The sequence below is a fragment of the Fistularia commersonii genome, chromosome 22 (genome assembly GCF_037954325.1).
Source record: "Fistularia commersonii isolate RoL2024-O1a breed Wild chromosome 22, RoL_Fcom_v1.0, whole genome shotgun sequence".
Lineage (NCBI taxonomy): Eukaryota > Metazoa > Chordata > Actinopteri > Syngnathiformes > Fistulariidae > Fistularia > Fistularia commersonii.
The window spans coordinates 14,045,171-14,117,259 of record NC_141305.1 but is presented as its reverse complement, the minus strand read 5'-3'; the positions used below and the strand labels follow the sequence as shown (position 1 = coordinate 14,117,259).

The 72,089-nt window shown below is 40.8% G+C and overlaps 1 protein-coding gene and 1 non-coding gene across 2 annotated transcripts; one reads left to right on the top strand and one right to left on the bottom strand.

Annotated features, from left to right (window-relative positions):
- Positions 1 to 39,775: 39,775 nt before the first annotated feature.
- On the bottom strand, positions 39,776 to 71,639 carry LOC147221772 (protein crumbs homolog 1-like). The gene is made up of 13 exons (XM_086169957.1): positions 71,570 to 71,639; positions 65,228 to 65,923; positions 64,026 to 64,221; positions 62,862 to 63,001; positions 61,291 to 61,476; positions 61,097 to 61,210; positions 54,327 to 55,280; positions 52,733 to 53,274; positions 51,418 to 51,583; positions 49,348 to 50,209; positions 48,493 to 48,609; positions 46,913 to 47,039; positions 39,776 to 43,858 (listed from the first exon to the last, which is right to left on the bottom strand). Exons 1-13 carry the CDS (start codon positions 71,637 to 71,639, stop codon positions 43,637 to 43,639), a joined length of 4,392 nt encoding a protein of 1,463 aa, XP_086026083.1. The 3' UTR covers positions 39,776 to 43,636.
- On the top strand, positions 67,420 to 67,522 carry LOC147221773 (U6 spliceosomal RNA). Its single transcript, XR_015107901.1, has one exon. It is a non-coding gene; the product is annotated as a U6 spliceosomal RNA (small nuclear RNA).
- Positions 71,640 to 72,089: the final 450 nt, after the last annotated feature.

The following is a 72,089-nucleotide window of genomic DNA, read 5'->3' as shown; positions in this document are numbered from 1 at the left end:
GGCATTAGTAGTTCGCGGTGACAAGGTCCCGCACAGCTTCGGTCCGAGTATGTAGTGCGATCCTTTCCATCTATCCTTACTGTCTGTATGAGGGAGCATTCCCTTGAGCTGTGTTTTAACGTGCAGCCACTTCTTCGGGGACGTCTTCAAAGGCAGTGTAATAACACAGTGCGCTCACCTCTGCTTCCTCCTTCTTAGCAGCCAACAAAACAACAGGGATTTTTCTCTTCACATCCACCTCCCCGTTGCCTGTCGCAGCCAGTAATGGAAAGGGCGCCTCAGTGTGTCCTGCCCCTTCTTTTTCCTTTCATAATTTCCTCATACTGTTTTCTGCTTCCTCTCCATGCTCTCTGCAGTCAACATCCTCCATCAGGCTCTGACTATTAGGACTTTCATCTTTGCCTCGTCATTTACTGGAGTGGCTGTGCTATTTACACATCGCGAGCTAGTGTTTTACTTGGAACGGAGAAGCTGGACTCTTTATGTATCGTGGTGTTGTGTATCTACAGTCACACAACAGGATCTCGGCGGTGTGCGCACTCCTCTGTTGGTTTAGAGGTGCACTTATTGGTGCCACCTGCTCTTGGAGTAGCCTCTTAATTAGCAGATCAAAACTAGTGAAAAAGGTGCTAAGTGGTTCGGCGCTGCAGCAGCAGGCTACTGGCCTTTGATCCACACGGACCGAGCCTCCCTGGCAGCAGCATGACTAAAATTAAATATGAACAGACATCTCTCTCGCGCTCCCCTCTCCCTTCATAAACTGCAGCATTTTCATCCATTGCATTCTGTTTGATGTGAGTGACTGCTCGGCCTGACAATGGAGGGCAGTGTGCGCTGGAAGGAGTGGCTGACTAATCGAGGGCTGAAGTCTCCCGCTGAGGTACCTGGCTCTGCCCGGACCAATCAAGCGGGTTGTTAAGTGTTGCCTATAATAATTGAGTGTGTATGTGCACCCCCTACCACCGCCGCTACTCTGTTTGATGTATTATTTGTGCACTGATTTATCTGATGTTAGAGTAAACACCAGACCCTCACGGCTTCCTGGGCCGCAACCACCGAATGCCGTCTCCTGTGTGCGAGCCCGGTCTGGCCCCTCGGTGTCACGTTACCTCTGTCTCGCATTAGACCAGAGACTGTTTACGAGTTCGGCGAGCAGACTTTTGCTGAAACAGTCAAGGTCTTGTGTCACCAGATGTTTTATAGGGAAGGCAGCATGGCAGAGGCAGGCAGTAAGACCAGAGGCAGAGGGGTGCCGGCGCTGGCTGGGCCAGGAGTCAGGTGCTCCGGCTGCCCTTTTATGGCCCAGTCCACTAATGAAAGTAGGGTTTCTGGGACCGCTGTAGAACATCAGAGACCACTCTACCAAGGCAGACCCCCACTTCCATCTATACAGGAATGTCCTAAAGCTTTTAAAGACCCCTCCCTTTCATGATTCGCTTCCGCCCTCCCCTTTCTCCTTTCTCTATGGTGTCCTGTCTGTTGATTGATTGGTTTTCATTTGTTGTCATGTTTTTAGGTGGCCTCTGAGATGACGGAGACCGGACCGGACTGCCGCAGGACAGGGGTAAGTTATCATTAGGCAAATGAAATGTGACGTGCTTCCGGAAAAACTCCAGTCGCGGCAGCTTGATAAGAGAAGTCAATTGGATGGCCGCCATGGCGCCCAGGACACGGGTGTCTCCTGAGGCACCGGCCACATATGGAAGAGATCACTAAGTGTTTCTGTGGTCAACTGTGATGTTGACACTTCAGAGACCTGCAAGTGTTAAGTTGCTACAAACAGGATCTCTACCCTCTGTCACTGCTTGTTCTCTCCCACTGACACACCAGACCAATCAACCATGTATCACCATGTATCAAAATGTTTACCTGCGTTCTCTCAGAAGGGCAAGAGTTGCGTCACTGATATAGATGAAGCTGCAATCGGGGTCCTGGGAGTATATCAGAGATTTTCAGAGGTCAGAAAAGGTCTCAAGTATCGTCCAGAATGTAATTCTGAATTAAAATGGAAAGTCCAGTAGAAGAAAACGAATGTATATAAATATGTGTATAAACAGGCTCTGATACCTACTCTTACAAACTATGCTGAATAGTTAGAGGCTGACAAGGCTCTGATGATCTTATTTCCACATGAATGTCAGTTGCAGAATTATCTGTTAGCACAAGAATGACGAGGAAGCAGAGAAAAATCACAATGACAAATTAAAACGCTGGGAGGTGAAATTGAGAAGGAGAAAAAACATGTAGTTTGATATCTCAGAGGAGGAAACATCAATATGATAACAACACATTGACAAGCTGTTAATGACCTAATAACATTATTTGGTGTTCATCACTGCAACCTTTCCAGGTAAATTTAAATGTTAAAATGAGGGAAAATATAACAAAAAAAAAAAAAAATATGACATTTGAGATACGAAAATATGAAAAAAAAAAAAAAACAGGCGTTTGAGATACAAAAAGGAGAAAGGGAAGAGACCCTCTCTCCAAAATGTGAGTGCAGACCTCACATTCTTCAGCATTTAAAATGCCCACCTATTCCCATGTGTCATACACTGCAATACACAAATTGTTTGCAAGATAAAGTAGAAAATCATACTATATCCTTCAACCAGAAATCTCCAGCTTTTTCTCTATTTTGTATGACATATATGTACATCTGTTATCAGAAGTTTTATCACAAATTTTACCTTTTTTCTCCATGTTCCTTTGGAAATGGCTGAGTAATCAAATGATTCTCACAATGTATGATGGAGATAAGGATGTAGAATTAAATGTAGCACATCCACCTCTAAGTAATGAGGTTAAACAGATTAACATAAATACATGTTGATGTTAACTAAACACATATCATGTCACCACTGTTGCCAAAGGGAAAAAAAGGGAGTAGAAAGGAGTATTCTGTGCTGACTGCAACCATCCAGACCATGTTTTGTTGTTCTTTCGTTTTTTGTTTTTTTCATTTATCATTTATTCATCTATTCATATTTTTTAATGAGCATTGCTTTGAGGTAACATATAACTCAGCTGGTTGTGAGAATTACACTGTCCTGTAATGAGAAATATTTTTCTGTTAGAAGGTCGAAGGGAAATTTTGCTGTTCTGGTTGTTTTTGCAAATATTTGTATTTCTTCTCTTTTTTTTCTGTTTGATTGGTTTGTAGTGAAGAAAGATTTGTTAATTGTATCAATTGTTAAATAGTTACCTGTTTGTATCTAATCAGTAAAATGTCCCCTATTTTAAATACAGTTTATCTAACATGTAAAACCCTTGGATATTCACACAAAAAACCTTTCTGATTCCTTTAGTCGTAGAATTAGTTTGGGGGTGTTGTCGTTGTTGCTGTTATTTCTTTGTCTTTTGAATGCAGTTTCAATACAGGTGGAGTGAAAGGTGGTTTTGCCCATCCAAAGGATGACAATCCAAACATATTACCCCTATGACAGAATATTCTTTTTTTAAATCAATGCTGGATATTGTAAATATCATAATTGAAAAATGTGAGTCTCCATTTGCATCTTTCCATTTGGAAAAAGTCATACCGAAGAACATCTGGGAACTTAATATGAACCGCACAAAAAAAAGATCTTGCAAACACAATTCTTTAAGTACTGACAATCAAAGTAAAGTAAGTCTACGAAATATATAAATGATTAATACTGATGATAAAGAGTAGTTCATCATATGGCTCAATCAAAAAACTAGTCAGAGTACCCTAATGTATGTATTTAGTAATGCACTATTTTGAAGTAATTTAGACTCACATAATTTGAATGTAACTGGAAAATATATTGTGATGGATATGTAGTCCTTTAGACTCCCTTTCCACTTAGACCTCGGTGCTTCCAAGCTATCATCCTCAATTACTTGTTCTGAGCTTAAGCATTTCAGATCTGTCGTGTTGACTAAGCCGCAAACAGCAAGAAATCCACTTATATAAACCGCATGTGCTTTTTTTTCAATATGATTTATAAAAAACGTGATGCTCAGTCAAAATCTTTGAATATGACTGACTGTTAAAGGAGTGCTGCTGTTTCTGTTAAGGCTGATAAGCTGATGAGGCTATGAGCTGAAGGCTGTTGTGGTATAAAAGTAGTGTTTGATTTGTACTCTGTTTTAGTTGTCATGTAACAGCTGTTCTCAATGCTACACTGAAGTTTCCTTGTTCTCTCAATGACATGAAAAAAATGTAAATAATACAACTCCGGTCCATAATGAATTAAGATCTACATGATAATGTCAACAAAATGATCGAATAGTTGTAGTGTGTCTGTCATTTGGGGGGCGGGGGGCATATTGTTGTACCATTTAAGTAGTGGCTGTTTCATTTCTGAAGCCAAAAGCTGTTTTTTTACAACTGCCGCAGAGCATGGATGAATTTTGAGGATCTGATGCAAATGTTGTTAGTGGCTTGACAATGGCATTGCAAGTATGACATCAGTCAGTGTGCCTAAAATGAATCTTCCCATAAACTTAAAAGCCAGATGAATATCACATTTATCTTCTTTTCAATTTGGTCTGGTCTTATTTCAAAAGGTCCATATCATTACAGTACCATCCATTCAAGTAGTCTGTTGCAAAATCGTAGATGTACATAATCTTCTATTTCCTTCAGTATAAACGACTGCATCGAGAAGTCCACCTACGGTTTGTGGAATGTGACCTTGAGCCGCTTGTCATCCATGTGAATGGGTGAGTCCCTCTTTATGCTTTTTGTTGTACATGCATCCAACAACTTTTCAGGACAAAGGCACTTTCCCTGCTATTATAAGTTTAAAAAAAATAAATAAATATATATATATATATATATATATATATATATAATTTTTTATCATTATTTTTTTAAAATTGTATATATATATATATTTATCATGAATTTAAAATGAAAACGAGATCCAGAACAATTAAAGTCTGCATTCCATCAGTCAAGTTCAAGGTAGGGGATCATTGGTTATGTTTGCTAAATTCACCATATTTCACCTCAAATTCACAAGATTCTCTGAAAGTCCCTTCATCTTCCTGAATTCTATCCGCCCCTTCCGTCACTTGCCCCAGCACTGGCCTGTGTAAAAGTGTGCTCAGGGGTGGATTGGTGGGGGGTGAGTTGGCGAGGGAGCGGCAGAAGGAAGAGCGGGTCGGTCATGCGAGAGCAGCTGGAGTGCTTGTGGTCATTATCAGAGCAAAGTCTCAACGTTGCCGCACCAATTAGTTTTGACCCAGAAGGAAGAGTCTCCAGACTGAAGCCGGGCATCCTTTCATCCTCGGCAGATTCACATCGACACGCGCACGTACATACATATATACATGAGAGTGAAACCTCACCCTGACACACATACGCGCACATGGAGCGTCACAGGAGTATTTATCCCTGGATCTTTACCTCTCATGCCCCACATTCTGTCACACTGAATGTTTCTGCTATCTTATCCCATGGCAGCTATGAGCTGTCCATCCATGAGATTTTAAAAATCCGACCCTTGAGGAGGCGAGAAACACATTTGAAGGAATCACTGCTGACATTGTTTGGTGTTGTGGTCAAAAAGACCCATCTTAAAGAAAAAAACATAAACATTTTTCAGCTCAAAATTAAATGTTATTCATGCAGCCTATTTATTGAGAGTGAAACTCATGTCAAGGCGTGGCCTGGAAAATTCTCAAGCCCAAGTTTGATGTGTTATTCAGGTTAATATATAAGACTTAAAAGTTTGAAAAATCACATCAATCGCATTACACTGACAATAGACCAATACAAATATCTTTATAAACCTTCACCGTGGCCCATTTGGTTATTCTATTTCTCTTTTTTTGTCATTTTTAGATTGTGCCAAAGAATAAATATGCACTCTGTTGATGTGTACTATGAATTAGATGAAGACAACTGTTATTAATCGTGTATTATATCATTTAATTATTCGTGAAATTCTTTTAAAAGCCTGTTCGTGCAGAAGTTTAGATCATGCGTCAAGATGTTACTCACTAAGATAAGCTAAGGCTACAAGACATTCACTGTCATATCATTTAAAATGCTAACTCATATATTGTATATGTACACATAGATTTCAAAACTAAATTCAAGAAAAAAATATCAAATCATTTTTTTTTTTTTTTGGATTGTATTAATTCTAGTGTTAATTGGTGGGGATAGATGGTTGTTTTTAGATTATTTTTTTTCTATGGAAAGGTTTGGTAAACTGATCCAGGATCAGCCGTGTCCTTACCGTTATCCTCTCGGTACGTCCCTGCTGGCTGCCAGCTCAGCCCGGTCAGACTCCTCTCTGATTTGTTAAGGTAATGATCTAATCTGCGGCCATTAGGGAGAGCAGCCTTTAGTGTTTAATGTGTGGCCAGGTGGTCCAGCTGCCAAGATCCACAAATTAAAGGGCCTGGGCCGCGTGGTAATGAGTAATGAGCTGTATTTAAAAGCTGTCATAGCTGAACCCTGTAAGCCAGGTCTCAATATGGTCAGGTTCAAACGCACAACTTGACTGCTTTTTCAATTCCCCAGATGCTCGGAGGAGCTCACACATAAAGTACCGAGCGTCACCGGAAACACGCTATGCAACACACTTCTTCACTGTGACTGTACAGTAAAGCATGAAACAAACGCGACGTCCCGCCAGCTTGACGGTGACTCTGTCAAGATCATTTTATGAGAAAAGCTAGTTAGTTCAAAACTAGTTCTTTAATTACACTCCAGTTCAAAACAGACATTGTTTGTTTTGTGCTGCTCAATTCCTTATAATTTTATGAAACATGATCATCCAGAATTAACCTGATTATGATTAAACACAGATTCTAACTGAGTAGACATAAGTTTCTAATTGCCTCAAATTCAATATGGTTATCAGTGAAGCGGGCAATAGTGAAATTAAATTCAGACTATTCAGCTTTACTCATACGATTGTGGTTGTGCGTATACACTCAATCAACCTACCTTTGGAGTAACATAAGAATTACGGCAGCTTATTTCATATTTCAACCATCGGACGACTCCATTTACCTTTTCAAAATCAAATAGATATATGAAATGAAACCCATCTCTGCGTGATATTCATATACCATTCCAAAAATGTGCAGATTATTGGAAACTGACAGAGGCAAAGTTCTATGGAATGCAACGCTACAACCTAAAAAGGATTAAATACTTAGATAGCATGTTTATCCTATAATGTTGACAATTTACAGCTGACTCAGTGAAGAAAATCAGACTAATGACACTCTGCAAAAAACAGACTTATAAGAACAGTGACACTATTAAAGGACAAATCTGTGCACTCAGTCCACGGGAATCCAACACCTGTTGATGAATTTGTTTGACGTTTATTGTTATATCAAAATAGATTTGCCTTTGTTAGTGAAGATCTCAGTTATCGTTTATCGTATTAATCGATAAAGCAGGTTAAGTTCAAGATCATTTCTGCATGTCAATGTGTTTAAGGAGTTAACAATGCTATCCCCCCCATCAAATGTTAAATGTGAATTAGAGTGTTGTCAATTGATCACATTTAAACAGGAAGAGAATGCTAAATTGAGCTTCTCAACCAGGACAGAAGCACCAAAGTCAAGAAAAATAACAAGATCAATTGAGGTATGGAGCAGAGGACGGAATCCAAATCATTCTTCGATGTACAAAGACAGTGACGTCAGAGATAAACACAGAAAAAAGATGATCGAAACAATAAATGCATCAGTCAAATCTATCCATGCAACCAAAAGGTCTGATTTTCAACGTAAGTTGAAGCTCCATTAAAACACCGTCACCAGTCTGTAGTTTCAGATGAGTGGCTTGAAAGGCCCAGAGTTTCTCCCCCTTTAAGGTAAATTCTGACTGATCTAATGAGGGCCTGCACAATTTCGACAACTCTGACTTGAGTCTCGCCACAGCAGTGCAGTCCTGAATCAGAGTGATTCCCAAAATTGACCCTTCGAATTCTGTCGGTCCTTCAAATAGTTATAACTGTGTTTGACCATATGGCATAAAGTCAAATCTTTTCCTGCATGAAAAAAAAAAAAAAAGCTACAAATACGCTGACACACATGGTTTTGCATACATGACAAACAATACCGTTGGATTTAAACATTTTGAATGCTAAGTCTGAAAAGTAATTGGCTACAAGAGCAGGACGGCGTCTGGAACCAGCCTGCCACCCCTTCAGCTTCCTCGTCAGGGCTGATTGAACTCTGCTTCAATTTCATGCATGTGTGGGGGAGAGCTGTCATTAAGCAATGTGATTTGAATATTCAGATGACTGTTTTAATTGAAGAGAACAAGTGTTCACACATGGCAGGGCTGGCAGTGTTGTCGAGTGCCTGAGGCCAAGTCCCCGAGCGACCCCAGACCCATCTGATCATGGCTCAGTGGAGACCGCAGGCCCACCAACATTAGGGCTGCTTTTAATGCCCCCAGGCCTCCGTCACACACATCACACTGCTCTCACACACACATGCACACACCTGCACATCGTGGAAAGGAGGCGTGAAGGGAAGAGGTGAATGACATGAATAGTAGCATCATTTGATGCGAAAAACATGCTAAAATGTGTCCGAGAGGAAGGAGAACGCAAACGCTATTATTATGCAAAGAAGTTGTTGGTTTGTTTCTCTCTCTTTTTTTTTCCAGAGACGGAGCATTGTAGCATGAAGACATTTTTGTCATACATAAGTGACCCCAAATGGCAACAAAAATCTTATTTTGAAATAAAAAAATTTGCAAGCCTCACAATTCTTAATAATTCGCAATATTATTGCAGTGAGGTGCGTTAGAAATATCTAAATACCCTTTTCACTGAAAATTGAAGAATGAATGATGACTGATGAGCCAATTGTGTTTTTCGTCCAAATTAGCTGCAAAAATATCCCATCAGGTCGGACTTTAGAGGGAGAAAGAATTTTTGGTTAGATCCCCCTCCTACCCCCAGACAATTTTAAAGTGTCCTTTGTGGAGACACCAAACATCTGATTTCTCTGATGAGCCCGATAGCATCTACTGTACAAGCCAGTCATTCAGTTTCAAAATTGCAAGTTTGTAATATTTTTTTTTATTTAATATCTTTATTTGTAAGTACTATTTATCATTTATAACAAAAGAGTTTAATAGTAAACATCAAAAATCGCAAAACAATTGATGGAAGAGCTTTTCTTTCACTATAGTTACTTTGATTTGAATAGAGAATAGCCATATGATAATAAAACTGTTTTGCAAGATCAGATATGTCTGACCTGACTTGACTTTTTCGATGCAATTTGTTGACAGAACATGAAGTAATTCTTTCAGTATAACCACCCCTCATTTAGAAATGAAAGTAAGCTTTGAAATATAGCTGTTTTTTTGTATCACATTCATATTTTCATTCATATTAAATATCCCACATGAATAATGTATAAAATGTCTTTATATTTTCTTTTGTAATTGATGCACTCCATTAAATGTAAGTGTAACTCAGATTCTGGCAAGTCATCGCAGAAAGAGTGAAACCAAAGTTCTAGATACATTTGTCTTAATTATTCGTCAGCTCTGGAGCTCGCCATATACCCAGCGTTGACATGCTTGTATTTACCGTGACATATTGGAAAACACAGTAGGGTGTGAATTTGCCTGCAGAATCTGCATATGTATGGGCCTGTATTGTGGATGACTTTTTTGTACCGTAAGACAAGTCTAACGTTAAATTGACAAATTTAGCATGAAAGATCTTGGCAGTGCTGCAGTCTGTTGATCTGTGATCTCTCTCTCTCTCTCTCTCTCTCTCTCTCTCTCTCTCTCTCTCTCTCTCGCTGTCTCTTCTCTCTCTCTTTCTCTCTCTCTCTGTCACAAAAGAATCCAAAATATCTTCTCATTCAGGGATGAAGAGGAATAAATATTGGTGCTATCATTGTGTGAATTATTCCTACACCCTGACTTTTTAGTTAACAGGCTCGCAACAGCAAAGTGATGCTGGGGGTCCATCGTAGCCTTTCACCCTCTCCCGCCTGGTCCTCTTACCGTTCTTAGGCACCTCTTGTCCTGCCCAAATCACCCACTCATCAACATTAATTGGCTGTCAAAAATGTGCTGAATTAACGGATTAATGAGCGTGGATTTGAATCCTGAATTTGGCAAAGAGGGGGGATGTTTCCCTGCCGTGGTGCAGGCTCCCTGTGCCTCCTCTCTCGTGTGCGCAGGCCTGTTACAGATATGCATCCAGGACATTTGAGCGGATTGCATTTCATTAGTTTGATTTGAGCAGACAGCACTAAGCTGCTGAGGGCTCTATGCTGACAGCTAATTACAGGAATCAGCCTTGTCCACTGATAGAGAACAATGGGCTGGGATGAGCCCACCTCGCCAGGGGGACCGGCCCTGCATGCAGCCCCTACATTTGGCTCGCCAATAGTCCCCAGTATGGGAAACCATTACTTGTGTTAAAAGATATAGAGCGCCTAATTGAGTGCTCTTTGCCTCCCATCCCAGATTTTAAGACAGGAAAAGCAAGAGTGGGAGAGAAAGCAGAGCGGCCTTCCTGCCAGCCCAAACGAGACCCCGACCCCACCCATTCCGACCCTTTATCCTCCGTCCCCTCAGTCGGGCCGGCTTGGTGACTGCGTGCATGGATCTGTCTGCTCCCATAACTCTGTCCATCTTTAAATCATCAACATTAAAACATGCCGCTCACTCATGTGAACACTTCCCCCTTAAAAGAAAATTAAGTGGATTAGGGCAAACGTCAGTAAATTTAGCGGTGCATTACCCTCGCAACATTCCAAATGCCAGCTCGCAGTCAGACAACTGGATCAGCTGCTCCCGCCCATTGTAATCTGTTGTCAGAAATCATTCCTTTCTGTTTTTAATTTGGTGTTTTTCTGTTTTATTCTGTGCTCATGCAAAGTTTTCTTTTATTTCCATCTGTCATGATAATCGATGTTTTTAAAGCAGAGCAAACTCTGCTGTGCTCTACTCTACTAAGCTTCAGCTCTGGAGCGGGGAACCAATTTCCACAGGAGATTTTAGGCTCTTCTGTCTTGTTTAGTGGCCGCTGATATGGCCAGTGGCTAGTGGCCAGGTGCACTGACATAAACTATTATTTGGGGAGCGAGAAGCACCATCTTCCAGCTTTTTGTGCCATTTTCAGGTCAGGCCTTTGGGTCATTTTCTCCTACAGACTCTACCAGTCTATTTTCTGGTCTGCTGATGGAAGGTAATGACTGAGAGGCTGATGGCGGTGCTTGCCGTTGCTGCATGTGACCATGTCAGTTTAGCGACGGGGCCCACTGTGGATGGTATCCACTGGAGAGGGCTCGAGCGTGACACCTGGCCAAGGGGGTCAACACGAAGCGGCCCCCCACACAGATGGACAGGACACCACGGTTTGTTAGGGAGATTTATCTCTACTGCGGATCTGCTGTCGGCCCGGTTGTGGCATTCATGTCATTTTGCTCTCCGCGCACGTCCAAAGTCTATCTGACAGGTGAGCAGCAGTATGGCGTCCTGTCCACCTAATTGTACCCCGCAGTCCTGCCCATGTGTGGGTACACAGAGGACGGCAGAAGCCTGGGCCTGTTAACGCCCCGCTTGCCCTAACGGCCAGGCCCAAAGCAGCCCACTCAGCATGGGAGTAATCCAAGGTGAGGGCATGTCGCTCTGTCAGCAGGTCGTCTATCGGCTATGGTGGATGATGGACATGCCGTCCTGTGGAGCCCGCAAGACATTAGTCTGGCCGTCTCTATATGCTGGTGAGTGCGTTCACAAACATTCAGAACACGTGGAAACAATAAATCAAACCGCATTTGCATGAAATCTGAGGCAAGGTGGAGAGATACATGCATTTATGTCATGCATGTTGTATTCTTTAGGAAGTCGAAGGCTCTGTAGGTGTGTTTGTTTGTGTTTTTGTATTTGTGGGCGTGTGTGTGTGTGTGTGTGTGTGAGTGTGTGTGTGTGTGTGAGTGTGTGTGTGTGTGTGTGTGTGTGTGTGTGTGTGTGTGTGTGTGTGTGTGTGTGTGTGTGTGTGTGCAACAGATAGAGGGTAAGTGGCGTGAGAGGATGAAAGGCTACAATGGACCCCACCATCACTCAACCATTGTCATACTGAAAACCCAAAAGTCAGAGTGATGAAATAATTCACACAATGGTAACACAAATAGTTATTCCTCTTAATCTCTGTATGAGAAGATATCCTAGATTCTCCCTCGAGAGAAAAAGTGAGGGAGAGAGAATGAAAGAGAGCGAAAAAAGGAACGGGGGAGGGTAATTGTCAAATTGTCCATCTTTCAATTCCCCTAAGAATTTTTATGTAAATATGTTGAGCGTAATTCTCAAGCACCATGTTTCTTTCTCAGCTATGATGAATGAGTGAGCATTAATGCCGGCCGACTGAAAATACAACCATTCCTCACTTCATGGACACTTTTGTCACGTAAGCCATCTTCTCCGATATTAGAAAACAGGAGTGATACGTCCAGCAAATGAAACCCCTGCTTAACTCATTCCTCCCTGTTACATTTTTTTTTTTTCCAAAGGAACCAGTGACGTTTGGCTGCTTGCTTGTTTGATGAGCAGTGTGAGGAGGGTGTATGTTTGAGTGGGTGTGGGGGATATAGGCGGGGAGGTGTGCCATTTCCTGGCTCACGGAGGCCTTGGTGCCAGCTGCATGGGGCTGGTGCTGCTTCCTGGGGGCAGATGCCTGCAGTGCTGCCTCCATGATCCCAGCTCTGTTCCTGCATCAGCCCCTGCAGTCTGCTTCATGCCCCCGAGGGGGGTGGGAGGGGTAGTTTGTGTGTGTGTATGTGTCTGCACACACATACACACACACACACACACAAATCACTCAGATGCTTGTGCATGCAGCCACACAGAGCACATAACACACAATATACAATATGGACTCTCACACACATGCACACACAGGATCCTACAGAAACACACACACACACACACAAACACACAACCTCCTAGGCTCTGGAGCATTAATTAGGGATCCTACAAGTCTGCCACACCACAGTCTACCTCCATCGCACGCTGGAAAAGAGGCAGAGAGGCTGAAGAGGAGAACTCGCTGCTCATACTGCAGTTGGGATGAACTGGACCCAACAACAGAAGAAAAGAGAGATCCCAGTTGCATTTTTCCCCTCTCAAAACATCAGGTCCTCCTTCTCCTCAACCGGCTCATCCATCGTTTGCATCACCCATTCCGTCTCCCCGCGCTTTGCTGTTACTGACACCACACTGGCATCCAGAGGCATGGTCAAGTACTGCAGCCTCCAGTTCCTCCCAAGACCATTAATAGCTTCTAATTAACCACAGCCTTGTACCCCTGGATATCGTTTGCTGCCGAAGAGTGTGTATGTTGTATGCCGGTGAAAGTCTCATTGCAGATGTGTATGAATGCGCGAGTGTGAGAACCTTTCGTCTCTTCCGTGAGATGCAGGGGGATTTTTGCTCAGTTGTCTTCTAACACATGCAATGAAAAGGTCCCTTTGTGTGATAGAGCGGCTAAAATAAAGAACACAATTTCAGACAATGCGACTTAAGAGAGGCCTCCACTTTCTTATCTTGGGTTTTGATCCTGGATCATAACAATGCTATAATAATGGTACTTATAATACCAATACTACCCTAATTATAATAATACATTGAGGGAAAATGCTGAAATATTATTGATAGCTTATGCCAAAAGAAATAACACCTTATAATTATTTACAATCGCAATTTTATTTTGTTTCGTAAAAGACAAAAAATCTTTGCAGTGCTGTGAGCAGCAAATATCATATGATGCTTGTTTAATTTTATCAAATGTCTGTCAATTATTCAGAAAATTCACATTAATCACTTTAAATTTACTTTAATTCACTTGAAAACAAGCAAGAACTCCCAACTATTTGAAAATAAAAGACAATAAAATGCAAAGTAAATGTCTTAAAAGAACTTTGACAATTAGCAAGGAATTGCAATAAAAAAAAGAAAATCAAGAAATGATTCAAACATTTCCAAGGAATCAATTGAAATGTGGAATGAAATTACTCCTTATGCAGGGAACACGCTATTTTTGTTTAAAATTGTGCCGTTTCAAAAGTCATGTGATCTTGTATAAAGTAAAATAGTCCTAGGACTTTTCTCTTTAGCAGATATTTACAGTATTTACAGTATACAGTTTGACCCTAACACCTCAAAAGAAGCTCTCTCATTCAAACACATTAACATTATAATTATTATTTCAATTATTTTCATGGTAAAACACAGACTTTCTCAGGTAGAGACCAACCAGAGCATATTGTTTCATATCCTGAGCTCTGAATGGCTAAGTGACCGTAACATTATTCTCTGCATCTCCTGCGCAGGTCATGCAGTGAACATGTCGTTTAATATATTTCATATTGTTTGCAAAATGAGATCGCTACTTGATTAAGAGTATAGGAAGCTTCTAAGAGTATTGGAAAGGTTAATCTGAATGTGGGAAAGGTTAATAAGAGTGTGGGGAAGGTCATAAAGCTTTAAATTATGTATAAATAATAAAATAAACAGTTTCATTTATCATGGTTTGTTCTCGAACATCACCCCAGTGATAAACAACGGCCCACTGCACACGGCAGCAAGTCTGAGAATTTGTTTTTCTCTGACACACGAGTGATCATGTACAGTATATGCAATAAACTGTGTGTGAGCAACTGCAAGTTGCTCCAGCGAGCTAACTTGCAAGATAGCTGGTTCTAATTATTTCTTGGGTTTTTCTAAGGCTACGACGTGTGTGCGGGAGCCTAATCAAGTAAGAAACCAAAAACGTTGCACTTGAATGCCCAATGGGAGGAAGAATTTTTTTTCCACAGTGTCCCATTCAAAGTGCGTGTTCTTTGATCTGTCAATCGATTTCGGACTGCGTATTAAAGCCACGACACATGATGAAGGAACTAAAATCACAGTTGGGAACTGGGGCTGATTTGAAAAGCTCTTGACCGGCTACCAGCTGCTTCTGTCCCTGCTGTCCGGATGATGTGGCTGACAGTCACGTCATCAGAGCAAGGTAACAACAAACAATGTACCCTGTTGTTGTAGTGTGCCATAAGGGGTCATGCAATTCTGTGAGGCGCACAAATATATATTGATTTTGAATATATATCTGCGAATCTTCCTGATGTTGTGAAGGAGGAATCTGCAGGAACATGCGGCTGCTGCGACGTTCGCTGAGAACGAGAAAAATTCAATAAGTGCGGTCATCCCTACCCACATGCCAATCTGCTACTGGACCATGATAAATGTAGGTGAAATAAAAGTATAGTAATAATAATTTATCCTTTATTAATCCCTGGTGGGAGTAACCGTGAGGGGTAGGAGATCAGTCAGGGGGTCAGTGTGTTGCTCAACAACACTTGGACACATCAGGAGGAGCTGGGAATCCAACCAGGAATGTTGACTTTCGAAGACCATCACTCGACCTTCTGCCTTCACAAGTACAAATCCCACTGTTATTCTGTAAGCCTTGAATTCCTATGTGTGTTATCAGCTGTTATTTTTCACTTTTAATGGATGCGTGTAGTTCTCTTTAACGTTCTAAGAGTGTTATCGTAAGGCCCGGTAACATGAATTTCGATGAGATCTGTTTTCCGAAGCGTTAATCCTATGGATTTTCTGTAAGATTTCCTGTCTGGTGGGTCAAATTGTCTAACGTCAGTTCATCTCGAAAAGTCTGCTCTGCATCAGTGACACTCGGAGGACAATATCATACATCATGGTTTGGATAATAATTAATTAACCCAGCCAGACGTTAACAGCGTGGATGATCCTGACAGCAAGGAGCACGCAAAATGTTTCCCTCTCAGTGTGCGATGGCCAGCAGCACAGAGCTGTGGCAGCTGTCTGAGATGTGTTCGGCCCATGCGGGGCAGAACTGCTCGTGGTGCACTGATTTCCAATAGGTCTTCACCTCCTCTGCTCTTAATGGCCTGCGGCTCCTTCCTCCTTCTCTTCCTCTCTGCTCAATCAATTGACTGTTGCCACTGACCAGCTCCCACAGCATGCTGCTAGGGGAGGGGCCTGATTGAAGGCGTGTGTGAGGGAGTGAATTACTGCGTTTGTGCATAGACTCCTTCCAGGGGGAATGATGAACTCCGCTTCTCTTTATCTTTATTCCAATGAGTAAACAGTGTGTTGATACCTTGTAGTGCCATCTCAGAAGCTCTTTTCCTCAGGTGATTGACTCAAGTCACAAACATAATTAGATTTATCAAAATATAAAAAATAATAAAAACTTTTGGGATAATGTTAAAATGTCCAAATTTTACAGTCTGTAGATGATAGCATTTGGAACGTGCTAGATTACATTTGATGTCAACAATCAACTGCAGACCAGCAGTGGAGCTGCTATTCAATACAAAAATATGATCAATGATGAAGATTGGATATTCAGGGGATCATCTTTTCCTCCTTGCCAAAAACAAACAAATAACACTGCTTCCACCCCCTCTATGATCAGAACTAGAATTCCAAAGCCTTTGCAGGAGAAAACATTGCTGCTGGTTGGTTCATGTTTTGCTGTTTTGAGCCTTCACCTTTTAGACAGGGGAGCTGTAGATACCAGGTGTGTGATCGAAAATATCTTCCTGGGGGAAAGAAAGGTGCCTGCTGTCATGGCCACCAGGACAGGTATTTGTGTGTGTGTGTGTGTGTGTGTGACTATCCCCAACACCCTAGGGAGCTGGTCAGCTGTTGTTTCACGCAGGAGATTACACAGCTTAATCAGGCACCTGGATCAGGTGTAGCTGAAGGAGCCGCAATACACTCACGCAACAACGCAACCTTTCTCAAGCACACAAAAACACACACTCACACAGACCTCCCTTTACACCCAATTAGCCTCATTACAAGACACTCTACACAAGGGGGATGGAGACACACCCACAGTATACAGGTGAGCAAAGCCTCACACATGTGCAGGCCCACACATGCACCATAATGGCAACGATCCCCATCCCAACGGCCCAAACACACATTAACACACACACACATTCAATGATCACATTACAAATATGTTATCTTAACCTTACATAGAATTTGTTTCTGTGTTGTTTTTTTTTTTTTTTTGTTTTGGTGCCTGGTGGTAATAACACCCAAATTACATTGTAACATCTTGAAATATTGTGATTGAGTATAAAGGTTTGGAAAGAGCCTGTAGATTGCAAAACTGAAGTCTTTCATTTACAGTAATTGGCCCTCAACAGATGGTCACTATTCTCATCAGTTATTAAATTTGATATCTGGCATCTTTATTGCCTTCCCTTCTTATATAAATGATATTCTTCCTCAGGTGGGGTGTGCTTTGATCCGGTTGCATTGAAACCTCTTTAAAACTTCATCGGCGGAAACTTTACAAGGTTCGCACTTAAACTTTGGCCAAAATAGCTGAGCCTGTACCAGATAGGTGAATGATTTTAAAAGTGTCCTGTTTGACATTATGGGTCTTGTGAAAGGAATTACAGTTTCAGGTTCTTGTTATTTATCTGTGACAGAGACTGCGTGCAGAAAAAATGGTTTCCATGATTTGTTTCCGTGGTGTTATACTATGACAATATGACGCATGTCATGACACCAGCAAATGTTTTCAGTCACTGTATTCAGTTGGATTTGTTTGCTTTGTATCAGACCCAAGCTTTTTGTCAACTCCCAGCAAAGGGAATCAGGGGAAACCAGGTTTCATAAAATATCTTTTTCTAAGAGAGACCGGCACTTATTACTCCCTTTTTTTCTATATTGGTTTATTTTTCATGTATGTTATGTTAATCAAGAAATCATCATGATCACCATAGTGATCTGCATCCACTATGATGCTTGCAGGAGACATTGTGATCCGTGGTGAGAGCAGGGAGCCGAGGAATCTCCCTCAGATGAAAATCTGAGGAGGTAGAGGGGAGATAGAATGCATGTGTGAATGCGAGGGACCCAGGTGGAATGGTGAGGTTACAGGGAGCAGCAATAAAGATGGTGGAGGATTTTAAGTACTTTGGGACAACAGTTGAAAAGGTGTAAAGAAATGTGCGCACTCAGGTTGGAATGGGTGGAGAAAATTGTTTAGGGTGAGAATAAAAGAGTATCAGCCAGAATGAAAAGCAATGTTAGTGGGACAAGAAGTGTTATATGATTTGGAGACAGCAGAGGTAGCAGAGATGAAAATGCTGAAGTCCTCTTCAGAAGTGATGAGGCAAAAGACAGCACACGCTGGATGTTGTGGAGGTAAGATCAGAGGTCAGATACTTTGGATACACGCTGGTGGTTTGGACGACATCGAGGAAGGACAGTGAGTATCTGGTTGCTGGGGCTGGAACTGCCAGGCAAGAGGCCTGGAGGGCGATAGAAGAGGAGATTTATGGATGTAGTGACAGAGGACATGAAGGCAGTTGGTGTGACAGAAGAGGGTCAGATGGAGGAAGATGATTCGCTGTGTTGACCCCTGATGACAATAATCAAAGAGAAAAGAAGAAATCACCAATTTTCATGTTTAACTTCAAATCAATGAAGAACACTTGAACACTTTACACTTGTGATTTTTGGATCATTAAATGTTGACATGCAGTTATCTTATGTTCTGTCATTCAAAAGGTTTATGTCACAAGTCTGAATCAGTCCTGCAAGAACATATCATATCACAGTCACTCCAGTGATTGCTGAAAGGTTTGAAATATCATAAAAAAGACCAGCCGCGATCATTTATAATATTAACAACCATATGCTGTCTTTTAATCATGCTTCATGGTACTTCCTCCAACTGAAAATGGTACATACTTCTTCCTCCACGATGGCTCATTCTCATCTTCTTCATCACTGAGTATCACCTCGAGTAGGTATTCACTCAGCAGTTCATCTTCGGAGACCGTCTTTTTGATGTATTCCTGGATCTTGTGTTTATCATTCTGGACAATTGCTGCGATGCTCAACTGTCTCCCTCTTTTCTGCTTAGCCCACAGTCTCAGGGTATTAAACTATGGCTGGAAACCTCTAAAAACTGTGAACCCAGCTCATTATACCAGCAGGGAATGTGATGACTCTGACTTCCTTGTTGTCACCGCATAGTTTTTATTTGTCTTTGGAATCCCAAGCTATTTGTAGATGTACATTTGCAATGGTCACACCACAATTCTAATCATTTCCCCGTGCCGTCTACCCTCGTCATGATGATTTGGATCACTGATAGTGTTTGAAACCACTGTATCGTCGCTTTCTTAAAATCATCACCAAGCCATTTTTCAGGTTTTCCAAAAAACACAAAAAACCGAGCCATATGTTAATTATGGGGTGCAGGCAAAATCTTAATCTTTTTGGCAATTATTTTACATGAAGATATTTTAATTGACTTTATCCAGCTTTGAAAACATTATGTTTCAGGTCGCCAGATTGCTATTCTGCGGTCAAACTAAAAGATAAGTTACATATTTTTCTTTAGAGTGTGGCTGTCAAAAGTTAAAAAACGAAACTTTTTGGTCAGCTGTCCAGCCGGGACTCAGACCTCACATAACCCCTCCATCCCCTCATGTGTGACCGACCAGAGACTCTGAACTGTCTCTCCGATGGGCCATTGAGCTCCAGTGTCAGTGATATTTGGAGGCTCCCGCAGCTCATCTTCTGACGTGTCCTGAGGCCTGACAGAACGACAGATGCAGTCTCTGTGAGGCCGTCGCTGCTTCTGTCTCAATCTTCATTTTTGGTTTTCCTCTTTCTTCTCCCGTTTTCTCTTGCCGTCTCTGATGCCACTGTCTGTCTGGAGATTAATTAAATGGCTACCCAGCCAGGCACCGCGACATCAGCCATCATCAGCCTCTCCTCGTCATCAGCTCCCTGCTACAGTGGCGCCTGTGAGAGTGTGCGTCTGTGTGTGCGAGCTCACAGCCTCATACGCTGTTAAAATGATCACTTGGTCTTTGTTTTGAGCGTCCTGCTGCACATAGCAATAGGCTGTGTGGAAATTAATTTTATGATACCTCTTGTGTGTGTGTGTGTGTGTGTGTGTGTGTGTGTGTGTGTGTGCGTGTTTACAGATGTGTCCAATTATATTTGTTTTGCAATGTTTTGTGTCAACGTGCGTTTGCCAGTATACCATGCTTTTTTTTTTTGTTTTCATGCAGGATGAACCACATTCTGCTAGAGTATAGAGTTTTGACATGGAAGCCATCAAACGTGGCAGCTGTGGCAGGTTACATCGTGGCGGAGGGGGTTACGGGGGGATGTTGGATCGGAGTATTTATTGTTTGCCATTATTGTCATCATTATGGCTAGCCCTTGCATTGGTTGCATGCGTGAACCAGCCGGTCCTTATCATACCCACCCTCAGCAAGATCCTCCGCTTGTCAATTTACCAAACTGAATTTCCCTCATTGTCAGTCAGCTAAAGGTTTCCACTTCCCCTTTCCCTCCAGTTTTTCCTCATTCTTCTTTGTTCTTTCCAGTTCTTTGCTTTTAGGTAGTGTGCAGATAGTGTGTATGCGCGTGTGTGTGGTGTGTGTGGTGTGTGTGTGTGTGTGTGTGTGTGTGTGTGTGTGTGTGTGTGTGTGTGTGTGTGTGTGTGTGTGTGTGTGTCTGTGTTGAATGGTAGTAAGAGCATGGGGGATGGTTGGTGGTTGGGGGGGTCAGTGAGGCTGCCATCTAAGACCGGCTTTTCGGGCCTTAATTGAGACATACTGTCAAAGTGACAAACACATTTGCATGCGGTGTGTTTATCAGGATGTTCCGTATTTTCGACTCCTCACCACAGTTAATAAGCTCTCCATCACTCACATGAAGAAATGCGCGCATGCACACATACACTGAACCATAAGGTGCACATACTCAAACTGTACACGCACCATTATAATGGGCTGAGGAGGGTTGTAACTCCACATCTGGACTGCAGCGAATGAGAAACCGGATGATAAAATGCAGAATGAAACTTTAGTTGATTAAGCTCATATTGCTTATTCAACAAGATGAAGTGTCTTTCACAGTACCTGCTCATGCAGGAATTTGGGGCCCTTATTATGTCTTGCTGCCTATTGTAAAATGAGTGCCATCAAAATGGGAGGTTTTAGTTTGTTAAGGCCTGAAGTCAAAGCCTTGCATCTAAAAGAGACAAATATTGGTTTCATCATAATGCATTATATGGCCAAAAGTATAAGCTCACCCATCCAAAGAATGGGAATCAGGTGTTCCAATCCCTTCACTGGCCACAGGTGTATAAAATCAAGCACCGAGGCGTGCGGACTGTTGTAACAAACAATTGTGACAGAATGGGTCACTCTTAGGAGCTCATTGACTTTCAGCATGGAACTGTGATAGGATGCCACATGTGCAACAAATCCAATCGCCCCTAAATATTACACAGTCAACTGTCAGATGTATTAGAAGAACATGGATGTGTTTGGGAATGACAGCAACAGAGCCACCAAGTGTTAGGCCACATAAACTGACGGAGCAGTGTCAGCGGAATGCTGAGGCGCATAGTGCCAAGAGGTGGCCAACTTTCTGCAAAGTCAATGACTACAGACCTCCAAACTTCATGTGGCCTTCAGATGAGCTTCATAGAATGGGTTTCCATGGCCAAGCAGCTTCATCCAAAGTGCAATGCAACGCGAGGGATGCAGCGGTGTAAAGCACGCCGACACTGGACTCTAGAGAAGTGGAGACGCCTTCTCTGGAGGGACCAATCAGACAGGGGAAACATCTTAAAATGAAGAAATTTGAGTCCGGTTGCCACGACAACAAGATTTCGACAAGACGTCATTTAAATAGAATTGGACAATATCTTGATGTTGACTATTATTTAAAAATTACACTGTTGCATTCTAAATCAGGAATGTATGCTCTTTTTCTACTGCAAGCATATATGTTGCTTGTTAATGTATCAGACTGTGGAGTTGGAAGCATTTTGCAAACTGAAACATCACTATCTCATCACATTCAACTAACAAGTTCTTTTGCCTAACCAAAGGTCTTTGTTTTTGTTTTGTTTTTGTCAACATTAACTTTGAATTCCTAAAATGTATATCATTAGATCATTTGGACGATCATTTCTTAAAGGTTTAAAATGTCTTTGCCATAGTAAGGTGTAGTATAGTATAGCATAGCATAGCATAGCATAGTATAGTATAGTATAGTATAGTATAGTATAGTATAGTATTGTATAGTATAGTATAGTATAGTATAGTATAGTATAGTATAGTATAGTAATAGAAACTAAGTTATAACTGCATACAAGTTACGACAATAAAAGTCTTGAATCCTTGAATTAGAATACCAACTCAATTTGAGGAGCAAAACTGAGAGGTTTATACATAAAACACACAGATGTTTTGTCTTTTGTAAGACAAAACATCTTTTGCGTATTGAGAATGTAAGGTTGAAAATGCTGTTGATGTTGCACAAATCCATGTTTTAAAACAAACTGTTGGTCAAGTTCAGCTCTTTGGGATAATGAACTTAATTTCATGTCATCCCCTTTCCAGTTTTGTTGAAATGTATAATTCAACCCCCAAATTGCAGTCTTTACAGCAGGAAGGCGACTGTCAATAAAGCAGTTGAGTGTTTCCCAGTCCGGCTTTACATTTTCTTATACTTCCAGCAAGCCTTCATGTTTCAACTAAAGTTCCACATACAAATGACAACCAATAAATTATTATAATGAATCAAGGATGTTATTTAACATTCAGATGAATAATATAACTAAGCAACTAAGCCATTGTTACAGCAATAATACTTAATATGAAAGTATGGCAGTTCAGTTTTGTTCACTTCACATGTCTCTACAAAGACTTTCATCTCCAAAATGCACCTTTATTTTTTTCAAGCCTTAATGCTTTTTCAGTTTTACTTTTGACAAGTGTTGTTTTAACCAGCCTTGGATTTGTTCATTTTTTACACTTCCACTTCTGCCATTTGAGCATGTCTCTGTGTGAAAACCCTCACTGGTACCAACCGCATTGTGACCTACAAGTTTAATCACATTATATCTGGGCCACACAATCCCCCGCCGCCCCCTAGCCTTGTTCACCATGCACGGAGGTCCAAACCGAGCAACACAAGGAGAATGTATTGTAATGAATGCACAAGTTGAGCATTAAGAGGTATTTGTTCTTGAAGCTCTTCAGCAATATGGATTATGAACGAGGGCGGGATCAGACCTGCTGTGGTTTCAATATGTATGAATCTTTCATATACAGTGTGCCGTCACCTTTGTCTCCCACAGCAGGTGAAGAGAGAAGCAGCACTTCTGGCACTAGCAAATGATATAATGATATAATGCGAATGATATTTGCATTTGTAATCTTTGTATTTTCAAATACAAAGATTGCCCATGTAACAAAATACAGTTTGCAGCGCTGCTGGTTGTTGCTTTGTTTGTTTTGAACAGGGAGTACTTGCTAATCAGTCCAACTATTAAAATTGTATCCTTATCATCTTATCATTTCAGATGATAACCTTACTGATTGATCCAATTCAAATTTCTTCAGCCAAGCGTATCATAACATACAGGCAAATCTCATTGCTGGCAGGTGAAAACAATTGGCTGGTGACACGTGTGTGTTAGCAGAAAAAGAAGTCTGTCTACACCTTCCTTACACCAGCAGAGTTTGGAATTGGGGACATGAGAATGTAGATCTTCAGCAAAAATGTGGTTTTTGCCTCTCAGAATGTCCTGACAATCAGACAGACACGTGCAGAAAATACGTTGTTGCTGTTTTCTGTCAGGAAAACCCAGCTGAATACACACAACCTGACTTTTGCATGCTCATTCTGTGATTGACTATATCAGGGGTGGGCAATTATTTTGGCTGGCAGGCAGGCCAGTTTTAATTTTCAGTTTTTATGTGCGGGCCAACTGGGTATCATGGAAATTGAACAGAATGAAATTTGAAATCTAAATATTTACATTTTTTGGCATTTTATTTTAACTTTAAATTCATTAATGATCATTTAAATGTGCCAACATTTTGTATGTAATCATCCATACAAAATTAAACAAAGGGGAAAAAATAAGGAGTTTCTAATTTCAATATTGATTGAAAATATTTATTTAAATATTCGAAGAAAATTGTTTTGCAGGCCGGATAAAAAAGCAAAACGGGCCGGATGTGGCCCGCAGGCAGTAAAATGTCCGGGTCTGGACCATATGGTGTACAGTGTTGGTGAGTGAAGAGAAATACTGAACACGTTGAAAAAGGGACATTCAGTGCCGACATTAAAAGTGTTACAAATAGCACATATTGCATTATGTGTTTTTTATCAGTCATATAGGGTTCTTCATGATATCTACGATCTTGCTCGTGGTCCCCTAATTGGCATGCGCCCCCACATACACACATACACACATATTGTCATTACTTGTTGACAATGTTTGGACAATGGGCCTGTGGGATTTCATGTGGTTTGTCAGATTGCATTGATGTTTTTTCATCATCAAATGAATGATATAAATTGACTGGATCGTTCCCAAAAGGCACCCCACTGGAGAGCTGCATGAAGAATTTGATGTTATGCGATCAAACTTTAGTGTCACCATCAATCGAACATCAGCCACATTCAAATACAATCTTCAGATCATCACCATGTTAACATCTTCTAACGATGGGATTTTAATGTCTTTTACATGAGTCGCTTTTTAAGTCTCTAAATATGTCCAGTGTTGCAATGAACATGAAGCGACAACATCAACAAAAGCAAGTCCAGTGCTTTTATCCCTGCCATTTGATGACTAGCAGATTTAGATAGGTATACTTACTTGAGAGCTATGCAGTTTTTATTTCCTCAAAAACAAGATGTACATTTCGACCAAATATCAAAACAAGGAGCTGGAAGGGGCTTCGAATGATTTAGCAAATGATCAATCATGACACCAGCACTATAAGGGGAGCCTTTATTTATCTATATAATGATTTATGAATTATTTATAGCAGCTTTAAGTAGACATTTGTCGACCCAAAGGACAAAGCATTAAATGTGTCTGAAATGAGCTGAGGAACCAGCTCAACAAAATGTTCCAAGAGAGAATAAGTGTAATGGATGGCCGGTCTAATCTGACAAGTTGCCTTCCAGAGCTGAGATATCCAAGATTTCCTCTCTTTGACCACGTCTCTCCCTGTCAGCTTCAACGTGCATCTCCCTTTTTTTTCTCTGATCAAAACTTGTTTGAATTGTCAAAGCTTAAAAGTAATCAGTCATTTTCCTTTTCGCTCTTACTCTCTATGTATTTACTTGCAAAATATTTTTTGGCAGTTACACATTCCAGCTTTACAGTCACACTTTCCATTTTGCTTTTAAGCTTGTCATGCCATGAGTTAGGACTGGTCCATCCGGGAAATTCCTTTGACTGAAACCAAACCAAAGTTGCAGGATATCACGTGCGCTTATATCCGTGCAGGCCGACATAAAACCTGACGACTTTCAAGAACAGCTAGAGAATGAAGAGGATGGGGAAAATTACATACAGATACATCCAGCAAAGTACAGAGTTCTATCGGTTTGGGTCTGATATGCATTCTTTTAGAATTGATCAATATGAGAATCCAAACACATTTGGCTACGACTATCTAAAAAGTCTGAATTCTAATGTTGTTTCTATGAAATATCTGTGTGCAGTACGTGTAAAAAAGCACTGAATTCACAAAACTTTGATTTCTTTGTCAGCAGAATAACAACAAACTCAATCTTGTGTCAACTTGCCAACAGCTCTGTCTAGTTTGAAGCGCAGGATCTTCCATAAGCTCAGCAGGGATCACTTATAGTTTTGTTCAAGTGAACAGTCCATCCTGACAACAGAATTTTCCTCTGTATTTGCCAGTTCCCTTCTGCCATAAATGTCCTTCTATATGTTCAGTACAGTTCCTCTCTCTACCTCTGTAAAGTGAATGAACCCTTTGTGGAATGTTTGTTCTGCGCATCAAGCATGTAAAGTTTGAGGCAAAGCAAAAGCGTGAAAAATTAGAGCAGCAACAGCTTGTGTGATGTGTGAAAAACACATGTGAACTTTGTGTGTTTCAATCGTGTGAGAGATCCACTGAGCGGTGTGTGTGTGTGTGTGTGTGTGTGTGTGTGTGTGTGTGTGTGTGTGTGTGTGTGTGTGTGTGTGGACATATCTATTTCTGGGCTGGGGGATCCTCTCCTGCAGGTCTAATTACTTTAATGAGGAATGTCTCCCTCTTTATCAGGCCTACCCAAGGGTACACATTAACATTCCCCCCACATACTCATACTCAGCAACACTCACAATTAACCACAAATTCATCAGCAGAGTAAATACTCTTTGCACGCCTCCGTGTGAAATGTACTCCTCATTTAAACCCCGGCTTCCCCATCTCCCCACCGACGCCACCACCCCAACCGACCCCCACCACCCCCAACCTGGAGTCAAGTGATTCTGCCCGGGCTCGACTTGATTCCAGAGGCGCTTTAAATCTGCCAGACTTTACTTCCAGTTGACACTCAAAGGTGAGAAAACAGAGTTTTTCAAGAGATCACACAATATGCAATGGAGTCATTATTTGGCTGTGCTGAATCACTCTCACCCACGCGTCCAATTTAGAATCCAAGGAAGTGGCTGACAGCTGGGTGTCTAATGATGTTTCCGTTGTGACCCGCAACTATTACCCGTGCCGTGAGCGCGTGTGCGTGCCTGACTGTGTCGGTGAGATTCCACACGTGTGTATTATACTTTAGAGAGCAGTCTAGCGTTGCCAAGAGACAGTGAAGGCACCACTAAGGGCCACAGCTTTATTCATGAGAGTGAACTGGAAGCAGGGAGGGTTAGTTATTTAAACTGAGTTGATGAGCAAAAGCCTGGGGATGGGAGATAAACAGCTGATAGTCCCCTACTGCTTGTTTTTGCTGCTCCCTAGTGGTCAAATGGGAAAACTGAAATTAATACTAAAATCTGAAGTCAGCGGTTGTGAGTCAGACTCATGAGAAGTATTAAAGACAATGAAAGAGAGACAGAAACAATCGAGATCTTACCCACCCACCCACCCACCCCCAAAGAACAGAATAAATACTACTATAATACTTCCGAGAAATAAATTTCAAATTAGCCCGAAAATAATTTTAAATGAAAAAGAAATAAATGACAGCTGAAGCAAAGAAACACAAATAAAAAAAATGTAAAATAGGATTTAGTTTGGCAATATCTTATCACAAACTTACACAAAAATACATCATTAACAAGCAAAAAATCTGGAAAAATATTCTGAAAAACCTACAGAAAATTTCCTGCAAATCTTACAAAGGAATTCAATCAGTCATTCGCTATTGATACCATTTATCCTGGGCCACGGGGATGTCAGGGCCTGTCCAGCCTGCCGTAGGGCCAGAGCCAGGCCAATCACCGGACGGGTCGCCGGTCAATCGCAGGGCCACATATAGAGAAAAACGGACGTGAGTTTCTTCCCTTGAAGATGTTTCACCACTCATTTGAGAGGCTTCATCAGTCAACTGATGAGGTTAAATTTATAGCTTGTCAGCAGCGCCCAATAAAAGCAGTTGGAAATAAGGACCCTCCCATTCACATTAACAATAAATGACAGCAAAGAGGTACAAAGCGGCACAAAGTGGCCCTCGGAGCGGCGCCCCAGTAAGACGGATTGTCAGTATTGACAAGACACAACAGGTCGAAGCTGTTTTTTGTCAAAGTCACTTCAAAAGACAGCCCACTTAGAAGGAAAGAGATGCTGTGATGGATGGGAAGTGTTCAATATTCAAATGACCATCAGATATGTGCTTTGTGTGATTTTATCTCATCAAAAAATCCATCATAATTGCTTAGTTATTGAGATAAACAAATAATCCGACTTTTAATAGATGAAGTGATTTTGAATCACCACAATGACAAAATATTTGTTCTTCAGTAAAGATGAATGGCTGACAAAACACAGGCCTACTCAACCAACAGGCCAGGAAATGAGAGCCTTATCAAACCACCTTAAGCTTCGGTCCGGTTGGACACACAAATCCGTTGTAAACACACATCTCCATCGAAACCACAAAGCGGAATTCTGCTCTTGTTCTTTCTCAAGTTGTCATTTGGGGCTTTTTCAGTAAATCGGTTTCTCGAAGAGCAGAGAAATGAATGTATTCCAAAGTCAAAAGTAAATGATAAGAATTGAAAAAACATTCTCCCAAAAGAGACAAACACATATTAGCAGACAGCAGCAAGCACAGAAATAACCTCTGATCACTCGATAGAATGGAGCGGGAAGGTTTCTAGTTTATTTAGTTGTTGATCATTTGCTGATAAAAATTCATTTGCAAAAGCCAACAGAAGTACATCAACAATACACGGACCTATGAGCACAAAAACTCAGAGGTGGATTGCTCACGCCACTGTGTCCTTGCCAAAGCCACGGTTCCTGCAGAACAGCCCAAATATCTCTCAGAACTGGCATTTTGGCGGGGTACAAGCACTGACTTTTTATTCTACTTCACCAAAGTAAAGTGTTTAGTTATACCAGCCTTACGCCCCTGTTCAAATGGTAAAACCCTCCAGGAGGAGGCGTGTAGGGCTTTTGCCTTTGTGTTGTGTTGGTTTGTGACTGTGCTTGAGTTTGTGTGTTTGCGTCACGGCACACAAATGCCTATGGCAATATTCTGTGGGATTACGATGATTGGTACCATTGCTCGCTGGCGTGCATGCAAGTGCCCATTTGAACATTTTTTAGAGCCCTTCGAATAAAAGTAGCTACTGCGTCCCTCTTGTAGGACCATATGATTTTTGTTTGTTTGTTTTTTTGGTTGTTTCTTTGTATGCTTGCTTGGTTTGAAAGAATAAAAGTTGTTTTTTTTTAGCTTTTTTCTGAGAAACCAGTTGTGTAAACAAGGCCTGATACACAGATTAATCAAGCTAAAGGTCAGAAAGAGAGTGAATAATATTTTTCTACAAAAATATCTGTAATTGTTTCATGACAGGATTTAGTCAGTTCAAAATGCTCAAAGCTGATCAGTGAAATTCAATGGTCCTGTCGGCAGCCCATGATGCCGGAGCTGCTGATCTAATTCCAGTGTAGTTTTAGACATTTCAATTGAATTCATTAGATATGAATTCAATTAAAAAGAGTTAGAAATTAAAGTTTTAGAAATCAACATGAAAATACATTGTAGCATTTTGTTGCCGTTTCTTTTCCAGTTTATCATATTGTGTATGTTTGTCTTTAAGCAACAACAAAAATGAGCCTTTCTTTCTATTTGTCATTGTTATGCATTATTTTGTGTGTGTGTGTGTGTGTGTGTGTGTGTGTGTGTGTGTATGCAATATTTTTGATTTATAAATTGCAAATGCAGTATTTCCATGCATATTATGAAAATAATCATAAACTAAGAAGTAAATTATTCACCTCTGGATTACGCTTTACAACAGCTGCTTCCCGATAAACTTTGATAGAATAAAATTATTTTCAAAACACAGCTGATTCGGCATAAGGTGTCAAATCCTTTCGCTACAGTACATGTCAGTCTTTAGTTTCACATAAGTTTAGGTTGATGACCACACCAATTTTGGGGTCCATAACATGTGCGGGTCTTATTTTCAGCTTGAATTCTCTAAAAAGTCTATGATGACTCCACTCTTGCTGTTCTTTTGTTTGCCACTTGAGCAGCCAAATGCCTGTAAAGCTGCTCAGCCATCAGCCTCCAGTGAGGGAATAATTTCTTTGATTTGTTTCAGCTAGTTTACAAATAAGCTGTGTTTGCAGCCTGTGAGGTACTTTGTAAATTTAGTTTCAAAAGCCAATTTTCTTCCTTCCCCCGGCAAACATTGTCCTCCTTGGTTAGAAATGACCCATTAAGATAGATAAAGTAAAAAAAAAGGTTTTCCAGCTACCTTCACCTCAACTTCAAATGACACTGTGTTTTCTCCAGCAGCTTACACTACACATATTTAATTCAGTTTGTATTCAAATTCAGAGCAAGCTTAATTTGCCAGAAAGCAGGCATTATCTAATGTATGACGATACAGCTGATCTGAAACAGTCGTATATTATTCGGCATGGCAAATATCAAATGACGCTTTTGAAATTATAAACTATATTTTCAAGGTGTGACTTTTAATATACGAACACAGAGAAGTTTAAAAGACACTTTATGAATGAATCTATTTACGCATCGAAATTATTGGTATTTCTTTGCATTTCAATTTGCAAGGCAAACAATAAGAGCTAAACACTTGGTAGAATATCAAGTGCTCCATTGTCAGGCAGAGTCGAGGTGGGGGACTTTAGAGAGAAAGCCCACCTGGCTAAATGAATAGGCAATGTTGTCGGGGTTTAGAGGAGTCAGTCATCTGTAAGGCCGCTGTATAATAGATCGGCTGTCTGTGCTGACAAGCCTCAGAAACACACACCTCTAATCTCAACCCCCCTTTCTTCTCCCCCTCAGCCGTAACACAAGGGAAAAAATGACAACACGCACAAATATTGAACATCTTCCAAGGCCTATTCCAACATCTTCTTTTCTCTAACAGGGTCCCCCCCCTTCCCACCTCTCCCCCTGCTTATCTCTCTCCTATCTTGTCTTGTCCTTGTCTCGTCAGAAGCCCTGGCAGCCGGATCATCTCTGTCTCTTAGTGTCAATTAAAAGTGAAATATCTGCATTTGTCAACATATCATTTGTGGTGGAGCCCGCGATGCACTGCTGATTTGTTGGCCGATTCCTGACACGGGGGAGTGAATGCCGAGGCGGCAGTCTCCCTCATTAGACCTGAAGCTGGCACCATGATGACTGATGCCGCTGGGAGGCTTCGCTCCCCACCGACATGATACTAACCCAGGAACAGGCCTCGTCTGTCAGTTCTGTCACTCGCCAGCCAGCCATCCAGTCAGGGAGAGCAAGGGGCCGACGGGTGGAGGAGGAGTTTCGAAAAGGTCAGGGGGTACTCCCGGGGCCGCGTCACGGGAGAATGTAATGCGGTTTATTTGTCAGCGCAATTTGAATACTTATCAGTTAGCAGGAGAGACAATTGATCTGCAAATGATACACATGGCAGTGACCGCTTAGTCGCAGTGGATTTAAACCAGCACACAATGTCAGCGGTGGCACAGATTCTGTTAATTGAAGAAAAACAAAGAAGGAGGGAAAATAAACTGTTTTTTAGCTTTATGGCATCCTTCACTTTGCTTTGATATAAATCAAATTTTTGATTCAATAATGATAATAAAACGGTCAGTGGTTCAATTCCATGATCTTGATAAACAAGTAAAATGCTAGGCAACATAAAAAAGGAGAAAGAAACATTATTCTGAAGGCTCTCTTTGGATATTTAAAATCTCTGACCTAGGCATGGAGCAATAAATGTCAGTTAAAGAATTTATCACCCAGAATATTTGAAATTTGTAAGGGAAATTTCACACATGGCATTTCCACAAAGGAAATGTGTAAGGTGTATGTTTTGAGAAAATGATGACAAAACTATGACTTTTTTGTCTACCTAAAATTAATTCCAGGAAAAAGGCTGTATTTAACATAACGGGTTCCTACAACTGACTCAAAGATAATAAATCAATTAAAGATTTGGTATGTCATGGTATGTTTTATTAGTGTACTGCTTTAAAACCCAGGCAGTGTTCTGCATCAGTTTCCCCAGAACAGAACCAAAGTGCTTGGGATGTGAAAACAAATGAGGTAATTTCATCCAATTTTTATTTTTTTCAAAGTCCTACTTTTGATTTTCTGATGACAATCAAATGCGGTGTAACTTTCTTAAAATGTTGGCTTCATTGTTTCTGAACAGGCCTTTCATTATTACCAACAAAAAAAAGAGGTCAGTTCTGTTTCCATGTAAATTTTATTTTTTTTTAAAACATAGTTTTCTTAAGACATCCTCATGGTCTTCCTCATAATCAGCACATCAACAAAATACTTGATAAAATAATAATACATAATATAATACAGTTTTGAATTTTAATAATAATATAATATAATATAATATAATATAATATAATATAATATAATATAATATAATATAATATAATATAATATAATATAATATAATATAATATATGATCGTGATTTTGGGTTATTATTGTTATTATTATTATTATCATTATTATCATTATTATTATTATATAATTGTTGGTCTTTATCAAACATGTAACAGTCATAAAAAGTGTGTTTATGACTTTGGTAGCTATGTATAGCATGAATAAAGTGAGATGAAATCTTTCTTCCATGTATGAATCACAGACAATCTTGCACAATGACTTTTTATCAGTACTTGGTTTCACTTGGGGGATTATATCTTTGGCATGATTCAGCTTTAGTGATCCATTCATATCTGAAAGATACAGGACCTTCACTCACCTTCAGACACAAGTTATGGTTCTGTTATAGAACACAAAATTTGCAATCAAATTATATCAGATGTACAGAAAAAAGTTGCATCTTGCTGAGACCAGAGCCTTTGTTTATCTTTTAATGTGTAATTTTTTTTGTGTTTAACAAGTTTTTGCTAACCAATAGATCCTTCACAAGCCTGGACAATGATGCTCTTTATTCATCAATTGTCAATGATTATCTTTAGTTTGTTTATTGTCAGTGATGCTCTTTGCAGTGAAGTTTGGGCATCTCAGCACCGCATAGCCTTGAACTTTTAACAGTTCCGCCAGTCTCTGCTCATCTTTCTCAGTTATGATGTCAATGCTTGAATCACAAAACTTGACATCTGCTGAATTCCTTGCGAAACACAAAGTCAACCTAAAAGTATAATGAATCATTAAAATAAATCAAAAACAAGGTTATGTTGAGAAAAAAATGCTGATTTTGATACTATAATCTGATCACATATAAATCACAAATTTCAGCTTGCCAAATTACTCCTAAAGAAATACAAGCTCACCTTCTCATTTTGAATAAGATAAGATAAGATAAGATAAGATAAGATAAGATAAGATAAGATTTCTTTTTTTTGTCTTGCTATCTCCTGTCTGCTGGCTTTCTTTTTATATGTATACTCATATTTATTTTATTTCCTTTTTTTTGACATTATAACTGTTACACTGCTGTGACAAAAGAATTTCCCCAATGGGGATTAATAGAGTTTATCTTACACTGCACAGATTTCCGCCACATTGATCCCAGCAATACTGCTACACATTTTTACTGTGTGTTTTAGCCTGTTTTTGTCTTTCACTGAGCAGAACTCAAACCAGCTGATAAAAGAAAAGGTTAAAGCCGACTTGATAAAACATTTTCATGGAAAAGGGTTTCACATTAAAACTTCTCTATTTCCGGCAAAAGTACATGCGCCTTAGCACAGACCGCCTCGGTATTTGCCTCCAGGACAGTTAGGTGGAGGCCTCTTCTTAAAATCAATCATCATTTCCTTGATCAGCTACGGATGAGCACAGCCAACAGCCAATAAAAACATTTAGCACAGGGCTTGCTGTTAGGAAGTGAAACAGTCACCGAGCATATCGTCATCACATGTGAGAGAAGACACAAGTTCTAAACCAGTCAAACATTTCCCTGCAAGTCTTTCATCTTAAGTTTCTCAAATGTACAAGTCTTTTTTACCAAAGTACTGAGACTATCATCCAAAAGACTGTCCAAGACTGTCCACAGACTGAACACTGATTCTGCGAAGCTCCCCAAGGAGTAGCGATGTATATACACACTTGAAATGTTAACCTGAGAAGGTGATTTTAAAATAGGATTGTTTTAGATTTGATATGATTCATTGACACGTCAGCGTTGAATTGAGTCACACATATTTTTGATCATTTCTTCCCTAATATATGATTTATCTATTCATCTTTATCTTTATCTGATTGTTTTATTGAAATGAGTATTTCTCCTAACCTAAAGGACATATTTGAGTGATATATAAATCCTTTCTGATGGTTTGGGTTGACTTCTTAGTCACATTGCTATTTCTGCAAATTTACTGTTCTTTTTTATTTATCTTCCTACAATATCTTACTGTTTTGTGCATTATTTATTTGTGCTATTTGGGGAGATGGTATGCACTTTATTGCTATTTTTAATTGTCTGAACTTAATTTCCTGTTGACTTTTTTTTCAGCCTTTAAGAGCAAAAAGGAAATCTAGGCCTCTCAACAGGTCAGCTTAAAATACAAAATAATTGTTGGATAAACACATAAACAAATAGCGAAGTGATGCTTGCTTTTTCACTGATCAGCCGATTTATCCAGAAACTTCATGCTAGTTACAGCTCCATTACTTGTCTTTTCATAAGTTTGGCAGTTTTCAATCTACCGTGTAAAGCATTTCGAAACAAGGGGAGGTCAAATTCGCATTAACACTCTCCCTTTCATTTGAAAATATGTTATAAATTGCTACGTACCACAGACTAATGTTAACAGCTGCAGAGAAAGATGGCGCCTGCTTGTTTTCATCTTTGTACTGTGCCAAAACGATAATGTTTTATGGGATAGCATTCCTTACCCACCATGGCTCTCTCAAGATTTTCACTTCCAAACCTTAAATTCTCACAGTAGGACTTTGAGCTGGTGACTTCAATGCCTTGTAGTGAGTGTGTGTGTTTGTGTGTGTATGTGACTATGTGAGTGTGAGTGTGTGAAATTATCAGTTGCCCGTGGTTCCACATGCATTGCTAAAAGCAGGATTTTAGCAAATGTCTGGATCATGATCAGAGGGTTGTATGCTGGCATTCCAAGCTCGCCCCCCCCCCACACAGCAGGATCAGGGAGAGGAAGGCCGGCCTTTCTTCATCACTTTCTGTCATTAGGGAGGGAGGCAGAGGCCAAGGCACCCACCAGCCACCCATGGAGCCGCCGACAGAGAAAACAATTAACATGCCATTAGCTCCAAAGGAGGAGGGGCCTAACCTGTTTAGAAACTGCTACTACGATAAACATCAGACAATCGAGAGCACGCCCTTAAGCAATAGAATACTTCATTAAACGTTATAATGTAGCAAGATATAATCTAAAAATATGGGAGGATTTGTGATCATGTCAACAACAAGTTCCATACAAATAGAAAGAGAAATTACTTTTATATTAAGAAAGATGGCAGAAAATAGATTTTTGTTGTTTTTCTAACATTCTATGCATTTATGTGGGCTTCATTTTGAAAAAACCTAAGATCAAAAAATGTGATACTGTAATGTTCTTTTTCACACTTTTCCCCCAATGGGTCCAGGCTTCATTAGTTAGTGACCTTCGTTATGCATGCAATGTTTTCACTGACAACGGAAAAACATTCTTTATTCTTTTATTGAGTCTACATTTGGTTTGCTAATTGAATGATTAATAATGTAATCAAAGATATTACCGCGAACACGAGGGACCAAGCGTCTCACCAGGTGTTTTGATTTTGGACTTGAGATATTAAGTGAGAACTGAACTTCGTCTTTCTTTTTTTTTCCTCATCCTCCCACATTGGTGGCCCTGAATTGAATATATCTGACTGAGGAGGTAAGTGACTCCACCTTGATCATATCGCCTGAACTCCCAGAGCTCCGGAAGTTTTACAGCCAGACATTCTCACCGCGGCGGTGAAGCTTCCGGAGTTCTGGCAGAGCAACCTGGTTTCCTAGTTCAAGCATTCAACGGCGTGTGATTTTCATGGACGGCTCCAAATACGTTTTGGCTGTTGTAATTGACCAGCAGTCCACATGGTTTACCACAGGTTCACCACCATTCAAGGTTCCTCCTCGAACCCTTTCCAATTCTGGCCGGATGCTTTGACCACAACCATGTTGACCGGGTGGGCCCTCCTCCTCCTTCACAGGGTTTTTCACACCTTCTCACAGTGTGGACACCAGGAGCAGTGGCTCTCACCCTACATCATGTTTCACTTCAATTCAAACGAAATATCTTCTATATTGTGGTGAGCCAGGGTTGCACTATGCAAATCTAGTATAGGAATCATTTTTCGAGGAACATGCTCTTTAATTCAACAAACTGTTCCTAACAAACCATACAACATACAGAAAAAACCTCAACAGCAAACACAGCAAACGGTCTCATTTATTGGGTCTTTACATTCTGCCATTTCGTCATCCAAAGGTACAGCAAGGGTTGTTGCATCACGTGCATCTTTACAGGAAACCTACATAAATACCCAGGCCAAAGTTCTAAGGGCTGAAGCAAAGGATGCTGGGAGGACTCTTTTGTCAGTCTCCCCACAACAGGTCACATGGCCCCCACCTAGCTAATTCGCTGTCCTCAGCAACCCAGTGTCCATGTTGAAATCCTATAAGTGGTGTGAGAGCTTGCAATGCAGACGGGCTCGGTTTGACGTATCCGAAGTAGGCTCTGTAAATATAGTGGACCTGATCTGGTATCTAGTCCTTGTCTCACCCTCTGCTGGGGTCAATGGTTTTAATCCCGCCAACCTGTCCTGGTGTAAGACCACCCTTTATCAACCTGACCCTATACACAACATACAAAAGTTTCTCCAGGGCTGTACAGGTCCAAACCGATTTTTTGGGCCTTGACCAGACTGTGGGCAACTACGGTTGAGCTGGTCAAGAAAAAGGATGAATCCTGGTGCTCTTTTTTCAAGTATCACCTGCAAAAACCGAGTCCCCTGAAACGATTCCGCCCCCCTGCCCGGGTTAGATAATGCCCTGAACAAGATCAGCAGGTCCCACTGACTCAGCTCCCTCAGGACAGGCTACTGGCAGGTAAAACTTGCACAAGAGGATCGCTGAAGACTGTGTTCTTCTTAGGCCAAAGGCTGTGGGAAGCCAGAAGAGAAAGGGAGACGATATGAGTATGGTTCTGACTCAGACTTTGGTTTTGGATACTACGGTTTGTAGAAGCGAAAAGGACAATGATCTTTACTCCTTGGAGGGACACTAATAACTTTTGGATCAAACCGTCCATAAGAAAGTGAAAGTTACTGATTACTTTAGTAACTTGGAAAAAATTGTCAAATCTGGCAGTGTCCTGAGCAAACTGATAAACACCAACTTTTTTGATACAAAGAAACAATATCGTTTAAAAGAACACATTACACTTTTAGGGAGACCAAGGAGTGGTAAAACTGCTTAGACCGGAAATTAAAATGATCATGTATCACTTCTGCTTTTTCACACCCCCTGGTGTCTTTTGTTCCCAGTGGTGGTTTTCTTTCTCCTCTCAATGCTGTTCCTTAGAATGAGCTACTTAAACATACATGGGGGGAGGGACAGAAATAAGAGAGAAGTCACTTCTGAGAGTTGTTGCCAGATGAAGCTAAATGTGCTCTTTTTATAGGAAATACACACGGTTCAGCAGGATGAGCTAGATCGGGGCTTATTACAGGATGGATCCTACTAACTTGCCACAGAACTACCATGAGTGCAGGTATAGCTATCCTCGTCAAGGCCTCAGCCAATGCAATGCTACTGTCCTCTGCCGAGGTAGAGAAGTCATCTGTTAGCTGTAAGAATAATGATAGCAGATTCTGTTTCTGTCTAGTCAATATATATGCACTCGCGATGCAGAGACAGTAAACAGCATCTTTTCTCTCGAGAAAGAACTTGTGATGAAATACCAGAAAGAAAATACTATTGTGGGTGCAGATTTTAATTGCACCCTAAATAATACTGTTGCTAGAATAGGTTGGAAGCCCCATCCAGCATCATCTCAGACCCTCCTAACTGTCATATCTTTTCATGACTTGCTAGAGACTTATAGGATCAAAAACCTACAAACTAATAGTACATTTGGGTTGAGACCTGCAATGATTAAGTGTCAGCAGCCAGACGGGACCGGTTTTAATCTCAAGAACCCTCCAACCCAGCCTATTCAAGTGTAATATAATTCCAGTTGGTTTTCAGATCATTTCATTGCAATGGATTTTGCCATATCTCCTAGTCAAGTTATACTGGCACAGTGATAAAGGGAGCTACAGGGATCTCTCCACGGATCAGATGAAGGAGGTTTCTTTTTTCCGCACATCTTCCTGTGCCAGCTCCCGCCTCTGGTGCACCTGGCTTTGGCTAACTCATGGTGTCTGCCCATGCCGACCGCATATTGCCAGCTACCAGGTGGCTTGCTTTCCGGAGTGTAGCGTCAGAGCCCTCGCAGATGGTGGCAGAGGGACATAGATTCAGCCGTGGTGGTAAAGGGCAACTGTCCAGAGATGATGCTTGACTGGCCTCTGCTTCTTCCACCGGCGATTCGGGACGTGGTGCTGCGTCCTGCCGTGCTTCTTCAAGGCACCAAGGAGATCCAAAGCTGGTGCTCTGGAGATTCGAGGCAGGGGATGCACTTTCAGGTGGACTCTGGCTCTCAGAAGAGCTTGCTCCCTCCAAGGCAAGCAGACATTCAGGCCAGAGGCAGCAGCGCACCACTAAGCTGTGCTGACAGGTCCTCTATAGTGACTTTTGGCTCAGTCACATTCCCCATGATTGGCCTTTCTTTGCGTCAACGGCCTGCTTGTAGATGTCATGATCCACCATCTTACAGCACTGTGTCTTTTGCCATGTATCCATGTGAGGCAAGTGCACACCATTTTTTTTGTGGGAATTATGTGGGTGTGGTTTGGGGTGAGATGAATTCTTTGTTTTTTAACCTGGAATTGAATGTGAACATTTAGTCATACTGCAGACTTGTGTGGCCTGGCAGTGTTCTTCTTCTTCTTCTTCTTCTTCTTCTGGCTTTTCCCCTTCAAGGGTCACCAAAGTGAATCAACCCTCTCTCTCTAACCCTGTTCTCTGTATCCTCTTCTATCACACCGACTACCTTCATGTCCGCTCTCACTACGTCCATAAATCATATCTTTGGTCTTCCTTGAGACCTGTTGTATAATCTAGTCAGAAAGTCTACACTGCCTCTCCAAGACACTTCCACACCTCCACAGGTATATCATCAGGACCAACTGCCTTTCCACTCTCCATCCTCATCAATGCCTTCCTCACTTCACTTTTACTAATCTCTGCTACTTTGCGGTCTACGGTAGTAACCTCTTCTATCCTTGCCTCTCTTTCATTTTCCACGTTCATCAGCTCTTCAAAGTACTCTATCCATCTTCTCATTACTCTTCTAGCATCTGTCAATACATTTCCCTCTATCCTTAATCACCTAGACCATTTGTACATCCTTTCCATATTTAACTCTGTTTCGCCAACCTGCATGGATCATTCTCTCTCTCCTTACTGTCCAACCGAACATATATGTCATCGTATGCCCTTTGTTTTGCCTTTGCTACCTCTATGTATACCTTACGTTGTAACTCCCTGTATTCCTGTCTGTTCTCCTCAGTCCTCACAGTATCCCACTTCTTATTTGCTTACTGCTTTCTCTGTATATACTCCTGACGCACTGTATACACACATTGACAGACCAAGTACTCTCCTACCTGTCTCCCTAATAGCACTAGCTTTAGTTGTCCAATAATCTGGAAGCTCTCCCTGACCACCCAGAGGCTTTCTCAACTCCTCCCTGAAGACCATACAACACTTCTCCCTTTTCAGCTTCTACCACTTTGTCCTCTGCTCTGCCTTTGTCCTCTTGATCTTCCTTGTCAACAGAGTCATCCTACAAATCACCATCCTACGCTGTCTGGCTACACCTACAACCTGGGAAACTTTATTTCTACCAGGCTGGTGGGCGGTGTTCTGTTTTCTGGTAACAAAACCAGCGATTTGATGTTCTCATTTTAAGTTAAACTGAGTGTCTTTACGGGTTCCCTTTTGAATGTATTCTTGTCAAATCTCAGCATTTGAATTATTTCATCCATCCATTTCTTTTAATTTATACCTTAATGTATTTATTTTTCCTTGATCTGATCCTTCTCAACAAAGCACTGGAATGCAGTCTGCATGTAAAAGAATGCAACTTTTTCATCCCAAATAATGGTTGTAATGTCAGACCAGCAATCACATCCTGTAATTTCATTTTATTATTTTTAACTATCGCTTAACACTGTGTGAGAAATAATTCATACCCGCTGATGTCGACTCAAAAAATACAGTCATCTCCCAATATATACATATACATTTCTCCGCGTTTAAGGTTGAATATTTACATTTCACAATAGACACATTTAAAAGAAAAGGTCCCTTCAGTAACCTTAAAGCGGTAGTCCAACTTGATATTGTGAATACAGAGATAGAAATTATGTGCGGCCTAGAAAAAAAAAAAATCACATTAAAATGATAGTAAATCTAAACATCACTAATACAGTGAAAACTCACATATGGTCAAAATTGAGACAATTGCTATTTTGGTATCAAAATCCTCCTCTTCTGAGTTACATCTGGGTTCCAAATACAAGTAAATCCAGTGTCAGAGCACTACCATTATATAACATGATATCGCACAGTGGTTGCCTACAATACCGTAAGATGTTAACGATGATGTCACAATGAGCCAATAACACCAAAAATAACTGAGGAATGCTGGAGAGACATCAGGCACATACTTGCATCTCTTCATCTACACAATTCCTGAAGTTACTAAAAACAAGAACTGATCATGTATTTCCATGGAATACAGTACAGTCTGGCGCTTTCCAGAAAGCAAAGAAAAAGCAGACATTCCAGCTCATCAGCAAGATGACAATGTGTTTCTGTGGTGATTTGATGAAGTACAGAATTAATCATAATGAAATTAATTTGTCATCTAAAAGACATTAATGATAACTGTCCTAGATCAAGCCTTAACCTTGTCCGAGCTTTAAGTACAACTGAGCAACATGCTCCGTAGCTTGAGTTGACATTTTCATCAAGTGCAATTTGCATATTTTTTTAACCTTTGTCAGGAGATTCAGAATGTTCTGTGCAACTTGTTTTTACTCAAAGTTGGAGAAACAAGTCCAAAAATGCGTAAAACTTCATCTTGTTTCTATATTTTGCGCCATGCAGGCGATAATGGCTCAGTGGCACAATAAGCTGATGGAGTCCATGATGTTAAACTAGTTATTTATATAACCCCAGAGAGTAATCTTTTATTCTCAAAATTGTATTAATTATCAGTTTATAAACTGATCAAAAGGTCGGTCATCTTTATCTCTCACTAGACATCTGATTAGGACTTGAAAATTATTTTCTTCTCCACAGCCTGAATTCAGAAAGTTTGAAGTAGACAAGTGATGATCTAGAATAATGATTGTCTTGAAAATGAAATGATTGATGATTTCAAGTTCTTGCCTATTAAGATACATGGCGTTCATTAGACAGACTTAGAAGGACTGGCAGGTGAAATGTTACTTCTTTTCGACAGAGCCCAAGAGTATTGTCTAGGCTCCTAGTCTGCTGCTAAGTTAAACTAGCTCGCACACCTCGTGTACATTTCCATAGAAACTTGAAGTTATAGTTAATGGTATCAAAATGCCACATACTGTATATAACACACATAACGTGGTGGTTCCCCTGTTCCATTGTTCTCTCAGTGTACCATTAATTGTTTTCACATCCAACTGGGAAACAAAAAATCACATAATTGACTTAACTATGTTATATTGCCATTCAAGTTATATAAGCCTTCTTGATTGCTGAAAGATTTCTTTGTTTTTCAAATTTGTTCAGCCAGTAGCCCTTTGGTTGTTTGTTTGTAAGCACAGGCTAACAAATCACAGCAAGGCATTTTCTGTTGGTAGACCTAATTTGAACTTGTTTTCATTGTGTCAAATTGGATTACATTGAAGTCAGAATTATACTGTGATTTGTTTCCTTATTTTATAATTTTGTATCACACAGACATAAGACACCAACTGACATGATCCTCTTGAATCTGCATAAAAATTAAGAAGTAAAAAATTCAGTGATTTACTATGTTTCAGTGAGCTCACAAAATAAGCAGGTCTGATATACAAAAGATGAATAAGTCAGAATAGTTTCTCTGCTCTGACACAATAAAGCAATACAATTTGCAGTTGTGTGACGTGACCCTCGCATTTCTCCCTACATTTGTGACAAAAGCATAATGTCTTTGGTTGAGGGAAATCTTCAAGTGTAAGCCGTAGGAATCTTTTATATCCAGCTGTTTCACTGCAGCCTACGACGAGATGACATCCTCAGATTTCCCTAAATTAAGGTCATAAAGGTAAGATAACAGGTAAAAAGGTCTCTTTGTTAAGGCCTTCCAAGATGAAGATGCTTATTAAAATTTTTATGTGTTAACACTTCAGATGAAAATACATTGATATAAGAAATGGAATAGCAACTTGCATCTGAGGATTTTTTCATTAATACTTCAGCTCTCACTTGCCGATGGGACCACATATCCCTTAGCATCGAAAAAGGTGCCAGATACTTCATTATGAAATACAAATTAATTGATTTTGAAACCTTTACAAACATAATTTTCCATTCCAGGTTCAGTGCCTTCAAAATCATATTATTACTAAATTAATTCTTATCTGCACAAACCAATATAAATAAACATCTTGCAGCCCCAGCATGACCTTTTCACAGTAACTAACACTCACTTATTACAAGCACTCTGAAATATTTCAATTTTGTCACAAAAATCATACAAAAATATAATCATGTCAGTAGGAGGCAGTATTTAAAGGGCAGCTCTACGGATTCAGTAGACTGCCAGGGAGTTGGGGTACTCATGAAAAAGTACTTGTCTTGATCACCCTCATCAGACCCTCTGTGCGTTTGGAGTCTGCAAAATAGTGTGTGATAAATACAGCAAGATAAACTTGGTGATAAAATGGTGATTTTTAATTCGAAAGATAAGACTGAACGAGAATGGAAGATACCCGAATTAAGTACTAATTCATGTTTTTCTGTAATTTGTTAAGTTCATTTGATACCAGTGAGCATGAGTACAATTATGTGTTTGACAATCTCGATCTGTATATTTTACTGCTCTTTAGTCAGAGATATTTTCCATTGCAATATTTAGTTTGAGGCCGCATAAACAGACAGCAAATCTGCAGGGCGGTAATCCAATTGAATTGTGTGCATGGGTGGGCGGGGGGCTTGGTTTGTTAATTTATGGCTGACATATCCTTCACAAATTTGTGTGAAGGTAATGCTGCATTTAGTTTAGATTATTTTACTTCAGAGGTTGCTTAACATAGTTTTTGATCAAATAAATGGAAACAATTTTCTGTAAAATGTTTAGGAGTCTGTCCATGAATGTGACGCCTAAAGCATTAATGGTGAAAGATTTGAAAAATCAGTCGAGCGTCCCTTTAAAATACTGCCATACAAATTAAAAACATTTCTTCCAGTGTCAGATATTACAGGCTTTATGATGTTAGTTATTTTTATATTTTCATGTACATTTAATTTCTGCATTACTCATGTTACACCTCATCATGCAAATTTATGACAAAGGTTTAGATAGAATGCAAGCAAAATTATGCTTTACCAAATAAATACATTTTTACAAAAAATGACATACTTGCCCTTAACTGACAACATTAGCCGGTCCAATGATTTTCTATCCCATTTGAATGAAGCTCAGTATCCGGAGCTTTCAGTCCATTCTTTTTCCACACAGAGTCCAAAATGTCATTTTAAGTCATTCAAGCTTGACACTGTGCTCATTCTAGGATGATGGCCAGTGTTAGGTGACCCTGAACACACTTCCTTCCCTCTATTCTCTACCTGTCCATCCGTGAGGCATCATCATCAGTATTTTTCCAAGCTGGAGGATCAGTCGTTGATTTATCTACCCTCTCCTCCCCATGTAAGGCACGAGGGCCCCACAGCACAACACTGCAGAGCATTGGCCCCCCCACCCATTATTACCCCACATCCTCTGGATGTGAGGCTTTGAGACAGAGCTCAAGGGTCTCAGATCAGCCTCTCCTCGGGGGGCACTTTGAGGACGCTGCCCATCTCCAGCCTGGCCCCGGCCACCTCCTGCGAGCTCGGGCTGTACGTGCCCTCTGACTGGCGCTTTTTACGGGCGGTCATGATGAGGAAAAATACCACCAGGATGGCCAGTAACACACAGAGGGTGGTCAGGGGGATGGTCACTACAAGCCAGGGGATGCGTTCCATCTGATCCTTTTTCTGAAAACAACAAATATTATTATTGATAGAAGAAGTAATAGTATAAATTATAGTAGCGGTTTAAAATAGCAAGTGCTGAAGATATGGAAGGCAACTTGACAGACGGAGGACAGAAAGTTCTCTAAATCTGAAAGAGGAGAAAGAGGCCAAGGAAGCTCAGGTCATTAAGGACCGTTATGGAGTTCCCAAAACTATGTTGGGGGGGGCAAAAAATGGTAGATAGACCTGAGCAGCCCTAAGGAGTTCCTTAAGGAGAGCTACAGTGACACCCTCAGGAGCCAAGCCTGTAGTGCACACCCAAAGATCTGAGACAGAGCTTGGCATGGGTGAACCCGCAAGGAGAATGTCCAGGACAATGTACCAAAAGCCCATTCAGCGTCTGCCCCAGGACCAAGTGTTACACTTTATAAAGTAGATACAAGAGATAGCCGATTCACCTCCATAGGTTCGGGAAACTGTCGAGGAGGATACGGACAAAGGGTATCATTCCATCATCCTGGAAAAGAGCAGAGGGGAGTTTTCCCAAAGAAGTGGACTCTTCTGACATCCACCAGTTCCAGGCCGTTTCTCTCCTAAGTCTGGAATGCAAGATATTCTTTTCTGTCCTGACAAAAAGATTGACTACCTAAATGGCGAAGATATAAATATATATATAAATATACAGATATATTGACACATCCATCCAAAAGGGCAACATCCCAAGTTTCTCTAGGTGCTTGGAACATACAAGCATCCCCAATCAGCTTATCTGGGAGGCCAAGGAGAGCGAAGGAAATCTAACGGTTGTCTGGCTCGACCTGGACAACATATTCAGGTCATTTCCTCACGGCCACATCAACATGGCTGTGGAACACCGCGATATCCCCCACCGCATCAGGACAACGATTACCAGCTACTTTGGATTAGGATTCAAACTATGGTTCAAAACTGCCCATTTAAAAACCCAGTTGCAGTACCTGGAAAAAGGGAATCGTGATAGGCTGCATCATCTTCCCCATCCTGTTCATCGTGGGAATTAACTTGCTCATAACAGCTGCAGGAAAGGAATCAAGAGGACCCTTCATGGACAATACCCTTTTGTGAGGAAAACCTTATTAAGTGCCGAGAGAAATGGTATAACTCATCTCTGATTGACAGATGCAATGTTTCCAGGATGGAGAAGCAGGCTGAAGAATGGCTGAGGAAGACTGATCGGTTAGGATGACCAGGAAAGTTCAAGGCCTGGGTCTTCCAGCACAGTCTCCTACCAAGACTCATGTGGTTACTGACGGTCTATGATGTAGTTTGGACAGCAGCGAAAAAAGTCAAGTAGACAGCAAATAAACTTTTTCACAAGTGGCTTGGAATCCCACCATGCTTCACATCAGTAGGGCTACACATTGGGTCTGGCCAGTTACAACTAACCCTATCATCAGTGGTTGAAGAATTGAACCGTGACAAAGCGCACTGTCATGATGATGTACCAAGACTGCACTGATGAAGAGGTCAGATGTGCAGGCATCACTAAGGAATCCGGACAAAAATGGGTAGCTGAAACATCAGTGACACAAGCTGAGAGCGCGCCGAAGGAAGGAAGAAAGGAATATGCCTTTCCACGTCTCTTTCCTGCTCCGTACACCCTTCTATCACCAATAAACCCTCACCGATGCAGAGTGAGGGAGGATCCACTGTGTTGGGTATGTGGAAGGGGAGGAACAGTGGCGCAGATACTGGCAGGATGCAAGGGAGATACAGATGGTATCATGATAAGGTTCTCTGTGCACTGGCTGACCTCTTGGAGTGGGAGATACAGAAGAAGCATCAGACCAATATGAGGCCATCCATTCAGTTTGTTTGAGAGGAGAAACGACCAGCTCCCAAGAAGACAAAGTACAGCCTCCTCCATGCAGCGCAGCCCTGGAAGATGAGGACGTATCTGGGAAGGAGAGTGCTCTTCCCCTGAGCTGTGCAAACATCACTGAGGCCAAAGACACCTCATGGTCTGAGGAGGCAAGGAAGATCATCCTGATCAAGCTGATTGTACCTTGGGAAGACGGAGGCATATGAGAGCAATGTCGCCAACTACCAGGACCTCTTTGAGCAGCACAGGGAGAATGGATGGCAGGCCTGACTATTGCAAGTTGAGGTTTTCCATCCCAGTGTATGTGGAATGGCCCGCACACAGCTCTGGCGAATAGCAGGAAGGCAGAAGAAGGCAGCTGTCCTTTGGCTAGGGGAGGCAGCAAAAGGGGCATCTTGTTGGATCTAGAATCTGGGGGGTGGAGGGAGGAGTTGGTCTTTGGACCAGAGGAGATGGGCAGTAAATTCCGCCAACCGGAAAGCGTTGTGGTTCAGGGTCAAGACACCCTGTGAAAGCTAGACAGGCCACCTGATGACATCTTCTCTTGCCTGAAAGCTAGTCATGCAGACATGACTGAGTTAGACAACATTAATGTAGATGTATTTAACAGGAGAAGCAAAGTTTGACTCCCTCTTATTTTCAATCTCTTGTGGTGTAAGAAATGCTGATAAATGTACAGATATATCATCACATCTTTATGTCAGAGGTGTATGTGAGACAGACACCATAACCATATGTCATTTTCTAGATCTATTCACGAGATTCTTTAGTGCATTAATACAAACATAAGATACAGTCAGTTGGAAAAACATTTCAGCAGTGTTTGTCCAAATCATATAACTATTTCACATCTACATGTAATGTAAGAATGGGCATTTTACATAGGTTTCTTATTAGATTTTACACATTTACAAAAAAAATGATGTAAGTCTTTTACTCATATAAAGCATTGCTTCCAAGTGAAAAGTATAAGAATGTTAAGGCCAAAAAAATAATATAAAAATTATTTTCCATCTTATATAATAATGTTTCCTTTATTAATCCCTCATAGGAGAAATTCATCGCAGCCAGGGGAGCGGTTACGGGTTCAGTGTCTTGCTCAACATCTATCTGAAAAGCCTTTTCACTCTGTCAAACATGAAATATTGTGTTGACCTTAAAAACATAAAGAATGAAACAACTTCAGAAGAAGCTTGTTTGTAAGGATCACTTACGTCGCTGGCACACAATGTGCCACTGAATCCAGGCAAACACACACATTGAAAGCGGTTGAGTCTGTCCAGACAGGTTCCACCGTTAAGACAGGGGTTGGACTCACACTCGTCTATTTCTGTCTCACACCTGAAAGCACATTATCAAGGCTTTAACATAACTCTGACTGGCAAACTCACAAACAACTCCGCCAACCCTTGGACACCATCGGATTTCAAAAGAACAAGAAGTACATAGCAGACGTGGTAAGTTTGACAAACTCCAGAGAATGGGAGGAATCAACAATAATGATTTCACCATCTCAGCTCATCTTCTCTGTTTATCTTTATTGTGCTATGTTTATAATACATGACCTGCAATAAAGCACAGTCCTCCTACGTCTCACATATTCTATTCTATTCTGGGCCGTACAAGATCTTTAGCCAACATATTAACAGCCACTTTAAATCAACATATTTCTAGAAAAACAGACAATTGGTTAAAAAAGAAATGAATCAGTGCAACTAATTGTCATCTTGATGTAAATCTTATTGTCCGTTTTTGATTTTTTTTTTCAGTTACATCTCCAAAAAATTTTACTCACAAGACATGATTTGAATCATTTTTAATTTTAAGTTAAAACTATGATCATTGCTCAGCACCAAATACAGGTTTGAATACTTGTATGCTTAATCCATTCATCATCTACCGCTTATCCTACACTTAGGGTTGCAGGGGATCCCAGAGCCTATTCCAGCTGCCATCGTGCAAGAGGCGGAATACTCCCTCGACCAGTCGCCAATTGCTGGGCCGCATATAGAGACAAACAGCCATTCGTTCTTGTTCACAAACTAGGGACATTTTCCCAGCTTTTGCCAATTAACCCTCTCCATGTTTTAGGACTGTGGGAGTAAACCCACAGTGACACGGGGAGAATCCAGGGTCCATCTTGCTGTGTCACTAAAGCACTAACAACTGCGCCACCAGCCCACTTGTATACTTACCCTTGATAAAGAGAGGAATGTCTCTTCTGTCTATTTACCCATCCGATACAGATACTGCATGCTTGTTCACGGTTAAAGACAAGGGAGTAGTGCTATGCTACCAGTGATGAGCAACGTCTTGCTCAGTGGTATTCACAGAAAGAGCACTCATGGTTTATGTTTGTTCCTCACATTTTTTTTAATCACTCGATCCTAATTGAGTCTACTCATTGAACCCAATAAGGTTGTTATGCAAATGATGTCCCGTGCATGTTGAAAAAACCCCTGACTTGCAATGAGTGACTTTTTCCTTGACTTAACCTTACATATTCATATAGCCTAGATGAAGTTCCCCGCTTCAATTTGTTACAGCATTGTCAAGGTAAACTGTCCATTTCTCTGCAAATGTTGATGTTAATATGCAGTACAATGAAGATCTATCCTGTTGGCTCTAGCTTATGAGATTGACTTTTGCGCTATATAAGGAAAAAAAATCCTTTAAATTGTTGCTAAAATATTTGACATTTAAAACTCTCTCCCCCATAATAAGATACTGGTAAAGGCAAGAGTTCACATTTTAATGTGCAGCAAGTGTGTTGAGGAATGCCAATAAATCCCACCTGGTGCCGGTGTATCCTGGTTTGCAGGTGCAGTTGCCTCCAGTATCGCCTCCGATACAAACCCCTCCATTGAGACACAACGTGTTCACGTCACATGCCACTGGAGGATATCGCCACCTATTGGGCAGTTAAATTGTTTCCATTGAACTGTACATGCTTCATTTACAATTTAATAAATATGTAGCATTAACATCAAACTGCTCTAATGACTTTTTTGGTGAATTTGTATGCATTCGAATTCAAACATTTATCAAAGCCTGACTGATCTAGATTGAAAATACTGAGAAAGATGTTCAGATTTTTTATTTTCATTTTGTCAGTATGCCTGTGTTCTGTGCCTTTACTTTCCATTGTTTTTCTTCAATTTTCCCTTTATTCTTTTGAAATAACTTCTGAAGTGTGATTTTAAAAAATGTGAATCTAGTATTGACCAATGTGAAATACGAATCAGCATTCCTGTGACAAAAAGGAATTGCAATAGTAAAGAAAAAATGTATTGCAAAAGTAAATAAAGACTAAATGCAATGGTTAAAAGTGAGCTTAGATATTTATCCAAATATAGAATAAATGACGACGTTTAAGGCATCAGTCCGATGGCTTATTGTAAAGCTGCTGGGGACAAACATACAACTTCTCCATTGGACAATATTCATGTAGCCAATGACTAGAATCAGCTGAACTTCGTTGAAAAATGTTTCGCGATCATGTGTTGATTTGCATTTAAATTTGAGGATTGCTGATAAGTGTTTTATCTTTCTTCGTTTGTCTGTTTTTGTTGTTGTTTTTTGTTTTTTTTTTAATCCATGCTGGCCTCAAAAAAAATGTACTGAAGGGAAAAGCGTAATCTGAACTTACTGGCAGCGTTTGCCCTTGTATCCTGGTAGACACAAACACGTGTGAATCCCCATGGTTTCCGCACAGGTTCCCCCATTCACACAGCTGAATCTTGAGCAGTCGTCCACCTCGTCGTCACAATTTTTCCCTGTGTATCCTGGCTCACATTCACACCGGTAATCTGCCAGGAGGTCTTGGCATGTCCCGTAGATACAGGGGTGAGAGGCACACTCGTCTATCTCCGCCTCACATAGCTCCCCTTCCCATCCTGGGTCACAGCTGCAGTTAAACTCATTGAACTGGTCCTGGCACACTCCACCGTTGAGGCATGGCTGAGAGACACAGACGTCTGTGCCTCGACAGCCTCTGATCGGCTCATTCCCGCTCAGTCTTGAGAAGCGGCTCGTCTGAGGGGCTTCTGGCACGTTTGTAAGGGGTAGGTAAACACCACCTATTCTCACATCCCGCAGACATCCGCTGAATTCCTCTGCCAACCAGACTGTGGTATCATTGAGGAAGTTAAGGTTGCCACCAACCTTGTGGCTTCCGCCTGTTGCCTGTCCATCAACAATGAGACGCCACAGGGACACTGTCTGCACAGCATCCACCATGGTCAGCTGGATGTGATGCCACGCACCATCTGATATTGTCCTGTCACTTGTGAATGCCAGGAGCTCTGAACCCACCCCGCTGTCCATCTTGACCAGGAAACTTGAATTCATCAGACCTAAACACAGAACTTCATCTCTGCCAGCAGCCCTCATTAAAATCCCATTCTGGTCCCGCGTTCTCATGCTCATGCTAATGTCGGTTACAGGGCCGACCAGGGAATTGTTGGCGAAGTACTGGAGGGCATTATCCTGAAAAGTGGCATTTGTTAAACCTAAGGAAGGCAAAGAGCATAAAGTCAGAAAGTAAAACTGTAAAAGTCCTTTGTTTAGATGCTATGAAATAGGTTACTTTCAGTAAACAAATGTAAGTATCTTGTCAGTTCTAAGAGATATGCAATGTGTTTCTCAAAATGAGAAATTTAACCCAAAAAGTCTGATTTGATTCTCTAGAAAGTCACAATGATGATTTTTTTTTTTTTTTTGTCACTGTAACACAAGGATTACCCATGTTTGTTGGTTGCATTCTATGGCGCCCTATTCGAATAGGCTGCATCACTGAGTAAACTTTAAAGGTGCTTGGATTAATTCACCACTAAGTAGGATAAAATTGATTTGACAGTAGTTCTGCCTCCATATCAATCTATCTATCCATTTACGCTCAGTCTATCTTACAAAAAGATGAGACCCCCTGGTTTCTTAGAAAAGCCTGCTTAACTCCAAACATTGTGCCACCTATGAGGTGACAAGCTCAAAAACTGTGGGTCTAGAAAACATTAATGCATCAATCAATAGCCTACACTGTATCCATAACCATGCACAGCAGACAAAAAAGCTTCCTTGTTTTCCAAATCAAATAAATGTAATACAAATTGATAAGTGATAGTGAGTAGCAATATGTATAAACCAAACTCAAATACACATTATAAAGACATGGAAAGTAACATCTATGTCATATGGCACATGTAATAAAATAATGACCGATTAGACACAAACATAAGGCTGCCAAGATAAAAAAAAGAAAATCATCATATATATCCAATGAGACACATTTGAACATCTCCATTTGAGGCAATTCCCTTCATGTGTAACATGACCCACCATTACAAATGCATCATATTTACAATATTAGTATAACATTCAGCACCTCTCACAGACAGACTGTTTGAGGTACTAATGTTGAAACCCCTTCCTTGCTTTAAAGTAAGATTAGATAAGATAAACTTTATTGATCCTCACAAGGGAAATTCCTTTATCACAGCAGTTATAATGGCAAAAAAGGAAAATTAATATGAATATAAAGAGAAATAGAAATAGAAATGCAGGAGACATGTTACAATTAGAAAATGTTAAACAGCTTTTCAGAAACTCCAATGAAATGTAAGTCTAATTATTGAATTAAGATCTAAACAACTTAATCATCAGCTGAGTTGCTGGGAAATGTCTGTCATAATCATCAAAGGATAATCAAAGGATTACTCACACTCATAACCATCCTGCAGGTCCATGCAGTCCACTCCCTGGAGACAGGGGTTGTCGACGCACCACAAACGTGTCTCACACAGCAGCCCTGCGTAGTTGACCGAACAAACGCACTTAAAGTCGTTCCAGGTGATCTGACAGAGTCCTCCATTTCGGCAGGGTTCGCTCTGTGCACGAACAAACACAGTTAGATGGATTAGATGATTACTTGTAAAATCTCTGGCAACAGGTGACTGCACAGGTAAAAGCCCCAGAGGATTAGGGGTAATTTACAGATCAGACATTCACAATCAAATCTATGTCAGTTGGGCAGACGGACATGTGAAATAAGAGCAAGTTCACCATAGCTGCTGCTGCTAAAGTTGCCTAAATTTCCTTGACATAATATTCTTGAAATAACTTCTGACGTGACACGCTCAAGATTTTGTTTTTGTTTTGTTTTTTGTTTTGTTTTCCCCAATGTAAAGTTACATGTTGGGTGGATTTGATCACATTTGGTCTTGATGATTTGCTACATCAAGGACTGCGCTACTCAAATTGGTTACTACATCATGCCTTCGTTGTTTGATTTTGTCACATTTTCCATCCTGAAGTTCCATCAATTGTGTTTGACCACAATTGAAATCTGAAATGAACTAAGACCAGACCAATCTAATGGAGCTGGTCTAATGGATTGGTCACGATAGTCTAATGATGAGACTACAGTTGGTTAGCATTCTCAAAGGACTTTTGCATTTATGTGTGTAAAATATTTGGTTAAAAAGCAATTTCAACACATTTTCAAACTACTTGCATGGAGCTTGAATGTCTATTTAATAGAACACTGCTCTCTGATTGCTGTTGTAGAACTGTGTAAAAGAGGTAAAGTTGATAACCCGCTTTTATCTCCACTAACATTAAGTTTCAAGCTGCCAGAGGATTGACAGCAAGACAAGCAGCACCACTGACATCTTGAGGTTGAGGTCCAATAAACAGCCCCAGAATCATGTGCAGCTCTGCTTTGCGTAACCTCTGTTAAATCTAGAATGGTACTATATAAGTGGGTTTGGCCTGACCAAAAGATAGAGACAGACAGACAGACAGATAGACAGATAGACAGATAGACAGATAGACAGATAGACAGACAGATAGATAGACAGACAGATAGATAGATAGATAGATAGATAGATAGATAGATAGATAGATAGATAGATAGATAGATAGATAGATAGATAGATAGATAGATAGATAGATAGATAGATAGATAGATAGATAGATAGATAATGGCTTCCCTAAACCTTGGGTCTGATGATGATCATACAGTAGGCCGTACATACCTTGCATGTGTTGTCGCTCTGGCATCCAACTAAAACGTTGTGTGTCTCGAATGACCCATAAAACTCCATCCCTTCGAAAATCAGCACATCGATCAGATGATTATCGTCCAGTCGAATGTCTTGTAGGCAGCCCTTAAAGTGTCCTCCCCATGCATCCATATTCTTTCCAGGAGGGAGTCCTCCTATGTACAAAACATCTCCCACCTCTACGCTCACATTCCCCAATGCACGGAGGTTTCCTGCTTTGGGAAACATCACATGACCGTTGTTTATCTTCACAGTCACCATATTAAAGTTGCCATCTGTGACAAACTTAGCCTCTGACAGGAGTGTGGTGTGAGGGCTGTAGATGGCAACTGCGGCCCCCTTCAGGTAGATGGTGAGGTAGGGCCACTCCTGTCTACGAAGCTGGAAGAGCAGTCCGTTTTCTTTAAGGGAGCGCATTATAAAGGAGATGGTGAAATTATCACCGTGGGTTTCTGTGATATTTAAGGCAAGGTAGCTACTGGTGTTCTCATAACCAAAGGTTAAAGGCTTGTACTCTGCAAGGAAAATGGGAAACACAGATTTGTCAGTGCCTATTTCCAAAACATGGACCACTTGCATCATCAACATATCAAATTGTGAGAGCAGGAATCTTCTTGGCAGTTAAGCAAAAACATTTCTTCCTCTACCAAAGTGATTCAAAGGTATAGGAATTCAGCATTTAGGGAGGGCAATGCACCAATCCCACTGGGTTGTGTCAGAATTAAATAACTCAAGTTAGAATATAATGAAAGTGATTAATTGTGGGAAACAATAAAAACTACATGCTTTCCTGTTTCTTGTTTGTTTGTTTTTTCCTGTTGCTTCGAGTCCTTACATACTGTTGTTGGATCTGGGTCTTTCTTAAATGTTTCTCTGCTAATCTTAAAAAAGAAGACAATTGAAATGGTAAAAAAGACCTTATCTTCAGAAAATGGATAAAATAGAAACCTTTTTCCTAAAGTTAACTACTGCATATGTTACCACCTTTACTCCATATTGGTTGGCCGTGTCTTCAAAAGGGTTAATGACTTGGCCGACTACCACCCGTCTGCACTATCAGCTTAAGAGGAGTTTCAGATTTTAGACGTTCTATTTCAGAAAAGGAAAATAGTGCTGGAACAGGCCTGTTTATTTTGTAGCAGACAACAGTAGCTGTGTGACAATTATCTATGGCAATGGTGCTTCCTTAGTCACTTATAGGTAAAACTGTATTAATGGATTTCATATCCTGAGAGTTACATGAACATTTCTTTACTTTTTTTATATTTTGCTTCACTTGCACAATGTGTAAATCTGTCAGCAGCAATTACGTTACCAGCTAAGGGCCAAAGGGTTGTATATTGTGGAGGAGGTACAGAATGTCTGACTCCGCAATGGGTAATGTTTTGAGTGACTGTCCATTCAGAAACTTACACTGTTATTTGTACGAAAACATTAACAGGCTTTGATAAATAGTAGAGTGGATTTCCACGTGGAAAAAAAAAATTATTCACCCAACGCTCATATCATGATATTTGTAGAAATGTAAAGGTACTATTCGATAATCAAAAACTGAAAGGATTCTCACCGGCATCACAAGTCGCTCCATAGTAGGGTCGGTAACAGTGACAGACTGCCTGAACCCACATGTCCACACACAGCCCACGCTGGTTGCATGGGTCATCTTGACACCAGTCTTTTTTGGTACATCCTAATTCCAAAGCTTGGTTCTCCTCCCTGATGAGGTCCTGGGGCAGCAGAAGCTTGCGGTCCACATAAAGGTCCTCCATGCAGCCAATGAAGCCCATCTTACTGGACATGTGGGGCAAATATTCCCACGGTGCCCCTCCAATATATAAGTGTTGAAAAGAACTGAACTGAGGGAAGATCAGATGGTTGTGACCTTCATTCTTCACTTCGCACCCTTCCAAGCAGTCAGCTCCTTTTACAACTAAAACCAGCCTCTCGTCCATGGTCACAGTCACCTGGTACCACTCCCCGTCATTCACTCGACGCGGGTACGTGACCTCCAGCAGCTTTCCCGATTTCAGCTTGGCCTGAAGGGAGCCCTGTACTAATTCCAGAGAGAGGAAACGCTCCTTGGTGCCACGGTAATACAGCACCATAGAGGGTACAGTGCTCCTGAATCTGAGTTGCATATGGAGGCTGGGTTCGAGGCCATCCGTCTCACGTCTTGTCCTGTTTTTGGAAACGGGCACCAGCATGTGGACATAGCCCTCAGTGTTGAAGGAAAAAGTGGTGGATGTGTTGCAGTGATCTCCACTCCAGCCTGGCGAACAGAGGCAGGTGTAGCTGTGCTCGCCGTCCATGGTAAGTATGGGAGAGCAAGTTGCTTGATGTTGACACTGGTGCCGTTGGCAGCCAACCAAGGGAACATCACAGTTATGCCCACCCCAGGGTAACTGGCCAGCCTCAAGTGTGGGACAAAGACATGTATAGGAGTCAGCGCCGTCCTTGCATGTGGCGCTGTTCTGGCAGGGATTGCTCTCGCACTCGTTGATATCCACTTCACAGTGCACACCTGCATGGAGAGAAGTTTTCTGTTTAAAAAAAGCAGATTTGCTCATTGACAGCTATAGAAGTGGATGAAGTGGATATATATACCTGTATATTATTCAAAATAAGCCCTTGTTAGATTTCCATGTACCAATGAACTAAAGTGTTTCCACACTAGTACTGCTTGGATAGGTTTATGCCACACACACCATGTGCCAGAAGTATTCTGTCTACCTGGTTTTAGTAGGCTAGCCCTCCCCTCAAACTGCTTTAAGCCCTTACAGCAGCAGTCAACCTGCATTAACACAGTCTCTTAGATGCTCGTCACACATAGAATCCCAAGCTGTTTGCTCTCGGTGCCAACACTTGATCCTCCATCAAAAGATCCCAATTTTTTCCGAGCTCCAAGCACTGCATTAAAAAAATTCTGGTCCCATACTTTACCTGGGAGCCACAAAGGCCCGCAGCAGTACCGAAGCAGTTGCAATAGCAGAAGCAGCAGCCTCCTTCCACCCATGTTCCAATTGAGTCAACTTACTCTTGCTCTTCACACACACACACACACACAGCTGAATGACACAAGAGGCACAATCTCTCTCTCGCCCTCTCTCTCTCTCCCTCTCTCACTCTCTCTCTCATTAGCTTAGAAATGTCTCAACTCCTCCACTCTGTACCAGGCAGGCAGACAGTAGTGATTACAAAGCTGCCCCACCCACATCTTCTTCTCCCTCCTCAATCCCTCCCTCCCTCACACCTCCCATCTGCAGCCCAGCCCCACAGAGTCATAAGCCTCCAGCCTCCAGCTGGCTCCTGTCAAGCGTTTGACAAGAGGAATGCAGTACAGCAGCTTGGCTCCTGATTGCTTTGCCAGAGTGTAAATGCCCACTAGTAAATGCAGCTCATGGACCCAAACTGCAGGGGAAGCCGGTGAGTCACCTTGCCAAGATGCCCTGTAAAACGTTCGATCTATAAACATTTGCATTTACGTGTGAGTTTTCATTCACTTCTGCTATCTGATGACGGAAGATGTGAATATTCTGGCTATATTTCTTTGAGGTTTGTTATTTCTTTTCATAGTAGTTCATCACCCCACAGCAAACCATCTCCCTCCAACTTCCTTATTCTCTGCATCCTCTTCTCTCACACCTCATCCCTGTCAGTTTCAACTTCAGCATCCGTTCACCAATATACAATTCAATTCAAAGGATTCAAAGACTTATATTGTCATTACACAGGGTGCAACGAAATTTGGAGATAGCAGCTCTCAGGCTCAGTGCTATCAAAAACAGACACAAACAACCTTAAAAGGCAGGACAAAACAAAACAATAATAGCAGCATCTCTGAGTTTGAGATATAAGAAAAAATATGACGAAAATATCGCTATCCCTCCTCTGTATATGTCTAGGCCATCTCAGTCTGGCCTCTGAGCTTTTCTTCAAAATATCTAACACTTTCTGTCCCTCTCATGGAGTAATTCCTAATCCTATCCATCCTACCAAGGAGAACCTTGACATTCTCATCTAAATCCACGTCTGCTTTCTAGCTTTTCTTCAATACCATCTTTCCATTTTTGATGACCTATTGATTTTTATTATGGTGGCAATACATTTTTTCATGTCATTTGATAAAAAACACTAAGAAAGGCAAATTATAGGCAATATTTAAATTAAAAACAATGAAGCCTTAGTGAATCTAGTTTTGCTCCTTTTGCTGAAATTTGCAGTTTGTAAGCCTGTATCTGGGTATCTGAGTTTAGATCTGGACTGTGGCCGGGCAAAACCCCCCAACCTCTTGTTGACAACAGCAAGTGTGTTTTGATATGTGAAGTGAAATGTTACCATGCTATGTGATCAATTTAAATAGCCATCATATTAACGTGCACCTGTGTCTTTCCCAAAAGGTTTCACCACCTCTCATACATTATCCAGCAAAGCACCCTAAACACTATAAGGAGACATTAAGGATATATTGAGAAGTGTAATGAAAAAGTCCAACAAACTTGATAACAGATAATTTATAGATGTATGTCAAGTCGAACTGATAAGCCTCACAAAATAGAATATGCTAAATAATGCATAACTAAGTGATCATACTATACATTGTAATCAGCAATCAGTAAATACATTACAAACTATATTACACACAATTATAAGTAAATGTATTTCAGCTAATATAGCCATTAATATATGGAGCATCAATAACATCCCATTTGCATGGTTGTTACACAGTAGATTCATAAGAGGAGAGGGTCATTAAGTATGGACAGGAACATACAAGCACATGTGGAGCATTCTTCTTGGCCTTGGCTCCCCTATCTCACTTTGGCTTCATGCTTTTGGTCTCATATAGCCTCCTTCACACATAAGTGTTATTTAGCTTAAAAAGAAAAAATTATCTAAGTTACCTAAACATTACCTTGGTTACTAAGTCACCAAAATGTTTCCAATGTTTTTTCATTTTCCAAGATTATTCCTTTTTGTTTTTTGTTTTTTTTTTTCATTTTTTTCCATTATTATTATTGTTATTGTTATTGTTATTGTTATTGTTATTGTTATTGTTATTGTTATTGTTATTGTTATTGTTATTGTTATTCAAGAAATTCACTTAAACACACGGAAAGATCTTTCAAGTACCTTCTTCCCGAGGTCCCGATATTCCCCTTTCCTAATCACATATGATCAAGCTGAAGTAGACTGAAGAAGAGAGGAGTATAGCAGGGCTTCATCTTCACTGGCAACATTCAGCTAAAGTGATGGCCAACCCAGCACATGAGAAGTCAGTTGCATCTAACCATGTCTAATACAAAGTTAATAGGATCGTGTTTTTTCCGTCACTGGGAGCTTTGGGGGACTACTCGTTCTACTGGGAGACTTTAACGTTTAAGTGGGCAATGACTGCGACTTGGAAGCATGTGACTGGGAGATCGGAACCCGAGCTGTGTTTTGACTTCTGTGCTTGTCACAGACTGTTCATAACAAATACCATGTTCAGGCATAAATGTGTCCATGTGGACTTGGCACCAACACACCTTAGGCCACAGTTCTTTGATCGACCTTGTGGTCGTATTGTTGGATTTGCGGCTGCATGAACTGGACACTCGGATGAAGAGAGGGGCAGAACTGTCAACTGACCACCACCTGGGTGTGAGCAGGCTCCGGTAGTGGGGGAGGATGCCGGTCAGACCTGGCAGACCCGAATGAAATGTGAAGGTCAGTTGGGAACGTCTGGCAGAAGTTTCAACTCCAGAATTGGCACTGAGACCATGGTCCTCAACAGGAAATGGGTGAAATGCTCACTCCGGGTCGGGGAAGAGGTCCTGCCCCAAGTGGAGGAGTTTCACGAGTGAGGGAAGGATAGGGCGGGAGATCGACAGGTAGATCAGTACAACATCTGCAGCGATGTAGACGCTGCACCGGTCTGAGCCAAAAGATGGAGCTCTCAATTTACCGGTCGATCTACGTCCCCACCCTCACCTATGGTCAAGAGCTGTGGGTAGCGACCGAAAGAACGAGATCGAGGATACAAATGGCCGAAATGAAGAATGGCTGTATTCTCCCTTAGAGATAGAGTGAGAAGTTGGGTTATCCGGTAGAAGCTCGGAGTAGAGACGCTACTCCTCTGCATAGAGAGGAGTCAGATGAGGTGGCTCTGGCATCTGGTCAGGATGGGGGAAGTATTCCAGGCATGACCATCTGGAAGGAGACCACAGGGAAGACCCAGGGTACGCTGGAGAGACTAGAGGAGCAGGACCATGTGGCAGAGGAGAGGGAGGTCTGGGGCTCACTTCTCCGGCTGCGGGGGAAGATGGATGGATGCTACGCAGGAGCTAAGCTAGCAGGCTTGACAAAATGTCTGCCCACATTTTCTTGTTTTAAGATTTTGTTTATCATCAGATTTGAAGTTGGCCCCTTAAGAGGCTTTATTACAATCCCCTCTCCCCATGAACAATTTCTGAGTAGACGCCCTTTAATACCCAAGCCGTAGTGCGAACATATGGCAGCTTTTATTGGCTTTGTTGTTTTCTGCTGTAAAACCATATGCCCTCCCATGCTTTCCTGTCTGTTGTGCTCCACAGTTTGTGCCATAAAGTAGTTAGATAACGATTTTCTTTTGATACTGTCAACTTCATTTTGCTTGAGCCTCCCTCCAGTAGCATCGTTTGGAATTTCAAGTTTCCTTTGTTTTTATACATGATTCCTGTTTGTAAGGCAGCTGTGGCGACTCTGCTAATGAGGACTTATACCTTGGATGGTCATATGTCAATAATCAGCAGGATGACTAAGCCTTTTTTTTCATTAGCCAGTGTTCTTCTGAGACCCTGACTGAAGCTCATCCTATTGAGGACGTATTGTGCTCAGATCTGATCTTCTTATTGTAATGACATAAAAACATAAAACTCGATGGACTAGAAGGTCTGTATAATTGGTTTCTTAAAAGCTGCAAGTCTTTTATATATTTGACATCATTGTATCTAAGGGCAATCGCTGGCTGTAAACTGACCTATATCAATAACTCACTGATGCCCCTTCAACATCCCTCCTTTGTCAGGCAAACCTGACAATGAGGGATCAATCTTGATAAAAGGGAGAACTTGTATCTTGGTTTGGAAACCCTCCTTCTGCAAAACAAAAACTTTCATGTCACTTTGACAGGTCATCTCCTGGATGACTCTCAGCGGTACTTGTCAAATATCTTGCCATATGCTGTCAAATCTAGCTCTTCTGATCCAGTTTGGTTCGTGGTCCCTGAGTGCAGAACTAAATGCAACAAGAAGTATTTTGTACCTTGACACTTTGCAGTAAGATAAGATAAGATAAGATAAGATAATACTTTATTGATCCCCATTTGGGAACTTCAAATAACAGTAATGAATGAACAATTATGTCGTTAAAATGTGTACCCAAATCAAGTACCAATGAGTGGGTAGAAGTAACAACACATGATTTTTCTAGATAGTTGTGCTTTCATGTGTCCTATGATACCAATGCTGTGCAGAATATGAGGTAATTACTGGGCTTGAATATTGGATTCTTGAAATCTCAGCTCTCCAAATACATCCTTCAATATCAAGAATGAAGACGTTGAGATTGGAGAGACATTTTCCCAACAATGGTGTTGTCATTGAAACACCAGCATCAATATTGCAAGGTTTGGTTCAAATATGCCCATCTGGTTGGCTTCAGTGTACGGGTGCCAGAGTCTTCCAAAATCCAAATATTCATATCACCAATGAATTCTGGATGTGAAACTGCTCTAATAAAATGTGTCAGCACATATTGGAAGCATAATGAGGTTATTCTCAACAGAGCTTTTGGAAGCCACTTTCCCTGAAAAAAGTTAAATACAACTTGATACCATCACTTTTCTATATACAGTGCAAAGCTTTGTCAGATGCACAAACACTTACTTCCGCTTCACCTCCTCCTCCTGTAAAGGTATATTTTCAGCCATGAAAACGGTCAACATTTCGTCTAAAACAAAAAGTAAACTTCTGTGATCCTGACATCATTTTTTAAAGGTATTTTAAAAAAAACAACCAAAAAAGAAAACAACTCGATATCTTGGCTGCTTATTCGCAGCATTAGTCAGACTCAGCACCAGGAAAGAAGACACATTAGACGAAGGCATATGAGCCAGCTTGCAAGTGCAGTTTTTCTAGGAAGTACATTGAAACAAAAACGAATACTCATTAATGTGCGGGACAGATGACAAGGGGTGCAGAGATCTCCAGTCCTTCATTAAGTAGTTAGTATGGTCACCACAGATATAATCTTTGGAGGGAGAACTGATTAGCAAATGTATTTTCCTTGCAGATGAGACGAAATGAAATCGGTCTCTACCTGTAAAACCGCCCTGGCACAAACACTGATAAGAGTTAACCAGATCCTGGCAGCTTCCTCCATGTTGACAGGGTGCAGATTCACATTCATCCACATTGACCGAGCACGTCTCTCCTGCAAAAAGTAGCACATGAAGGAAGTTGTACGTTCTCATAGCTCAGTGGTTGGGTCAATGTGACAGGGAGATAACCTACCCGTGAATCCTGGCAGGCATTGGCAGATGAAGCCTGCGGCAGCCTCATAGCTGAAATTGCCCATGCCGAGTCCAGGCAGGACGCCATAGTTTAGAATATTTGAGCGCTGAATGCACACGCCCTCATTCTCACAAGGATGCTGCTCGCACTCGTCTACATCCACTTGGCAGTTTTCTCCCACGTATCCTGCACATGAATGCACACAAATGCACAAACGTGCAAGCAAATGTTTAGACATACATCATTAAATAATGATAAAATGAGAAGAAAAAAAAGATTTTTTTGTTTTGTTGGTTTGTTGTTTGCTTAGTTTTTTTTTTTTGGTTTTCACATCTGTTTCTGAGACAATACAATTGGCACTACAGCATAATCTTATAATAGCATATTCAACACTTCACATTAAAAATGTTGTTGTTCTGTTAATAGGCACTGAGCTTGAGTGCATTGTGAGCTTGGGAGAAGTACATTTTTTATGAGTCCACTAAGTGATTAACTCTATCAAAAGATAGTAGATTTTTTTGACGACATCTTTGCCAACCATGTAGATATTTCTCCATTCCTTGGCAGTGACAGAAATATTCAATTATTCGGATTATCAAATATTCCAGTCAAGTAAGTAGCTGACATTAAGAAAGGGCAGAAGAAACAACAATCCCAGCTGTAAAATAGTTGCACACTCATGTTTTGAAAATATACTCAATCATCTTTGTACACACCTGGCCCACACATTGGCCCTCTAAATCAATATGGCCTGTCGGCAAACAGCGGGGCTTTCGAACACCTACGTCAAGCCAAATTCCACCTGTGCAGATTTAAATACTCTCAAATAGTTCGTAAGAAAAGCCTACATCACTTATTTTCTACTCCACGCAGTGAAAGTCAAGGGGCCAGCACTCAGTTTCAATCTATTTCTACTACAATTTTTCCTAACTGTGCTTTTAGAATACTATTGATTTCTCACTTTTATATCTTAAACTCAATCTTTGATATATACTGTAGTTGTTGATGTAAGTTCATATATGAAAGTAAAGAGTATTTTGAAATATTTCAATATAAAAAACACTCAGGCATGCAGATGCAAAAACACGCACACACTGACTAAGAGACAAACACTTGAGGGTCGAAATGGTAGCAGGATTGCATATTTTACTGCTCTTATATCCCAGTGCATTACTTTTCCTAATTCATCATGGTCCTGAGGGGTATAAATCATGGTTTTTGTTTTTGTTTTTTTGTTTTAATAGCAGTACAATGCATGATGGAACACTCAGTGCAGCTCTTCAGCCCTTTCTTGATCTTTTATTGTTTAACTTTTTTGAGAAGGTTGATTTATCGAGGGCAGCAAAGGACCTTTTCAATGTTGTTGCTGTACTGGTTTCTGGAAAACTTTAAGACAACCAGTAAATAGCTTTTGAATTAGCGTGTAAATATTCAACAACAATTTAAACATCAGGAATGACTTGGACTATGTGATGCAAAACATATTTGATATCATTAATACAGAACAGTGTATTTGTGTTTTAGTTTTAGTTAGTTTAAATTGAGTTTAGCATTGTGCATTAATTGTGTACCTGCCCAGCACAGACACTTATACTGGTTGATCCCCTCCAGACACGTGGCTCCATGCTGGCAGGGGTCAGAAGAGCATTCAGGAATATCCTCTTCACAGTGGTTGCCTATAAAACCGGTTCCTTCACAGTCACATGTGTAGCTAAGAGAGAGCACAAATTGAATTGAGCATCTTTTATACTGTACATTATTCTGCTGACACAGCACATTTTTGTGATGATTTACAATGCTGTCAATGCTAGGAGAATCACGTTTTATCCCTCTTTATTTGCCAAGATGCTTACTTTGATTCTTATTTTTACTTTGTACAGCAACATACATGGAATATCAAATGAGATTACACGTTTCACATTAATATCATTGCTGCTAATCAGCGGAGAATGTAGTGTGAAGGACTGGTATTTTTGTGGAAATCACCCTGCAGCCATGTCAAATATTACTTTCTATTTTCTCGATTTGTGTATTTTAACAGCACCAAAAAGATTTCATATGTCTCTATAGGCTTTGTGTGATGCAATGGACTCACAAACAACACTTAAAACTATCATTTCAATTCTATTTTAAAGCATTACATTAAATTAGGCATAGCTGTTGAAATGCAACATGTCAGTCAGCAAAAATAACGATATTTCTGATGCGGTGTCAATAAAAGACATTTTTTTGTTTAACTGCTGAAGCGATACACCGTGCTTAGCAGGTTCCCACTTGGGCCATCATAGATCTAATGAATGACTATCTAGTAATTTTCATTTATATTTTATTCTGAATGAATAAGAGAGAGAGAGATGAGAACAACTTTATTAATCCCGAAGGAAATTGTTGTGCCAGAGTTTCAAGTAAAAAAACATAACAGTAATAGATAATAGAATATGTTGAATATGTATCATTCTGTCCAAAGTGCACAAACAGCCATGTACTTTTTATTTATTGATTTATTACTTTATCTGGCAGAATACATATCACTGTCTAACATCTTGTTATGTTAAGATTTAATACCAGTAATCATATATATATATATATATATATATATATGTATATTCTAAACATTTATGGAATACTGTGTGACACAAAAGATTTTTTAAATATGCTGCCCCGTGTGTGTGTGTGTGTGTGTGTGTGTGTGTGTGTGTGTGTGTGTGTGTGTGTGTGTGTGTGTGTAATCTCACCTATTGATCCCATCTATGCACCTGCCCTCATTCAAGCATGGCATGCTGGCACATTCATCAATGTTGACCTCGCAGTCCTGACCTTCGAAACCATCCATGCACTCACATGAGTACATGGCGATGTGGTCTCTGCAGGTGGCGCCGTTCTGGCACGGCTGAACTTCACACTCATTGATCTCTATCTCACAGTTAATCCCTGCAGGGGTGGCAGTGGGCCAAGACATGAGTTTGGCCATATACCTAATCATCTTGGCTCAAACACAGTTTCAGCACATTAACAGTGGAGCTGTCAAGAGCTTAGCTTGATTATAGCATCACAGGCTAACGCTACTGAAATTCATGCCGCTTTGCGATTTGTCTAACTGGACATAGACGTTTTATGTCGATGTCTATGTGGCTAACCATTTTGAACAGTGTCGCTGTAAGTTGTACACGTTAATTTGTTAATTTTAATTTCTGTTGATAGTTTGTTCATTAACAAGTACAATTTACAAGTAACATCATTAAAACTGATTGTTTTTTCAGTGTCATATACATGTATAGATATATATATATATTTACGCATTATTGATATCAGAGTATCTTGATGAAATGTAATACATTTTAACTTCTATATCAAGTAAATGATAACATCGGGCCTTTTTGTATACCATGCACATGGATGAGCATTTCGGTGACAGCAATTTAAGGACTATTGCTGAACGGAAATTATTTTTGATGAGATTGTATTTATTCTAAAACCACTGATTTTTTCTATTTAGCAATGTTCTTAATAAACAGAGGATTTGTTTCTATCAGTGGAAGTTTTACATTTAAGGCCTGATCTATGCTCATGCCATTGATTATTTTTGTTAAGACTGATAAGACTTTTTCAGGAAATGTGATTAAAAATATGTATTTGTGACAAAGGATATCAAATGTGAGTGATTTGAACAGATTAAAGCTGGCGGGATCAGCCTTCAGATGAAACTGATGGTTTCATCTGATTTGTACCCCCAAGAGTCAAAGTGTCTCATGTTGAAAGATTTCCACTTAAACCATTCCCATCAGCAATGAAAACCTATGAGGTTCTAGAATTATCAAAATTGTAATTGGATATGATGTTTAGCAGAATGTGTCAAAATTAAATAAAAAATGTTTACAACTTTTGTGTTCCTATGAACCTACCTAAAGGAACCGAGGTGCAGTTCTTTGTACATTACCTTTGAAGCCTGAAGTGCAATCGCACTTATAATGATCAACCTCATCCAAGCATGTCCCATTGTTTCGACATGGTCTGGACGCACACTCATTGATGTCAAGGTCGCAGTTGTAGCCTTGAAATCCAGGAACACAGAAACACTGAAAGGCATCAACCCCGTCTTTGCAAATAGCCCCATTTTGACAGGGCTCGGACAGGCATTCGTTTATGTTCTCCTCACAGTTTGTCCCCCTGTACCCAGAAGCACACTGACACTGATGTCCAACATCAGGAATGTCCAGGCAAGTGCCGCCATTCTGGCACATGCCCTCTGAGCAGGTGGTCACATTCTCCTGACAGCGTTCACCTCCTAATCCTAGCGGACAGTGGCAGGAAAAGCTGTCGACTCCATGCACACAGTGGGAACGGATCCCTTTGCAGGGGTTGCTCTGACACTCATCTACATCCTCAGTGCAGTTGAGACCCGTGAAGCCTTCCGGGCAATGGCAGGTGAACTTGTCCGAGCCAAGTACAGAGGTACAATTGGTGCAAGGTGCCAGAATACAGGGGTCATAGAGCTCATCACAGTTTTTGCCCATGTACCATACGGGACCTTTGGGGCACAGGCAAACATATTCCCCGAGGTGGTCCAGACACATGGCACCATTACTGCAGGGAGACGAGAGACACTTGTCTGCTGCTGCTGTGCACAGTAGACCTGAAAATGGAGAGAAATATTAATATTAATACCAATATAACTTGTGGGCGGCGTGGCGGCGCAGGTTGGATTTGTGGCTCCTCCTAGTGTGTCCAAGTGTTATTGAGCAAACACTGAAGCCCTGACTGCTCCCTACTGCGAATGGCTCAAGCCATGATGGCGTCATTGCGGAGAACCAACTTCCCCAGTGGCATTAATAAGGATAAATGATTATTGTTATAGGTGCAAAAAATAAAATATATGGGTTGTAGGAAGAGGAGGATCGGAATAACTTGCAATACAAATCAATCCCTTTTTCAAACTCCTTTGCACAGTACACATGAATACACAGGTGACAACAAATTACAGAGAAAAAAAATGTGCAAACAACAATGACATTGTATATGTGATATTCAGCAGTTGAACAAACAGTTGATAATGGAATACTATTGGACCTGTGCAGATAACAGTTGGATTTCATTTTGACCCTTGTGGCTATAACAGCATTGTAAGGTTTCGGTTCAAGGGTAACTTTTACTTTTCCAAAAACTGTTGTCTTTCTTTCAAATGATTCAGTCATGAAAGCTTCAAGATAAAGAAACTCACGGCAACGTTGGTGTAAAATAATATGCCTACTTTAATTGCCTTTTTTGATCTAATTCAAAAACAACGATCACAGCTTGTGTAGAAAATTCACGTTTTACCCGAAGGCCCCTAAATCGTTACAGAGATTTAAAATGCCATAAAATGTTTCATCTGCAAATTGATATTTGAACTGCAGCAGAAGCAATTTCTACGAAAAAGCTATTTGTAAACTACAAGGTGAGGGTAAAATCCTTACAAGTTGCTCAGTGAAGTAGAGCAAAGCTGTATCTTCATGACCTTAGGCCTTTACAGTTGTCTCCCTAAGAAAAGTGACCTCGAGAGGGGCTTAGAAACCAATCTGGTAATGATGGGTAAAAAGCCCCTCTTTCCTCTGGACTTAAGGTCACAGCAGATGGCGTTAAAAGTAAACTTATTACAAGACTGAGCTGTCATCTGTCAGTGTGGCGAATGAAAATTTTACACGCTGTCACAATGCAGATTTCTTAGTGACAACAAAAGCACCTTGAACAGCGCAAGGTACTTCTAGGTTTGATGCAGTCACAAAAACACATCTGTGACTTTTGCAGTCCATAATCATCTGCCCATATCTCACGCAAATCAACTCCTATTCCTGACCTTCTCATTGTCACTATGTCAGAAACACAGGACAGTACTGATAACAAACAGAGGGTCTCTGTTAGCACACTTCCCAAATCTGCAAGAGCACAGCTCAATATGTCAAGGATGCACATAAAGTTGCATCACTAAAGTGATAGTAGTAAAAAAAAACAGTAGTAATTAGGAGGGAAGGTGTCTGCAAGTTACTGTTACAATATTCAAAAATTTAGTGGTGCATTTTTTCTGTACCACTAAAAACACTAGACCAAGCAAGACCAATTGCATTCCTGCTTTTATTTATTTATTTTTTTGACTTTTTCTTTCTTTTAACACATATTATTTTGGAACGATACAGAGGAGATCAGCATGGCCCCTGTGCAAGGGTGACATGAAAATACATGTGTGTGCCTTATTTTTCTACTTGGGCAAAAGGTTTTATCCTATAGGTTCTATTAACAACAATGGCGAGCTGATCCATCCATCCATCCTTCGTCTGCTGCTTATCCTTCACTCAGGGTCGAAGGAGAAGCTGGAGTCTCTCCCAGCTGTCATCGGGTGAGAGATGTGGTTCACCCTGAACCGGTCGCCAGTGAGTCGCAAGGCCACACATACAGACAAACATACACTCACTCACTCATTTGGGGCAATTTTCCCATTTTTTTTTTGGTAGTTCAGCTCCTGAATGTTTTTGGACTGTGGCAGGAAAGCGGAGAACCCTGCCACCGCCATTGAGCTCAACTGGGTATTTCACATTTTCCTTAAAATTCTGATGAAAATTGAGTCAAAGAATGCTCAACGCATCCAATTATCCAATTGACTAAAATTATAATGTTAAGTCTGTGTTACTTTTCTGAGAAGCCAACCAACAATATTCCAGTTGTTGTTTGTTAACATATCCACCAGGGAAAAAACACAAATATGTCCTATATCGATATAGGAGGGTTACACTCGATAAAGAAGATATTTGTAAGCACTTTACTGTTTCTTTTCTTTTAAGCTATGCCCTGGTAACAAGCACAGGCGTTCAGTCCAGGTCAAAATAAGTTGATGTTTGCGGTTCAAAGCGGGTGGCGGGATGATTGCTGACCTATGGTAAATTGTTATCGCTATTTCAATTAACAAAGCAAGCAAGCGATTTATTATTTCCCATCGTTCTGTTTAGGGCTTGTCACTTTATGAAATACCTGATTTTAAGGTGGATGTATTCAGCATTCCTACAGCAACACCAGTCTTTTTCACAGGTAAACCAACTCAGAAAAGAAAAAGAGAGAATAAAACCTTGTATGTTAATTTACTGATACTAAAGGTGTTGGACCTATTTTTCTTCCTTCCAATCTCTTGGGGGTGTGAAGTTTGTCTCTCACATGTTATTTCCTGTGCTTTGCATCATTGCTCCATGAAGTGAGTTGCAACAGATCAGACTCTTTCCTGCAGAACTTTAATTCTTCACTTTTGTCTCCTCAAGGATCCAAATCTTGCAGTAAAGATGAAATAATTCAGAGCCCTGCACTTTGACCTGCTTAATCTCATGAATCCCACATAGGAGGGCTGACAGCATCAGCAAGGGTCTCCTCACTCCTCACCCCTCCATCCAAACTCTGTCAAACCCCTCGCACATTCCGAGGAGCTGATAACAGCTTTTCTTAGACAGCCCAGCACCCCCACCCTTCCCCCAACCCCGCCCCCAACGTCACAGAGCACTCAATAGATCAGGGTGAAGGCCAGATGGGGTTGATCCCCGGTACTGACTGGTACCAACGTCTCGGACTGCTGATAAAGACAGCAGGTAGACAGATGTCTGGGTCGCTCCATCGATGCTGTCCCAAGAGTCGCCACAGGAGAGGAGGGCTTTGGAGCCTTTGCTCTCATAAAAACAGTGACAGTCATGTTGAAGTTTGCAGCTAACTATTTAGACCAATACAAGACGGGACGTGTACATTTACTTTCCATGTATATGTCCATGAATATGTGTAGATGTCTCTTGAAGTAACTCAGTGACCAATGTCCACAAACTGTATCTATAGTAGACACAATCAGTTCATTCTTCACATGTACAGCAAAGAGTCATGCTGCTGGACGGGGCGGTGCTGTGAATCACAGAGAAAGGGAAGCCCTTGGCTAACGCACAAGTGCTGCTCTGAGGACGTTTATTGAATCACCAGCAGACACTGGCACTTCTGACTGGGTGCAGTTTTGTGCTCTAAAGGCTCCACAGCAGGTGGTTGCTTAGCTTTGGACAAAAAAAATGCACAAATCCTCTGTGAGTCAGGGTCTGAGACGCATAGCCCTTTGTCTCCCACGTCAGGCGTTCCAACAGTGTTTGAGTTTGGTGACAAAAAGGTAGAAAAATAAAGTTACGTACACAATCATTTGTGTACTTTTACTGCTAAGGATGATATTTGACCGGTTTTCTTCTTTTTTTTCTCCGAATTATGGAGAGAAATCTAAATGCTCATTGTTGGGGATTTGAGACTGATGTCACTGGGTGATTTGTAACGTTTATTCTTGTTTTGCAGAAAAATGTGCTTTTAACGGCTTTGTCTCGGCTTCAAGAATACTTGCATTACATAACAAAATAGCCTTTTGTATGAGAAAATGCAATTCTTCCATATTAGTTTTTTGGCCTTTTTCTCCCACATACTATGTTACAAAATAAAAGATATAGCAGCTGTTTTTTTTCTGTTGGAATCAACACTATCTCGAATGCATGGGTAACTTTTAATTTTCCTCAATTCGCTCTTGGGGACAGAGAAGAAAGATATCCTAAAGAAGAGGACTTTTGAATGTACTTGGGCATGTAGACAGAATGACAGATTTCCTGTGTGTCACATTAAAAAGACAGCCGTCCAATACCATTATTTTGCTTAGGGAAAAATAAACCCACACAGCTATGACGACAATGTTTACACCTTCACTTCGATTTGATATCAAATAAAGTAGATATCATTTGAAATCTGTTTCTGTTTTACAGCAGCAGCATAAAATAATGATCAGACCAAATCAAAAACATTCAAGATAAGTTGGACTTTCCGAATATGAGCAGAAGTGCATTGGATTATCTCTGTAATAGTGTACGACTATAGTGACCTGTTCTAGCTGCCGTATAACATTACACCTTGGTCGTGATTTTACCCTGAAACTCACACCCTGAAATGCAACACCATGTATGATATAAATGGTTTGTATTTTCTATGTCTCTGATACACTCTAAAGTAAATTTTTCATAAGATGTTATCTAAACACATATTAGATCCAAACAATCAAGCTCAAAGAAGAATGAAATGTCTTCTGCATTTTCCTTTTTTAAATTAAGGTTGAATTGAATTGATTGCTACAGTGGGAGTGCGTCTCAGAAGAGTTATTATCCCACTTTTTCTCAAATGAATTCCTTAAGAAAATAGGAGAAATATCTTCAGCTTTTTCAACAATATCATTGAGCGATACGCTGTTAAGAACACATTCTTCCAAAATTGGTCACAGTCCTGCACCCCCACGAATGAATGTACTCATGTTCTCAGAATGATTCACCTAAAGGAGGCAACCAAAGAAGAAAGGCTGGATAGTGCCGAGAAAGGGGACACTATCTTCAGCTAGTTTTAGATCATAGAACCTGTATCCTCCTCAGAACGTTTCTTTTCCTGCATCCTCTTAGTAAATTTTGCAAGCTGTTTCTTGCATAATCTCACAGTTGAATGAATGATGCAGAACAGATCTGTTTGTTGCAGAAGAGGGATCCTTCGACTGAGCCTTTGAATGGCATTTCTTCTATATTTCATGTTTTTTTACGCCGAGTTCAACAGTTTTTAGGACATTTTTGTCACTCAGTTCAGGTGTCTAATGGCAGAGGGGGATGTGTCTTTGACAAACTGTCTTGTTTTGGGCTGCATGAATAAAGTTAGATTTGATCTGCAACTTCTTGGAATAAAATACTTGCAAACTTTCACATCTTTGTTTTGTATTTTCTCTCTTTTTCTTCAATTCCTTGAGGACTCACAGTGCCCCATCCCTCGCTATGCTCCTTAGTATCCATCACTCCCCCTCTTTTAAAGCTGAGACAAAAAAAGAGGAGCTGTGCAGCAGTTCAGCCGAACGCTCAGCTCGTTTCTATGGTGATCTTTAACAATGCCACCCAGCCAGTCCCGTCTGTTGCTCCGCCACTATTTAAATGAGCCTCAGACACCCCACACAAGTGAAGGTCGCGAGAAAAATAGGTCAACAGGGGTTTCTAATGGTAGGGGGTCAACCCCCCCCAAACACACACAACGCACACCCACTCACCAACAGAAAAAACAGCCACTTAAATGTTTAATTAGTTCACTATCTAGAATGAAACATATCCCTGGAGGAGGATGCTACCATAGTAGAAATTTGTCTTCTCTGCTCGTAAATGAAAAAAGCTGATAATGAAGCATGATTTGTGGTGCAAATTCCATGAAAACTTTGTAAGCAGAAATGCATCCTTACCAAGTTTGAACATCATCATGGTTATCAACACCGTCCTCTGGTATCTGGACCAAACTCTTCCAAACTCCATGTTTCTGATTGTCCAGTCAGTATAGCAGGGATGTGTCACTGTGCAGGTTCTCCATCACACTGCAACTACCTCCATCCAGCCAGGTCTGTTAGTGCACACTAAATGCCAGCAGCTCCATGCCTGACCACTGGGACTATGGGTTGTAGCCCGCGCGCGCGTGTGTGTGTTCAAGGAGTCTCTCTGAGGACCAAAGTGGGTTAGAGTAAAGCAGAGTAATCACCCCGGCTGAGGCTGGTGGACGGAAAACGTGAGCTGGACTTCTGGATCAGAAAATCAACCCGCAACTTTCTTTTTAACGATGTATTTCTGAAGCTAGACAATATGCTTTTTATTGAATATGTCAACTGGTGAATAATAAAGGTCACTCTACTCGAGTCATGGTATTTTAGAGCATATTGTTTAAAAAAATATCAACTCAATGCACAATTTGAGTAGATTTTAAAGAAGTGA

Excerpts from the sequence above, each read along its gene's own strand:
- LOC147221772 (XM_086169957.1), bottom strand. The coding sequence starts at position 71,639 with ATGGAGTTTGGAAGAGTTTGGTCCAGATACCAGAGGACGGTGTTGATA. Across the intron at positions 65,924-71,569 it reads CATGATGATGTTCAAACTTG|GTCTACTGTGCACAGCAGCA; the intron begins GTAAGGATGCAT and ends CTCCATTTTCAG. Across the intron at positions 51,584-52,732 it reads AGAGCGACAACACATGCAAG|AGCGAACCCTGCCGAAATGG; the intron begins GTATGTACGGCC and ends GTTCGTGCACAG.